General features: G+C 37.7%; 1 protein-coding gene across 2 annotated transcripts; it reads right to left on the bottom strand.

Annotated features, from left to right (window-relative positions):
• Positions 1 to 13,143: 13,143 nt before the first annotated feature.
• Positions 13,144 to 22,047, bottom strand: vip (vasoactive intestinal peptide). 2 transcript variants are annotated; one of them, XM_028799145.2, is made up of 7 exons: positions 21,849 to 22,047; positions 21,305 to 21,421; positions 20,226 to 20,348; positions 19,775 to 19,879; positions 17,592 to 17,723; positions 16,931 to 17,042; positions 13,144 to 14,059 (listed from the first exon to the last, which is right to left on the bottom strand). In XM_028799145.2, the coding sequence occupies exons 2-7, from the start codon at positions 21,409 to 21,411 to the stop codon at positions 14,051 to 14,053; spliced, it is 588 nt and encodes a 195-aa protein (XP_028654978.1). In that variant the 5' UTR covers positions 21,412 to 21,421; positions 21,849 to 22,047; the 3' UTR covers positions 13,144 to 14,050. The 2 variants fall into 2 exon arrangements, with proteins under 2 accessions (XP_028654978.1, XP_028654980.1); XM_028799147.2 differs by lacking the exon at positions 20,226 to 20,348.
• Between the last annotated feature and the right edge of the window lie 50,042 nt (positions 22,048 to 72,089).

Raw genomic sequence — 72,089 nt, 5'->3', positions numbered from 1 at the left:
ATCAGGATTGTTAAAGTTGAGAGTGTTCGAGTGGTATTTGGGGCAGTAATCCAAATGTTTTTTCACCATTCGCCACAAACACAACATATAGAAAACTAAAGCTTCCAAATTGTTGACACAAGATTTTAGTTCTATTGCAGTAAAGGGAGAAGAAAAAGAGGTCATGGGGCCATGATACTGGATTCAATTGCAAATCAGGAAGGTCCAATAGTACAACTCAAAATCTGGTAAAGAGACCCACCTTCTGATTTTCATGAATTAGGGAAAAATACTGACATGATTTTATATCAAGGTAAAACCTATATTTTATATAATGAAAATGTATAAACTTCTTGACTAGTGTTAAACCAGCCCTAACCTTAACCACATTAGAAAAAGCTACAGACCTACCAAACCTTACAGAAAGTTGTGGGATGTATTATTCTGATTTTTTTGTGACTACATTTTAATACAAAATAAGGATCGATACAAATGAATATTCAGTAATAAAGCTGTCAAAATACCAATATGAACAAGACCACCACACACACTGTTTATCTGATATTTTAATTATTTATAGAGGCTGAAGCATTTTCCAGGTGGCATTCTGATAGGTTCCTGCTCTTTTTGAAGGGGCTTGATTGGTTTCTATCATTTTAGTTTCCAAGCATTGTCTCATCTTTTTTATTTTCTAAAGTCTTACAGCACCTATTGAAAAGTCAAATCCTGCTAGAAGGACAAGAGGAGAACCGGGTATTTTAGTTTCTGTCTCAGCACAGAGCCCATTTTAAATGGATATCGCTAAACATACAGTATGAGCTGAGCACTGAGTTTGCCAAATTTTTGTATTTTGAGCTACTCTGAGTCACCCTAATTAGAATACTACATGGCAGATGTCACGTCAGTATAAAGAAACAGATTTTTTTATTGACAACTAACATCACAGGAGAGACTTTGGTTTAGAGGCTGCACCACAAAATGTCTCATGCACTACATTCCCACCACATCTAATGTAATTTACGGCAAAGACAGTGGAAGATCATTTACTTGAAACTTTTTGCCCACGGCAAGAATGTAAATGTTTACTGACACATGGGGATTTTTCTTTCACATTATAAGCTCATAACAACCAACAATGGTATAACACTCAATAAAAAAAAACATACTACATACAATGTAATGAATGGATGCAATCAGAATGCTACCATAGACACATACCTAGTAAGAAATAAAACATTTGTCTTTTAAACAGAAACTCTGGAAGGTTAAAACCCTCTGGCAGAAATTTATGAGCCCATGTTTATCTGATCTGTGTAAACTGCAGATACTGTATATCACAAAAAAATGTGATGGGCATATTTACCAATATTTATTTATATATATATATATATATATATATATATATATATATATATATATATATATATATATATATATATATATATATATAAATTGTCCTGCGGTGGGTTGGCACCCTGCCCGGGATTTGTTCCTGCCTTGTGCCCTGTGTTGGCTGGGATTGGCTCCAGCAGACCCCTGTGACCCTGTGTTCGGATTCAGCGGGTTGGAAAATGGATCTATGGATGGATATATATAAATTCATCCATCTATTTCTTTCAATACAGTAACCAGCCTAGAATGAAACACACTTTCTAAGTTGGTGATGCACACTCAGACTTAGCTAATTCAGAGTGATCGATCACCTCAAGATGGAGCTATGACAGCTAAACTGAGTTTCCAGTGAAAATCAGAGAGAAAATGCAAACTCTACAGCAACACTGACTTAGTCAATATCATAGTCCAGTCTAGTCTCCTAGAGCTGTGTGGTGTCAGTGCCAAATACTGTCCAATTAATTGTTCCCTCTTCAATGAAACATGAGCTACTGCCATAGCTGAAAAAGAGGAAGGGATGAAATAATGTAGGAGTTAGTAAAATATAAATATAATGCCACACAATACAGTTCAAGAGTTCAGACAGCCATTTAATTAATTAAACACAGAAATGAGTGTGAATGGAATGTTTGAATTTTTAATTTGGTGGAAATTTTATTGTTGGAGGATAATAGCCTGGATTAAGGCCAGATCACCTCTTATGACTAAGGGCTACAGCAGAGTAGGTAAAGGAGAGTACTGGATAGGGAGACCAGGTGCAAAGAAATGGATTAAGCTTACGTAGATGAATCCTAATTGGATGATGGTGGTCTTTTCAGTCTATGTTACACATAATCTGTTATAGTACATTCTCATTAATGGGATAGTATCAGTAAAAAAATAAACAATAAACGCAAAAAAATTAGAAGGAAATAAAAAAATGAATGAACCAAAAGGTGATAGTGGATGAAAAATGTTGTAGACAGTAAAAGAAAGGATGGCTTAAACTTGGTGGTTATGATCTAGTAAAAGGAAAACACACATTAAACAAGTATTGTGGCATAACATTCAGGTGCATTTTAGTTGACTGATTTGAAAGTTGCAGCATTTTTAATTTTTTTAGCTACTTCATCAGATAGTCATCATATTTGTATTTATAAAATATTTTTGTAACAATGAGTCTTATTAAAAAAAATAACAGTGATAATAGTATGTAATTACTTGTGTTAGAAAACTACATTAAATACAGTACATGTTTTTAACAGCACTTTACAACATAATGTTGTTAAAAATGTAGTCTAAATAGGCTTGTGGTGGCTCAATATCTTTCATAGACAGCACATTATATAGATAGACAGACAAATAGATAGGACTTTATTTGTCCACAGGGAGAAATTTGGCACTGTATGGAAGATCTTTAAATAAATAAGTAGATATACTCACCGACCATGGTCTGAACACACACCAGAATGACTAAAAAGTAAGAAAAGTAAAAAGAAAGAAAACGTCTGACTTGGGTGCCCCAGTCACAGTGAGGCATTATGCAGACATGTTGCTATTGGTATCTATTGTTCTAATTCAAGTGAAGTAAAAGTGTCATTGACTCATGTCCTTTTGTCAGTTGTGGAGGGTGTGTGACCAATTTTATCTCAGGTTTTTAAAACATAACAGTCTTAAAAGAAGTATAAGGCAGACATAGAATCAGAAGAAAGCAGTGCATGCAGATGTAAATATATGTCAGTCTTTTCCTTATGTTAATCTGAAACATGGGAACATATACTGATTCCCCTGCATGACCAGTCACTGGATCTTTTGACTTATCTGTAAAAATTTGTAAAAATCCAAAATACTGCCTTTGTATATACTGACTTACAACTTGCACAACTAATGTACAGTGCATCCAGAAAGTATACACAGTGCATCACTTTTTCCACCTTTTGTTATGTTACAGCCTTATTCCAAAATGGATTAAATTCATTTTTTTCCTCAGAATTCTGCACACAACACCCCATAATGACAACGTGAAAAAAGTTTACTTGAGGTTTTTGCAAATTTATTAAAAATAAAAAAACTGAGAAATCACATGTACATAAGTATTCACAGCCTTTGCTGAATACTTTGTCGATGCACCTTTGGCAGCAATTACAGCCTCAAGTCTTGTTGAATATGATGCCATAAGCTTGGCACACCTATCCTTGGCCAGTTTTGCCCATTTCTCTTTGCAGCACCTCTCAGGCTCCATCAGGTTGGATGGGAAGGCGTCGGTGCACAGCCATTTTAAGATCTCTCCAGAGATGTTCAATCAGATTCAAGTCTGGGCTCTGGCTGGGCCACTCAAGGACATTCACAGAGTTGTCCTGAAGCCACTCCTTTGATATCTTGGCTGTGTGCTTAGGGTCATTGTCCTGCTGAAAGATGAACCGTCGCCCCAGTCTGAGGTCAAGAGTGCTCTGGAGCAGGTTTTCATCCAGGATGTCTCTGTACATTGCTGCAGTCATCTTTCCCTTTATCCTGACTAGTCTCCTAGTTCCTGCCGCTGAAAAACATCCCCACAGCATGATGCTGCCACCACCATGCTTCACTGTAGGGATGGTGCCAGGTTTCCTCCAAACATGACGCCTGGCATTCACACCAAAGAGTTCAATCTTTGTCTCATCAGACCAGATAATTTTCTTTCTCATGGTATGAGAGTCCTTCAGGTGCCTTTTGGCAAACTCCAGGCAGGCTGCCATGTGCCTTTTACTAAGGAGTGGCTTCTGTCTGGCCACTTTACCATACAGGCCTGATTGGTGGATTGCTGCAGAGATGGTTGTCCTTCTGGAAGGTTCTCCTCTCTCCACAGAGGACCTTTGGAGCTCTGACAGAGTGACCATCGGGTTCATGGTCACCTCCCTGACTAAGGCCCTTCTCCCCTGATCGCTCAGTTTAGATGGCCGGCCAGCTCTAGGAAGAGTCCTGGTGGTTTCGAACTTCTTCCACTTACGCATGATGGAGGCCACTGTGCTCATTGAGACCGTCAAAGCAGCAGAAAGTTTTCTGTAACCTTCCCCAGATATGTGCCTTGAGACAATCCTGTCTCGGAGGTCTACAGACAATTCCTTTGACTTCATGCTTGGTTTGTGCTCTGACATGAACTGTCAACTGTGGGACCTTATATAGACAGATGTGTGACTTTCCAAATCTTGTCCAGTCAACTGAATTTACCACAAGGTGAACTCCAATTAAGCTGCAGAAACATCTCAAGGATGATCAGGGGAAACAGGATGCACCTGAGCTCAATTTCGAGCTTCATGGCAAAGGCTGTGAATACTTATGTACATGTGCTTTCTCAATTTTTGTATTTTTAATAAATTTGCAAAAACCTCAAGTAAACTTTTTTCACATTGTCATTATGGGGTGTTGTGTGCAGAATTCTGAGGAAAAAAATGAATTTAATCCATTTTGGAATAAGGCTGTAACATAACAAAATGTGGAAAAAGTGATGTGCTGTGAATGCTTTCCAGATGCACTGTACATTCTATTTTTCTTTTCATTTTGTCATGGGTACTCATATTCACCCTTGGCAATGGGAAAAACCACGGTGAAACCACCGATAAAGGTACACTGGGACTAAGCTCATTTTTACATATCCCAAGATTTTTTGTTCATTCATTTCCCAACCATCCAAAGCTAAATACAGTATCTTATTACTATTGTTTTCCCAACAGTCCTCAAGTGTTGCTGTTACTGGATGTCTGTCTTTGTGCCCACTCACATTAGTCCAGCAGACCACTGCAAGTTGTGTTCTACATAAATACAACTGTATCTCTGCCATTTCTACTAAAATTGCCGTTACTGGAGAGGATTTCACAACACCACTACATATTCTCAGAGCATGTGCTTGTATTTTATCTAGGGGTTTTAATACTGCCCGTGATGCTGACCCATATGCAATCCATCCATAATCAATGAATGACCTAATAGTTTCAGTAAAAAACTGTTTAAGGGACAGATTATTTGCACCCTAATCACACCCAAGACACCATCTTCCTGGCACTGCCCACTTTTATGGCATATGAATGAAAGTAGTGGAGCCTGCTCTGGGTGCTGCAGAGGGGCTAAGCTTCCGTGGGCATTTTCCTGAACTGTGGGCAAAAAGACAAGATACAGCTACTGACAGGACCTCCTTTCAACATGAAGTGGTATCACTTACCTCAGAAGAGGCAGAAGATGGATCCCCAGGAAGGAAGTGAGGAAGTGGATAACCTCCCAGCAGTAAATGGGACTACTTAGGCAGTTCTGAGTGATTTAGAATTTGTAGAGGGAGAAGTACTGTTCAGATTAAACAGGTTGAAATCAAATAATCACCAGGACCAGATAATATTTAAACTCGATTTCTTAAGGTAGCTAGAAAGTACATGTATAAACCCTTGACACATATTTTTAGGAAGTCACTGTGCACTGAAAATGGCAAATATTATCCTACTAGCAAAATACCCGCGCTTCACAGCGGAGAAGTAGTGTGTTAAAGAGGTTATGAAAAAAAAAGGAAACATTTTAAAAATAACGTAACATGATTGTCAATGTAATTGTGTTGTCATTGTTATGAGTGTTGCTGTGTTTTATATATATAAAATACACACACACACACATATAAACATATATATACATATACATATACACATATATATACATATCTACATATATATATATATATATATATATATATATATATATATATACATATACACATCCACATATCAACATATATATATACACATATATACACACACACACGCTTTATGGGTGATGATTGTTTTACTCTTTTTATCTTTATTTTATTTTATTGTAGAATCAACTCCTATCTGCGCACAGCAGGGCAGCCGTGGGCGGATGCGTATGGTTTATTCACTCCATGTTATCGTGAATTGCGCTGTCAGTGGTATTTTGATAAAAGAATTTGAACAACATATAAGAAGCGTATAAATTATTAAACAGTAAAACATTAACATTTAAGAAGTAAAGTTACATTAAGTACTACTGCAGTGCCTTCGGGTATACCTCATTTTTTGTTTGCCCATTACATGCTTAAATGTATACATTTTTTGGTGCACCTACCGGAGAACACGCGACATATAACCGAGCGTGGGAGAAGCATGGATTTTAAACACGCGTTGAGTTCATCTGCTGGTCTCCCTCGTGGAATAACTGGTAATGTTTGACTAAAGCGAGTAAAACGACATTACCTCCTATTTTTTTTTTTACGATCTCTGAGATGTTGCTTTTTTCGGTTCAAGGCTTCATAAGCTCTTTTATGTTGTATGGTGTACTTATCCCAAACCATCATCTTTGAATGTTGCAAGACTTTCGCCTTGTATGTAGATCGGGGTAATTACATTCATTGCATTCCTAGTCTGAATCACAATCTGATTGTATGGGTGGTTACCTGGCACTGTAGGGTTGCCACCCGTCCTTTAAAATACGGAATAGTGCCGCGTTTGAGAATGAAATTGCGCGTCCCGTTTTGAATCAATACTGGACGGGATTTATCCCGTATTTTTTTTATCATTTTTTTTTTAAAGCAGCGTCTCATGCAAATCATCCCACACGCATTTTATGAAGATGCCTCCTTTCCTACTTTTGATTGGGTAATACTTGATGTCATCGTTAGTTTGATTGGTGTTTTTAACTGTCCAGTGAGGAGGGTGTGTCTTTTAAGTACAGTCTGCAAAGTGTTGGCACTGAGATGTGGCGTCAGCGCCATAGTTGAAGCCCCTAACGTTGCGGTCAGCAAGTCGGCTAACATCCGCCATGTGCCGTCTTTCAGTTGCGAGAAGCAGATCATAGAATGGTTGAAACTGTTGCCCCTAACGTTGCGCCACGGCGTGTGGTTCGTTTATACCTCGTGTCTTCTCATTAAACTTTTATCTCGCGAATATGTTATTGCAATCCGCAGCGGGAGCGTTTCTATAAACTTAATTTAAACTTATGTTTTACACCGTGCTTTGTTTCCCTTATGAACATGCTTGTATGCTTAACTCGGTCAGTTCTCAATTGTTTAATTAATTTTTTGCTCTTCGCTGTTTGCGGCTGTTCCTCCATTTCCCCCTACTTCGTTCTTTTATCTCGCGAATATGTTATTGCAATCCTTAACGGGAGCGTTTCAATAAACTGATTGAAAATAGTTTTGCATTTACCTTTTTAGTAAAAGGCGAGCTTTTAAGCCTGAGAAATCACCCCGTAAATGCACACGTTTAATTGGACATGTGTTAATATGTATGGTTACACAGTATTAAAAGACAGTGAACAACGTCAGTTACCTTTGTTCCCGCGTTTGATAAAAGGTGAGCTTTTAAGCCTGACAAATCACCCCGTAAATGCACACGTTTAATTGCACATGTGTTAATATGTATGCTTACACAGTATTAAAAGACAGTCAAAAATTAACGTCATTTACCTTCGTTCCCACGTGCGACTCGTGCTGTAAATCTCTTCCTTGTTTTTAGTTCACGTGATTACGTAGGAGGCGTGATGACGCGATACGTGACTCCGCCTCCTCCATTACAGTGTATGGACAAAAAATATGTTCCAGTTATGACCATTACGCTTTGAATTTCGAAATGAAACCTGCCTAACTTTTGTAAGTAAGCTGTAAGGAATGAGCCTGCCAAATTTCAGCCTTCCACCTACACGGGAAGTTGGAGAATTAGTGATGAGTGAGTCAGTCAGTCAGTGAGTGAGTGAGTGAGTGAGTGAGTGAGTGAGTGAGTGAGTGAGTGAGTGAGTCAGTGAGGGCTTTGCCTTTTATTAGTATAGATTATATAAAAAGGGTGACTGAGCAGATCCTAGCAACTGTAGGCCAGTGAGTTTAACTTGTATTACAGGAAAATTAATGGAAGAAATCATTAAGGATAAGATTGAGCTGCTCAAGGCAAGTAGAAGACTTTTTCTGAACAGTCAGCATGGGTTCAGAGGAGGGAGGTCTTGTTTTACCAACATGCTGGAATTCTATGAGGAAGCAACAAAAGGATATCTTCAAAGTGGAGCATATGATATTATTTATCTTGACTTTCAGAAAGCGTTTGATAAGGTGCCATTTGAGAGCTTGGGCATCAAACTAAAAGAAGTGAGAGTTCAGGGTGATATTTATAGATGTGTGCAGAATTGGCTCAGACTCAGGAAGCAGAGGGTGATGGTGCAAGGAACCTCATCAGAATTGGCTGATGTTAAGAGTGGTGTTCCACTGGGGTCAGTGCTAGGGCCGCTGCTATTTTGAATATATTGTCATACATGTGCATTTTGGAGGCAGCTTGAGGGTCTAACTAAGATTAAATCACCAGGACAGGGGCTAAATGAGTGGACTACCACTTCTTCTCCCACCCAACCCCACCCTTTTTCAGATCCTCCGAAGAGAATAGCCAGACCTAATCTTCCTCTTCTGGTTCCTCACCACGCCCATGTTGACCTCATTTCCTGCAACTACCTCATTATCCTGCCTCTTCCTTTTTTTGGGGGCTATTTAACCGCCTGCACAACCTTTGTTTTCAGTCTTTCTTTTGTTGGAGACTCGGTCTATAATGATTACTCTGCAGAATTGCCATTAAAGTGTTGTTGTTTTCTGTACAATATATGGGGTGGATCCCCACAAAACCTTTTGTGCCTTTGGCCCTCTTTTACAATATATAAATGGTTTAGATAGAAATATAAGTAAAAATCTGGTTAATTTTGCAGATGATACCAAAATAGGTGGATTAGCAGATAATTTGGAATCTGCTAAATCATTACAGAAGGACTTAGATAGCATACAGGCTTGGGTAGATTTATGACAGTTGAAGTTTAATGTCAGTAAATGTCTAGTATTACACATAGGAAGTAAAAATATTAGGTTTGAATTCACAGTGGGAGGTCTGAAAGTCAAGAGTACACCTTATGAGAAGCATTTAGGAGTTATTGTGGACTCTATGCTATCAACCTCCAGACAGTGTTCAGAAGCCATTAAGAAGGCTAACAGAATGTTAGGTTATATGGTATAGCACGATGTGTGGAGTACAAGTCTAAGGAGTTTATGCACTGGTGCAGCCTCATCTGGAGTACTATGTGCAGTTTTGGTCTCCAGGCTACAAAAAGGACATAGCAGTGCTAGAAAATGTCCAGAGAAGACAGATTAAAAGAAGATTAAGAGCTGATATGAATGAAGTGTTTACAGTTATGAAGGTAATCAGTACAGTGGATCGAGACTGTTATTTTAAAATTAGTTCATCAAGAACAAGAAGACACAGCTGGAAACTTGTTAAGAGTAAATTTCGCACAAACATTAGGAAGTTTTTCTTTACACAGAGAACCATAGACACTTTCAAAACTAGACTTGATGTTTTTTTAGAATAGTTAAGTGGATAGGACTGGGAAGCTTTGCTGGGCTGAATGGCCTGTTCTCGTCTAGATTGTTCTAATGTTCTAATGCGAGACAATATTGAGGACATATTTGTTCACTGTATGCTTACTGAGTGATGCTTACATTAATTTCTAGATACATTTGTTTTTTAGCTTTACGAATAATTATATATCTCGAACAGCTGGAGAAGAGAGCTGGTGCACTAGCACCTTGTGTGTGTTTGTACTTCTCCTGACATTGAACTAACTTGTACTGAGGATCTCTTTTGTTGTTCAGAGTGGCTGTTGGATGAGTAAAAGTAGAACATATACTCTCTCAAGGTAATTTTGAAACAGTAACCTAATCTGTAATTGACATTTCACAGTTTTTCTGTTTTAAAATAAGCAAGTTTGCAAATTACCAATGTTTTTAATAGATGGTGTGAATTTTGTGTTCAGTGTACTCTATTAAACATATGTTAATGGAAACTGAACTTTCCTGACAAATTTCTTTGAAGAATAATTATACCAAATTTCAACAAAATTTGTCTACTGTGAGCCAAGTGGTTTTATCCAGATAGACAGACAGACATAGAAACCGCAGTAGGTGCATTTTACATTATAAGTGAACACACTTAAAAATCAGATAACAGCATAATCACAGGTTTTAAATAAGGGAAAAATATAAACTCAATTTGCATTTGGTTTAAGACACACAGTTTAATTATCACTGACCTTTTATTGTGTTAATGTTTGTAGATCATATCATAACTGAAAAAGCAAAAAGTCAGGAATAAAAATTTGAAGAGAAGAGGAAATTTAAAGTGCTGGAAAAGAAGAGCTGCAAAGATGAATCAGAGGGAGGAAGCAGACAGGGTATGTAGAAAAACAGGCATGTAATCCTAGAAAGCTTGGTCTAGTGACAAGGATAGTGGAAAAGAACTGTAAATCTGAAAAATCTGTATAATGGGAGAAGGGAAGAAGAGAAGTGAAACTTGAATGAAGACACAAAGTAGTACTGTTCACTGAATAACATGTTGAAAAAATAACAGGAAAGCCATCAATTATAGGTATGGGAAAATAGATGTTAAACATTTCACGGCTTGATCCTAGGATGTTTCTGTATAGAATCAGCAATATGGACAAGAAACTAATTACTGTACATTTTTATGTGACCTTTTACCTAGTCATTATTGTAATGAGCCCCTTCCTCATGGTAATGGGAGAAATGCCTGAATCTCTTCTTGTCATGGGTCATTGCAGCCTGGGGCTAATTATCAGCCACACCGGGCAAATAGTCTCACCGGTCTACCTAAACAATTGACTGTAGTCTGTGAGAACAAGTTCAGCCGCTCTCCATGAACACTAACAGAACAAGAGAACTCCATATAGAAGGCACCCTTCAGGGGATAAAGCTATGTTTCAGGTAGTTCAGGTACCACTCTGCCACAGTTCATGGGTAATGGTGGTAGGGAAGGAAGCAACAAGTACTGTATTTGAAATGTGGATGTTTCTGCGAGGGCACTCCTACAATTTGGATGTCAGTGCCCCCCTTCACTGCCTATTGGGGTTCTATAAAAACCCTCAGTGCCCCTACCAGCACTTGTGGTTCATCTGTTCTTCTGCTGGGTTGTCCAGTTTATGATTTAGTAATAGAAATTCCCCATCATCAGGACATGACAGTTTAAACAAATCTTCTTGATATTTTTCAAACATTGCACATTTTCACACTTAGATTCCTTCACCATGGCTTATTTCTTTTGTCTTTATCTTGGGCACTTTCTTTTCAACTCCGGTATCCTCACCAACATGGAGTTCATTCTGTTTCTGAAGAAAATTTGCACTAAATTTCTCTCTTTCTTGTATTTTTAATCAGGCCTTTCAGTTTCAAAGCAGTTAACACGTTACAACAGAAGCTTTAATGGCTTGTTATAGTTAATTTATTAGTAATTTATTGCTATGTAATCTAAACAAAGCCTTTAGTGACATTTTTGATTGTATGTGTTTTTGAAAGTGTTGTCACTGGTACTTTATAAGACTTATTAGCTCCAAACAAAGTCTAGGGTATGGTTGAAAATCATCCATCCCTCCATCCATTATCCATGCAGGTTAGGTGCATTGATGATCCTAAATTGTCCCTAGTGTGTGTTTGGTGTGTATGTGCATGCCCTGCGGTGGGCTGGCGCCCTGCCCGGGGTTTGTTTCCTGCCTTGCGCCCTGTGTTGGCTGGGATTGGTTGTAAATCATGCAATTGATTAATAAATTCACCTAAGTAGACTCTAATTTAAACTGTTATTAGAATATACCCATCCATTTGAACCTGCTTAATCCAGTTTACAACATGTGGGATACAGCCAGCCATCTTAGCAGCACTGGGTATGATGCTACAATCAGACCTGAAGGGGGCATCCATCACAGTGCATACACAGACTCACTACTAAATTTACTCATACCAGTCAAATTTGTAGTCAATAATCAACCTAACCTGCATGTCTTTGGGATGTTGGGACTAACAACCAGATAACCTGTGGGGAAAATGCATGAAGAGAACATACAAAATCCATGGAGAAAACGACAGGACTGGGATTCACTCCTGCATGGGCTGTAAGACATTAGAGTTAGCCACTCTAGCAGCCTCAAGGCTAAATAAATGTACTTTATCTACTGTAAACCCAACTTCTGAAACCTCTAAGCCCATAATTCACATGTCTCTCACAGTGAAAAGGCAACACTTTACTCTGTACTCAAATGTGGCACTTGGTGTCACGGCCCACCTGCCAAGTTGTTTTGCCTGCCTAAGATAAAGTCATCCCTGATGGAGGATCACAGGAATCATGGGATAGAAGGGTCCTTTCATCGGATTGGCTGGCTCAGCACTGACTCAGCTGTGGAATGGCCAAATGGGGAAGCCAGCTAGATAGCCGAGGTCTCCAAGACTCTAAACAAATCTAAATCATATTATGGAATATCATCTACTGTTACATTCTGCTCCGTACTTGTAAAATTTTTATTTTTATACTGTATTGAGGATTACTTGTGTTCTGTGTATTGTATTGTATTGACCCCCTTCTTTTTGACACCCACTGCACGCCCAACCTACCCGGAAAGGGGTCTCTCTTTGAACTGCCTTTCCTAAGGTTTCTTCCATTTTTTCCCTACAAGGGTTTTTTTTGGGAGTTTTTCTTTGTCTTCTTAGAGAGTCAAGGCTGGGGGGCTGTCAAGGGGCAGGGCCTGTTAAAGCCCATTGAGGCACGTCTTGTGTGATTTTGGGCTATACAAAAAATAAATTGTATTGTATTGTATTGTATTGTATTGTATTGTATTGTATTGTAATGTGAGCAATGCACACTCACTGGCTAAGTGTGTAAACATTATTGTTTAAGGGGAGAAATCTATGTTTTCAAACCAATACAACCAATATGAATAAAGGGAACATTTTTGCATCAATAAAACTTTCTTTTTTATTATTTGTAACATATTTCAGAAGTTACATTCATCTTGAAAAAAATACATAAAGAGGGAAATCAAAGGTGTTTCAAGTGTACTGGAATACAGAGTGATATTTTCCAAAAGTAAACATTATACTCTTTTTTTTGTTAGTTGACCATGTCTAATAAAATATATATTATTTTTGTAAATACCTAGCAACTTCACAGATTAATTGTGTTACAAATCTGTATTTTGTTCAATTAGTGTTTTGGTTTAAAACTGGTAACTCCCACACTCAACATTCTTAGCAATCTGCTGTAGAAAATAACGCTCACATCCTATCATGAAGTCATTTGTGCTGCTGTAACGAGTGATCAGATTATCATTGCCCAGCGTATTAAATACTCACTATAGAATTATATTATTAGAAGCACTGCTCTTCACATCTCCATAGTGAACAACCTGTGTGTGTCAGCGTTGCACAAAATGACTTTGTAGAGCTTGTTCTTTATTTTTTTAACCCTTAAATTAGTAAATACCATCATGTTCTATACTTAGCTAACAAAATAACATCTCCACAACACTGAGCACAATCTACAGACCCGAGCTTTCTGAGAATGTTTACTTCAGCAGTTCAGAATTAAGCAGCTTTACAATTCTTATATCAATGCCTTTATTCAATTAAGGATTTACATCAGTTTAGTTCATCCTGTAGTTGAGAACTAAAGAATAGCATACATATTTACAGCCTGAGGCATAGCTCTTGAAATAAATTATAATATTTACATGTATCTTTATATATAAGAAACAAAATATATCATAATTTCAAATTTGGTTTTAGTACCGAAGTTCTCTCCTTTGTAAAAGTTTGAAACGGATAAGAATGTAACTGCATCATGTGATTCCTTCCAGAGGGTCCAGTTCAGAGGGTCTGAAAAAAACAAAGACCACTGCTTAATAACATAATGTTCAAATAAGAAATAACTAATTTTCAAGATATTGTACCCATTAAACATTTAGGTTTCCATGTTTTTAGTTATCTTGCTCTGATCTAATACCGTACACTCTTAAAGATAATAGGTCTTTAATGGCACTTTGTGGCTGTTCACTGGGTTGTGTGGTTCTTTGTAGGACTGCTGCTTGACAAGGTACGATTTCATTCTGGGATGGGTTCCTAGCATATGAAGTTGGTTCTTTATGCTTTGAAAAACTTCCTAATATGTAGAAAAAAAAGACTGAAATCTTTAATGTGTAGTAGAGTACCTAGCAGGACACTAACAGTTAAGAAAACCTGGGCTTAGACTGTGTTATTGTATACAGCAAGAGTCTTTTTAAAATTAGGACCCACTGGTATATCACAGACATGTTACCATCTATTTATGGTTATCTATTGTGTGGAGCCTGCTATGGAGCTAAATAAATAAAAGTTTATTTCTGGAACCTTGATATGGGTAGGTTTTTTGGAAACCAAAAATCATTCCCCTGTGGCTTCACTCTGAACAACCACTAAGGCACCTTTATTTTCAAGAGTGTATGTGTAACTCTTCTAATGTGGCTAACAGTACAAAAGTCATAAATGTTTAAAAATGGCACCATACTTTTGGAATACTGTTGCCCAGTAGTTTACATTCCTGTTCAGAGTGGCTCCTGCTTTCATTCAATGAATGCCTCAGTTAGTGTTCTTGTTTTACTTTAAACCATTTGTGTGGTGAGCTGGTTTCTTCCTATTTTCAGTTAGTCAGGAATACACTGCGTTGTGTGTGTGTGTATGTTTTTATAAAGGCACGTGTTTTGTAGAAATAAAGACTGTGAACTTCCTAGAGATTCTTCTATCTTGTGTCTGTCAAAATACTTTGTTAAGTAGTAGTAGTAGTAGACATATTGTCATGTGCACAGCGTACAGTGAAATTCTAACCATCATGCAAGACAGTCCCACTCTCCGGCTCCAAGATGAACAAGAATATATTACAATGCAGAACTTCTTTTCATATATAAGAAAACAAAACCCTTGCCATGGATGCAGTAGTAGACACATTATGATGAGTACACAATGTATAATAAATAAGCTCTTTTTCTACTGGATGAATTATTATTTGTTTCATACCCATGCCTACTAAAAACTAGAATGAGATGTGCAACACAAAAGCGAACCTTTAGTGAGGAGAGTGAGTGCAGAATAATAATTCTTATGATTATAATATTGAATCTGTTTTGTTTTCGTTTTGAAAAGTAAATTGCCACAACTCATCTCCTCACCTAAAACTGCTTCTCCTGGTGAGGGTCGTAGCAAAGTCAATTGTAACTTAGATAAAGAAATAAACAGAACGACTGGCAGCCATGGGTATTTCCAAAGTACTGCTTTGCAAAGTAGCTGCTTTACTCAAATATCAAACAGGCCCTTGCAGCAATGTGAATTGCAAAGTCATCATTCAAAACATATAACATAGTTACTGTGCTGTTAAGATAGTGTAATAGTATTTTAAATATAAAATGAGAAAGTGGATTATAATGTTAATATTGTGATGGTTCGTCTTAAATAAAGCATTTATGTACATGTGCCTACATTATATTCTGTGTATTCATACATCCATACATCTATTTTAAGAAGCTCTGTTTCTGTTACGGTATCACAAAGAGCCTTGGTTGTCTTTGCCTAATGTCTAATATTTTAGAATTGGAAAAAGAGGATTCATTAGATAGATAGATAGATAGATAGATAGATAGATAGATAGATAGATAGATAGATAGATAGATAGATAGATAGATAGATAGATAGATAGATAGATAGATAGATAGATAGATAGATAGATAGATAGCCTTATTGATGAGTCTCAGAGCACCTCACAATCTTTATTTCCTACTTCCCGGAGTGCTGAAGTACTCACAACATTACTGTGTGCCTGAGATAATAAAAGTTAGAGAAACCCACCAAGTGCTGTATAAACATATAAACATCCCCTATGTGTTTTCTTACTGCATCTGCAAATGGGCCTGTCTGAAAAACTAAACAAAAGCTAAGTGTATTACACATTTTTTTTTAAGTTTGCTCAACATCAGAAGTCACAAAGGTGTTTTGAAACACACTGTAATGATCGAACACATTATAATGTTAACATTGCCACTCTTCGAAATGAACAGAGTAGTGTCCTTGGTGTCATTAGCCATTGCAGGGTGTGAGCATCCCAGTAACATTTCTCCTCTGTCTAATAAACATGGGCCCACACCAGTGACTAATAAGAGAAAAGCTTGTTTTTTTTTTCCAAATAATGGCCAATTCTTTCACGAGCCAGTATTCAGTGTCTTCTGATGAAAGGACCTTGCAAGGATCAGCTAATATTGCATTGTGACACCAATTAAGCATTTTGAACAATTTCTTAAAGAATATCAAAGTTGAGTCCGATAATAGCACAGTAATTCAGTGTTGACCGAAGTAGCACTTCATTAATACAGTTCATGATGATTTCACTTCTGATTAAATCATTACTTAATGAGATTACTTATTTAAGCATAACATAAAGATATCTGTTTTTCTTTAAAGAGTCTACAGCAGATGTTATTTCATTATTGCTTAAATCAAATCAGCTATAATTATAATTACTGCCATATATTTATTTAGGCAGCATTAAAACACAGAAAATGTTAAATAGTTGCAAATATATTCTATAATTATCTTTTTCCTATTCTACCTTGACCAATACGTTAGGCTGTTTTCCCAACCGAATTTTGTGTATTGGAACACTGCGTCTTAACACCAGAATCACAGAACGACACATCAGTGCTTAGTTAAATTGTCTCTTCTTACCAGGGGGATGTGATTCAGCAGATCATCAACTGTAACGTCGTCTAAGTTTTCCGAGAAGTTTTCATTGATGCTCGCATCCTCCGGAAGGCCTGCTGGATTCATGTCTTCCTGGCTGTTTGAAGAGAATAAATGACCGTGATTCAGTACAAGTGTTGTGAACATGTTAATAGGAAACTGTTCTAAAGAAGAAGACTCTGCTCATATCTCCCACCACTAAATGATCCAATATGAAAACATACATGGAGTTCAAGAGAAGATAAAGAGTCAGCGTTCATCAGTGAGGCCTCCTTCCATCTCACAAAACAAATTCTGTCTCAATGAGTTATTAATCATTAATCTATGTACAATATCTAAAGTTCTGAGACAAAATAGTTTTCTTCATGTTAAAACTGATTATGCTCCTTTTAGCCTTTTATTTTTAATCACTGTGCCATTTTATGTAAACTGCCTATAAGGTTTATTGTGCAATGTTGCCCCTGAAGAGCTTTTTATATGATCTCATTATCTCGTTCTCTATGAAAGGTTCTCCATAGCAAAGTGAGAAACTCATAGAAAGGACAAATACCAAAAATATACAAATACACAAAACTTTCCTTTTAATATAAAGGCACTCAAACTTTTCTCATAGATTCAGCCATCAATATAAAACAATGTGCCTTACCTCCTCTTCCCAGCCAAAACAGAATTTAGGTACTTCTTTACAGCCATTTGTTTTCGAAAGCGACTGTAGTTGTCTGTGAATATGGCATCAGAATGGCGCTTAACAGGCATCTGTTCATCTAAAAGGTCATTGCTAAGAAGGAAAGAGAAACAAAGACAAAAGTCATTAAAGAAAATGAAACACATATTAACATGTCAGAATGTCATCAGTGACAGAATGCACATTACCATTCAAAAAGAGTGCACATTAATTCAATTTTAAATTAAGAAATAATAATCGTGCCTGTTTTAAAACATGCACTTTTCACAAAGTCTAATCTTAGCAACACATACCATTATTATACAGTAATTGAAATTTTAAAATTTACTTGAGTTTTGATTAAACAGCATTTAGTCTGACTTTATATGCTGACTTATATGGTGTTTTAGCATTATCATTATTATTAAATTGATTTTCTTGCTTTTATGTACCTGAAAAATATTGATTATTTTTCTTGAAGAAAAGCTTTGTGACTGTTGATCCTGACAGACACTATAGTCTATAAATTTTGAATTTTAAACGTTATTTTAATAAAGACGAAGTTAAATACAAGGATATTTGCTCCACATGATAGTTAAAAATATTGTATTGAATGAGTGAGTGCTTTGCAAAACTAAGCCCTAAAATATATTCTGAATATTAGGACTCTGGAAATTTGACATTTCAATAAATATTCTTGTTGTAAAGCCAGGAATAATTAATGGACATTGAAAACGATCATGTCTGAATTATTATAATGGGAGTTATAGAAGAAAATCATCTAACTTATGCCTGAAATGACCAATATACTCTATATAATTACCTATTTTAACCAATTCGTTACAATTAATTAATTAAAACCAAGGAGATCATTGTCGACTTCAGGAGGCACAGCAGCATATTTACTTTTCTATCAGTTTCATTAATCCACTTCAGTGTCGTGGGGAACTGAAGCTCTTAGTGATCGGCAAGATCATCGACGGCACTCGTGTCCTTTGCAGGTCCAACTAACTTACACTTCAGAAAGGAAAACCGGAGTCGTCGTAGAAAAACCCACAAGAACAACGCGAAACGCTCAAAATACAGTCAGCCAGGGCCGTGCGACAGCAGGACAAATCATAGCTTCTTCTTCTTATTGCCCGGCAGACTGCGATTCCAACTGTTCGTATAGTTTGGTCACTCATAATGCACATGGAAATTCACACCTGAGTAACCTCACACTAAAAGATGCCGGGTCTACGTGTGCGCATGAGGCATTGTGAGAAAAAGACTTGGCAGGTCTTCAAAATAACGGTTCTTTAATGGCACTTTTGTTTACCGGGTTGTGCGGTTACTCTTGGGGTTATTGCTTGACAAAGCACCGTTTCAATCTGGGAAGGGTTCTTTGCATATTAAGTTGGTTCTTTGTGCTGTGAAACACGTCTTCACATGTACAAAATAATCGTTAATATATGTTAGGCAACCTAGCAGAACACTAACAGATAAAGAAAACCTGGACACAGACAGAGCTCTTTTAAAAACATTTACTGAATGTAGCCTGTAACAGATCTACATTAAAAAATATATTTTTTTTTTCTGGAACCTCTTGTGGATGGGAACCAAAAATGATACCCCAGTGGCATCACTCTGATAAACCACTCAGGCACCTTTATTTTAAAAGGTAGATGGCAAGATCTTCCCTTACAGAACCCCAAAAAGAAAAGTCGTCATTGTTAATCTCTCTCATTTTCTTGTTTTGTAGTATAACACAAATTTATATATATATATATATATATATATATATATATATATATATATATATATATATATATATATATATATATATATATTTACTATGGACTTGAAAATGCAGCCATAAAATGATTTCCTCGAAAGAAAACAAAAGTTTTTAACCACTAGCCACTACCGGAGGAAAATGAGCATCCGTTACCCATGTGATTTACCACAAAAATAAAGAACAATTTTCACTGATAAACAGATAAAGGTATGCAATTAATAAAAGACGTTTTTAAAACTATATTCATTAGTTCATATATGAAGTAGATAGATAGATAGATAGATAGATAGATAGATAGATAGATAGATAGATAGATAGATAGATAGATAGATAGATAGATAGATAGATAGATAGATAGATAGATAAAAAATGTCAACCATGCATTTACCTTACTCTTTTCCCAATAAGTGATTCCAGATATCGTCTCGCAGAAAGCTGACCTAATAGTTTGCTATATCCACTTGTGAAAAGGCCGTCTGCGTGTCTTGTAGCTCTAAGGAGATAACAACGCAGTAATGAATTAGTTTATTAGATGGTCGAAGTCAGTCTTTTCATTTATTTATTTTTATTGATCAAGAATACAGACATTTCACTAATACATTCATTTCGTTATAACTAATGGCCTTAAGCCTTATTAACTTGTATGTTACACATAGACGTATATATATATCATATACAACCATCTATCTATCTATCTATCTATCTATCTATCTATCTATCTATCTATCTATCTATCTATCTATCTATCTATCTATCTATCTATCTATATTAGTAATTCTGCTTCTTGCTTTTCAGATTATTTTATTTATTTTTTAAGAAAAAAGGCAGATTAATCATACCTATCCGCTGCATTAGATAAATCATAGTAAAGTTTATAGCTTTCGGGAACAGAATCTTGTTTTGATGTGCTCTTTGTCCAATCGTTATCGCTATCACCATCCAGACCCATTGTACTTCCCAACCTGCAGGATCAGCGATACAGAAACAACCGCAGGTTTAGTTGTCACGTTTCACAACAATGTTTTCCTGGTATTATTATTATTATCCATTCACCCATTTACATAGTCCATTAGGAGGTTCAGGGCTGCTGGGGTACAGAGCCTATCTCTGTACCATCGACTGAAGGTCAACAACCTTCCCTGAACAGGACGCCAGCCTACTGCAATGGACACACACATTCACAATTATTAATTATGTGGCAGTTTAAAGTAGCGAATAAATTTAACATGCACATCTTTCGGGTGTTAGACGAAAACCTCAAACATGGACAGAACGTGCAAAGTCCACACAGCCAGTAGCCAGGGCAGCATTTCTAATTCAGCCATTAGCTGTGAAGCATTTCTAATTCAGCCATTAGCTGTGAAGCAGCCGAACTACTGACTGCGCCAGCCTGCCTCTCTGCCATTATGACTATGCTGCTACTGCCACTTCTGCAATCAGCTTGATTTTGAGGAGGGATTTAAAATCATAAACCTGCAGATTCAGATCTCTTATTCCAGTTCTTAAATTTCAAGTGCCTTATAAAGTGCAGGTAAATTGCATGGGTAATATTAACAATATAAAAAGCTGTACTGAGTCAAATTTGATGTGCTATTTCAGTCTGACGAGAAAAGCGTTCATAAACCATTTTCAGGACTGTCACACGGTATATTAATGCATTATTAATGATTATCTTTCGCTTTATTTTTGAGTAGTAGTTGCCTTTTGATTCAGGTAAAGCCTTATTTTATTGTAGCTCTTATGTTGGTGACAAGCTGCCACTCAACAGAGAGAAAAAACAGCAGCTGGCGCGCTTCAACTAACACAAATGCTTTTAATTGCGTCTCCGCTCTTTTTTAATTTTTTTTTTTTTGTACTACGCTAACTTTATTCTCATTACATTAAACACATGAGTGTTATTATGTAAGGTCAAATTTACCTCATAGATGAGTATGTTCCCAGTGCAGGTAAGCCCATTGCCTTGGAATATAACACACTACACAGGGCTAATAAGAGCAGAATTTGAGAGTTTTTCCTTTGTAACATGTCTCTCAATCTGTAAGAAAGGACGAGTAAATCATTAAACGTACTAGTACTTAACATCAAGAGCAATCAGTTGCTTTGTGAAATTAGTTTTGTTGTTTCTCAATAATAAATAATATCACGCTTAGTTCACTTCTGCAAGTAGCCGCTGCGTAGTAAAGCTGCGATCCATGTCCATTATTTACAATATAAATTACTGTCAGAACTGACCAGGACTCAGAAAACAATACACTTCAAAGTTTAAAATATATTTTGTTAATTAATTTTACGTCATGAAAATGTCAGCATGGGCAAAAGTAGAAAAAAAATTAAAAATGGTTACGTCTAAAAATAAAGCAAAGGTTTGCAGCCCCATACAAACAGGTCTTCTAGGTCCTCTAGATTCTAGGTTATCAGATAAAAGATCCCCATGAGCCACAAAAGAGAAGCGATTGACTTACATTGACAGCCGCTATTTAAAGAGAGCAGGCTATAGAAGGATATCAGGATCTGTCCGTGGTGCTAAAAGCGTCTCTCAGCGTTCTTTGCGCTTCCAAGCTCCGTGTGCACTGCGCGCTCTCGATACTCCGCTGCAACTGAGCGCCACGCAAGGCTCTTCGAAACTCCTCAGTTCGTCGAAGCTTGTGCAGCAGCCTCCCTGGTTTTATACACAATTGATCTCTTCCATGAGAACGTTGAATCCACTCGGATACGTCATCCCCTGTCCCAGCGGAATGGGAGGTTCGTCATTAATTTGTCGGGCATCTGGAAAGGTGCCTGTTTTGGAATTCACTAATCTAGTTATAGACTGTGTGTCATTTTTATTCAATTTGTGAAACTGATCTTTTTGCTAGCATTTCAAGAGATAAGTTAACCCGACTGTGGTGATCGGTTAAACCCGCTTTACACAACAGGGTGAACCTACAGGAAAGTGAAACAATCACGTAAATGATTGGATACTTAATATGGACTTTATCTTGTTTATTATATAATGGTGAAAGCAATAGATAGGAGGCAGCAGTTTCCCTCATAAGGCAGAAAAAGTAGATGCTCCTTATTTTAGGTTTCAGGTAGATGTTTGAATGCTTTCACACACCCACTGTTAACTGCGTATTTAATCCGTATTGCATTCATTTTATTATAATATAAAATAATATAACTGCTGAACTTTATAATACATCTTACTTAACTGTAAACTTACAATCTATAATAGACAAATTGATAATTATATTATTTTTTATTTAGCTGTTGGCAGGTGTTCTGTGAAAAAGCATGAAAGCTGTAGAAGACAAAGTAAAGCTATATGCGTCGGTGAAAAAGATGTGCAAATCCACGTCACGAAGACATTACTCCAGCTCAGTGACGTTACTGGAGTTTTCCATTTCTGATCAAGACATGTCATATCTAGATGATTTGCGCTTTAATGAGAGCCATTTTTTCTATTCAGTTTTAGTATCTACTAGCACTATAGCTGTTCTGGCTTTGAGTGTGTGTAATCTCTCTTGACAATGGAATACCTAGAGAGTATGTTCAAATAAATTTAATCTGTTTAAAGATTACTACTATGGACACACTATTTAATGTACATATAAATTGTTATACATTGTTATACATTGTGTTATTATTATTTTGTTAATTTAATTTTAAGAAACAACACCCTAAAATTTACAAATGAATGTGATAGAATTATAGCTTATTTTTTCCAAATTTATTTTGAACTGCATTAACATTTTATATCATTACCAATACTAAGAGATTTAATGCACTGAACAACTGCAGGAGCATAAAAGCTTTTATCTCATGGACACAAATACAAATAATACCTATATATACTACAAATATATACATACTGTACATACCCCTTTGAAGTGTTCGGCTTTTATTATAATGCAACATTTACAGTTCAATCACAGTTGGCTTTTGTGGCCATTGATCAGAAGAAAAAGATGTTTTAATGCCACAGTAAAAACAACAACTGTTTATTTCTTGTACAGCACAAAATCACACAAGAAATGTGTCAGTGGGCTTTAACAGGTCCTGTTCTTTGACAGCCCTGCCTGCCTTGGCTCTCTAAGAAGAAAAGAAAAAAACTCCCAAAGAAACTTGAAAAAAAGGAAGAATTCTTGGGAAGGGCAATTCAGAAAGAGATTCCCTTCAGGTAGGTTGGACATGACATGGGTATCAATAAATGGGGTAAATACAACACACGAAACAGAATACAAGTAATCCTCTTCACAGAGCTAGATGGCCAATCTATCACTGCCACCTCAGAAATACAATACAATAGTACAAACTACTTTATTCTTGCACAGCAGTCTTCACTAAGTGCAGGCGAAGAGCACTGCTAAACTCTCATGGTAAAATGCAAAAATCAATTATACCACTCACTAAATACAGAACTATCACATATGAGGGTACAGCTTTGTTAAAATACATCAGAAACAAAGTAGAACCTAATTAACATAAATGAAAAACAACGATATCTGTCCATCAGTGAATTGTAGAACGACGACAGGATTATAGAAAAGCCTCGGCAAACAAGCCGCTTCCCGTCTACTGGCCAGTCAGTGTTGGGCTGGCAAACAGGTTGGTACAAAGTAGTCTGAATTAATTACAAATACAAAACACAGAATAACTGATGGCATAAGTATTCACCCTCTTCAAGTCAGTATTTAGTAGACACAGCTTTGGCAGCCATTCCAGCTTTGAGCCTGAGTGAGCAGGTCTCTCTAACAGATTAACACATCTGGATAATGCAATTTTTTTCCCCGTTTTCCTTTGCAAAATTGATCAGGCTTCATCTGATTGCATGGGGATTGTGAGTGAACAGCCTTTTTCAAGACCACCCGCAAATTCTCATTTGGATTGTCTTCTGGATTCTGGCTCAGCCACTCTTGGACATTAACATTGTTATGTTTAAGCTATTCCTAGATAGCCTTTGTTTTATTCTTGGAGTTGTTATCTTGCTGGAATACAAAACTTTTTCCAAGGCACAGTTGTTTTTTTTAACTTTGATTGAATATATTTAAAGTATGTAACATTCCATACAATCAAGTTAAACTTAACAAAACTAAATTTGACTCAACACCCACCCATGAGAAAGAGAGTAAAACTTTGAGAGTAGTAAAGAGAGAAAGAGGTCTTTCTCCCCAATATAAGTGCTTATTCTAAAATATTTTTGATTAGATCCTATTGGGTTTTAAAAAAAAATTTAACAGATCCTCTAAGAGAGATTTTGATTTTTTCCATTTTCAAATAGTACATAACATCAGTTACCCGCTGACTTAAAAAAGTTTGGCTAGGATTTTTCCAGTTGAGCACAGGATTTTGCTGTATTTTGCTGCATTCATTTCACCCTCTTCCATCACAGACCTTCCAGGGCCTCCTGCAGAGAATCTTCCTGATAGCTTAATTATGCTACCACCATGCTTAACGGTGAGGTTGCCATATTTTGATAATATGCAGTATTTGGCAATTGGCATAGAGCAAGCATGGTGTTTACTCTGAGAGCTAAGAAGTTTGGTCTCATCAGACCTTCAAACCTTCTTCCAGCTGATTTCAGATTCTCCAGTGTGCCTTCTGGCAAACTCTAGTCACGATGACATGACATTTTCTTTTAGCAGTAACTTTTTTGTTGCCACACTCATATAAAGCTACAGCTGGAGAGACAGTTGTTGTCTGCACATGTTCTCCAATCTTAGCCACTGAAGCTTGTAACTCCTTTAGAATTATTAGAGGTCTCTTGGTTGCCTTCTTCACTAATCTTTTTGCGTAATCACTGAGTTTTTGTGGCCAGCTTGCCATACTCTCCAATTTCTTAATGATTAATTTAACAGGACTACAAGGGATATTCAGTGACTTGAATATTTCCTTGTATCCATCCACTGACTTGCATTTTTCAATCACCTTTTTATGGAGTTCCTTGGAATATTTTTTTATCTTCATTGTGTAGGTTAGACCATGATACTGACTTGCCACAAACTGGACCATCCAGATAAGGTGCATTTACACTACAATCAAATGGACGGTCTAGACTACAGACTGGTGATCTCCATTTAATGAATTAATAGTGAAATATGTGGACCTTTGGTTCTCATAAAAGGGGATGGAAAATGTAGGCAGAAGTGGCATAATGTGGAAGTCCAAAATTGAGAAATGTTTTATTGGAAAAAAGAAAAGAGTATGCAAAACACAAACCCTCCTTCAGCTTTTGATTTTGGAGTCAAGAACATGCTGCAGGAAAGTCTTACCAGAACAATGAATAAGCCTGACATTTGGTGTGATGGCCAAATGATACAAATCAAACTGAAGAATTGTTAAGGTTTTCCTGTCTATTCTTTTAAGAAGAAGACTCCAGCTACTGTATTTTCACTGTGTAGAAACAATGAAGGAAACACCACATGATTGAAAGGAGAACTTACAATGGATAGGCAGCTGGGTCTGTCTTCTTTGGAATAAATGACTAAATCTCTTTGTGATGGTGGTGGTTGCCGTTGTTTGTAGTGTAGTAGCATTTGATGTTAGACCATTATAATGTCATTGGTTTTGTATATAATTTATCAGGATGTACATTTTTATTTATTGAACCTGTGTGCTTTGTGAATGTCTTTATTTTCAGGCCTTGAAAGTGTTTGTCTAAGTGCGTCATCAGGATGTATAATTTAAGGATTGGCATGGGCTTGAAGTTGGCCTTTGAAGGAGTTTAGTCCACCAATATAATAATAAACCCGGTTTTGAATTGTGAATATGTAGGCACCATGGCTTGGCAGAATATCAATAGAGGCTCCCATGGATGTAAAAAATAAGGAGGTGTGGATACTGCATACGTTATAAATAGTTGGGTCTTGTACTTGCTGTGGAAGTTATGTTTTTTAGTAGTTGAGCAGCGCTCCTCAAATGTACAAAGTATTGTCTGTTACAATTAAATTAGTCTTGCGTAAAAAAGCAGTGAAGAAATGGTTTCTTAACATATGAACCTGTCTGCCATCTGTCTGTTCTTGTAGTTCAACTTGCCTTCTATTTCTAAAGGCGTAATGGCTGTTTGTTTCAATTAAATCCTGTAGTATTTTTTAGCAATTGAGGAAGGATATCTGCATTTTCAGGTATTAGTTAATCACTTTATCAGGTACAGTATGTACATGATAACTCATTGGTCCTCTTTGGCACATGTCTATGGCTTTTAGGTTTCTTTTTACTCAACGCATTTGAACACATATGCACTGTGTCCTGGGGGATTATCAATAGAGGCTCTCATGGATACAAAAGATAAGGAACTGTTGATAGCGTGTGTGCTCTAAATTATTTATTTCTGCACTTCCTATGGAAGTTTTGGCTGATTTCTCACTTTGGTATGTGCGGCATTGTCTCATTGTTTGATGTTGAAACAGGTACTGCTTTTGACCTGACACTGAGCTGAGGTCATGGATCCTGTTGTTTTTCAAGGTCAAATGGTGTATATGACCATGTTTTGTGTTTTTGGAATGTAAAATTGCACAGAAGTTGACAGTGCATTCTGTGTCCCATGGTTGAAATGCGTGTCAGTTACATGTGTAGTTTGTCTCACTGTCAGCAATGATTGCCACTGTTGTTCCTCTTCTTGGGAAGATGATGTGTATCACTTTGCTTTGCAATGAACTTCACAACTTGTACTTGATCCTTAGCAGATGAAGCTTCAAAGTGGCCTGTGCAATGTGCCTCATGGAAACTGAGTGTGGCCATATGGCTGTGCTTTTCCTCTCCATCATGATGCTTGCCATGAGAAGGACCTGAAGCGGCCTGTGCAATGCACTTCACTGAATTATTTGTAGCCGCATCACAGTTCTTGGCGGCACGGTGGCGCAGTGGGTAGCGCTGCTGCCTCGCAGTTGGGAGATCTGGGAACCTGGGTTTGCTTCCCGGGTCCTCCCTGCGTGGAGTTTGCATGTTCTCCCCGTGTCTGCGTGGGTTTCCTCCGGGCGCTCCGGTTTCCTCCCACAGTCCAAAGATATGCAGGTTAGGTGGATTGGCGATTCTAAATTGGCCCTAGTGTGTGGGTGTGTTTGTGTGTGTCCTGTGGTGGGTTGGCACCCTGCCTGGGATTGGTTCCTGCCCTGTGTTGGCTAGGATTGTCTCCAGCAGACCCCCGTGACCCTGTGTTCGGATTCAGCGGGTTGGAAAATGGATGGATGGATGGATCACAGTTCTTTTCCTGTACATCATGTCACTTGCAGCAATAAGTACCCAAAGCGACCCGTGCAATGTGTTTCATTGTGTTATTTGTGGATGTCATGCTGTGCCTTAATTGTTGTTGCCACTGCAGTTCTTTTCCTGTCAGCAATACCATGCACACGCTGCATGCCCCTGCCTTCATTCTGTTTATCTGCCAGATATGAAGTGTGATCAGTCAGCTGTCTTCACGTCAGCTATGTCGCATAGTATGAACCACTCTGGTTTTTCCGTCAACAGCGTTCGCCAACCATGCATTTCTTGTCAGGCAAGATGTGTGGCTGCATGTCCACTTGCCATGAGAAGGAATCACAGGCCAAATTCGGGGCCACCATGGCAGGAACCTCCAGTTCATTGGTCATTTTGCACATGTCACAGCCTAAACTGTCAATTGAGACACAACTCAATGGTTAGGAGTGCATGAGTTTTTGTGTGTCAGGCTGTCAAGCATATTAAGGGGTGAATACAATTATTTTATGTTTTATATTCATAATTAATTGAAATCACTTAGTAGAGATCTGTTTTCACTTTGACATTTTCATCCATCCATCCATCCATTGTCCAACCCGCTGAATCCGAACACAGGGTCACAGGGGTCTGCTGGAGCCAATCCCAGCCAACACAGGGCACAAGGCAGGAGCCAATCCCGGGCAGGGTGCCAACCCACCGCAGGACACACACAAACACACCAAGCACACACTAGGGCCAATTTAGAATCGCCAGTCCACCTAACCTGCATGTCTTTGGACTGTGGGAGGAAACCGGAGCACCCGGAGGAAACCCACGCAGACACGGGGAGAACATGCAAACTCCACGCAGGGAGGACCCGGGAAGCGAACCCAGGTCCCCAGGTCTCCCAACTGCGAGGCAGCAGCGCTACCCACTGCGCCACCGTGCCGCCCTTGACATTTTCAACAATGTCAAAAAATCCAAAATGAATCCAGCGTGATTCAACATTCTATAACAATAAAATATGAAAACATCCAAGGAGTGAGTACTTTTTATAGACACTGACAGGTTCAATAACTTTATATATGTAGGAAATTGTTCTCTGTCCCAGTCAGCATGTCATTTCCTTCATCCAGGCATTTGCAATATATACACATATATACTATACATGGCTTTATTTGGCAGTGTCATACTTAAACATGTGGACGGTGCTCTGAGCTAGTCTAGGAGGATGTGTACCATACATATGCAAAAATGAAATGAACTGAAATATTTATTTTTTGGCACAGTGGTTAGCAGTCTGAAGTCCTTACTCAAGTCTTGGCCTCAGCAGTGTTTGCATATAATTTTCATCCTTTGTACATTATCTCCATGTTCTTCTCCTGCAGTTACTCCAGGTTGTTCTCCTTGTTCAATATGAATGATTGTACATGTATGAGAGTTTTCCCCATCCAGGACTATTTCCTGTCTTGCTGCCACTACTACGAGAAGCCCGATTTGGATAAATGAGTACAAAACATTAATAGACATCTGCCATTACCTATTGATCAAATGTTCTGTTTTCTGTTCTGTGTTCCTTTGTAACTCTAAATAATAGTGTTATTTTAATGAGGTTGTTATTTTCTTCTGTATTCTGTGCATTTGTGGACAATATACACAACACATAATCGCCCATTTTGTGTTTTATCAGTATTGAAGCTATATGTACTACTACTACAACTACTACTACTACTACTAATAATAATAATAATGATCAGTTTTACTGCCTTTATTTTGTATTGTATAACAACAAGCAAAATCTACCTTTATAATACCTACATCTGTACCAATTATAGTAGTGTAAGTTCACTACATTTTTAAAATGTATTTATATTTCTTTGAAATCCTTAAATGTTTTATAATTTACTGTCAGCTACAGCGTTTCTGTGATTTTATACTGAAATGTGACAAACATTTAAAGCTGCTTGTAACTATGAATTAAATGGTCTTCTCTTAGATCACCTGTCAGAAGAACAGAAAATCTTAGAATTTACAAATGATTTGTTCTTTCTCACAGATTTTGCTTTCCATACTGTATATATTTTGTTTATTTTCCGCAATGCATATTTGGTGTATCTAAATCACTGCACATAAGCCTTCAGTAAGCAACTGCTGACTGCACCATGCTAAATGCTACTTCATAACTCAATCAGTGAAAGAATTAAATAAAATTACTAGCAACCTGCTAGGAAGCATGCACATTAATTGACAGTGATGATTTGAAACAGAGTCTTTTCAATGACTTTAGTTCAGGAAATCTTTCTTTCTCACAGAAGATGGGGATGTATTCTTTTCCCTCCTGAGGGTAATATTGGGTCATTGCCTCTTTAAGTATTAAAAGGATCTAGGCGTATGCCTCAAATACGTTATTGTGTGTTCTGCTTCTGATATCATCAAGAGACTAATTTACTTGGGTCAATGTGAAAAAATAATTTATGATTTTACTCCTTAGGAAAAATGTATCCTTTGAAATTCTGTAATTGAGGATATGACTTAATGCCAGAAAACAATGACAGACAATTCCAAATAATTGTTAAACATGTTACATGGTTTTTGACGCTTGCACTTGGGTTTGTAAAGAAACTACGCAATAGCTCATTTTGTTTTCAGAGATTAGATGACGCTTATTGAGACAGTGTGAGACTTCAGCTCAGCACAGCTGTTACACGTCATCTTAATGGGAAGAAAGAAAAAGAAATCCAAAAGGCTTTCATTCGTAATTATTGCCCTCCTTTTCATGATATAAACATGTTTCAAAGTAATCTAGCATTTGGGACATTAAATCCACCCATCTAATCAAAGAGGGTACAAATTATTTACATTTTGTGTAAAAGCAGATGTTTAATGTACTCAAAAATATCAAAATAGCCCTGCCATGTATAAATAGTTTAGTGTTTCTTATTATTTTCAACTTTGTTGTGGTGTTAGTGGCACTACTTAAAGTAATATTGAATCCTCCCAAAGCTCCTATCTCTTTTAGAGAATTAATGTACCTAGACAACAAATCCTTTTTTAAGAAGGTAGTCTCAATTGCATCTTTATTTATCTGGAACTCAAAATAGCTCTGTATTACAAAGACAACTCTACAGCATTCTAAAGCAGGAGGTGGCATGGCACTACCCAACTTTCAGTTCTATTACTGGGTTTGTGAAATAAATAATTTGGACATGGAAATTGGTCCTATGTCTACTTACTCAGCAATGGTAAAGGAAAGACCTATTCCAGTCTTCTCTAACCTATGTTGCATTTAATATGGAAAATGCTAGGAATTATAATATTTACAGATTTTCCGTATGTGAATGAAGATTCAGACAGCATCTCCAGAAAGTATAAAAAGATTTTAAGAATTTTACCCCATAATTATCTTGTAGAACGTTGGTCAAAGAATCCCTCAATTCAAATTTCAATAAAGGAAAAAAAAAATAAAAGATAAATATTTTCCTTAATCCAAATGGTGTGAGGACTCATAGTCCTGTACGGTTTGTCAAAATGGAAAAGAGGGAAAAGTCACTGGGCATGAGGATATTGGTTATATTGCTTATAATGTTAAATTATTTTATCTGTAGTTTTGTAGTTTTTCCTATGGATAAGATGCTCATAATGGTCACATTGCAGCAGTAATATACAAAACTTCCTTGAAAAACATTTCTTAGAGCACAATCCAGGCATCAATTTAACGTAAATTGTATAATAATAGATAGATAGATAGATAGATAGATAGATAGATAGATAGATAGATAGATAGATAGATAGATAGATAGATAGATAGATAGATACTTTATTAATCCCAAGGGGAAATTCACATAATGGCTCACATGGATCGATATTGTTGGCATAAAATACCTGCATGTACACCTGCTGTGTGCATATGGGGTAAGCTGAACGTTAATGGGTTTATTTTGTTATATGTTGATATCTGCTTTGCTCATGGTTTGGTGATTATTGCTGTATTGTGTGCCCTTCTGAGATTTTTTGAAAACGGCTCTGTGATTCAATAACAAATCCTATCAGATTTATACAGATTTATTGTTACCTTTTTGGTGTACAACTAGAGTTTAAATGTCTCTTTCACTTGTTGGGCATTTTGAGACATTTGCAATATTCTGAATTTTAAATGCAAGCTCGCCATTGTTAGCCTGTGGAGGAAATGGCTGGCTTGGATAAGTTTCTTCTGGGCTGATAACTGAAGGTCATAGCGTGATTTTGTGAATTATTTTGGAGGCTGCATACCCCTTTTAGATATGTCCCTCTTTTAATTTCACAATAGGGTCCAGCTTATGCACCTTAAACATATGAACCTTAAATAAAGGCCAGGTTGTGACTTAGTAAAGAGGCAACCAGCACCCTCCATGCTCTATCTATTTTTGAAAAGCTTTCAAAAAGATCAGAATATCACTCACATAGCCTATAAGATACATTGTAATCTTTACATTACTATGTTTTGTGGTCATAACAAGTACTTATAAACACTTTGAAATCATGTTTTTTTTAATTTTTTGTCCGGCACCTCCTGACTCACCGGAACAAGAAAGCTCCCATGTATTATATACCCTTCTACTCAAGTTTTTTGCCTCCCCCCTTATTCTTGGCCCTCTAGGCCTGAAAACCCTTCACTTTAGGTTATTTTTGAAACATATTTTGTACAGGGAATTTACATCCTTATGATAAAGAAGTAAACCAATAGGTGTCTTCACTGGAAATGATGAGAATGACTTGAAGTTTTGCGTGCGTCACATCAACCGACCCCATTGGTTCATCACCTAATGAGATACGAAGGGTCAAAGTTCATTCTTTTCACAAAACTTCAAAAAATGGGGAAGTTTGAGGTTGCTGATCATAAATATGATATTTTTGATATCATATTCTTTACCAGTGGTCCTAACCCTCTAAGAGCCACTCCTAAGAATGATACATTTCAAAGATAAGCATGTGGGGTATCGTTTTAGACTATTTCTAGGTCAGTGATTGTGAATATAATGTTATTTTTGATTTCAGATCTCTATCAGAGGGTGAAAAGTGGCAAATTTCTATTACAATCAAGAATATTTCATCTTTAAATATTTAAACTGAAGCATGCATTTTATTATTTCATATATTCTTGTTTATTATGTACTTCTTTCTCATGAAGTAAATCTTTACATTTCTTATGAACACCCCAGATTAAGATGGCTGATTCAGACTTTTCGTGATGTGATTAGGGTGATGTCTCACTAAAAAAATAATAAGCAGGCTTGATTGATGATCGTGCACTTTAAAGTTGAATTTGAACTTTATTTATTGCCAGGCAACACATTTCCTAGGACTTTCTCTTGATGTTACAGCCATAGACATAAAAAGATATAGAAAATTAATAAACTCAATGTATAATACATGACAACATCACAAAATTAGATACAGTAGTAGTGAAAAATATATTGCACGAAACACAGATATATAAAACAATATAGTAATACAGAATTACACTCCCGCCCAGTTATAAACAACTGAAGTTTATAAACTAAATACAAAAAATAAATGCAAAATAGGGGAGTTTAGAAATCAGGAAAAGACAGAGATGAATCAGACATTGCTTTTAATCAGAGGGACTGCAGTAGGAAATTAACTGTTTATATGTCTAGCATTTTATGCCTTTAGTGACCGGTAAAGTGTCCTTGATGATAATAACTCAAAGAGATGGTTGCTTAGGTGAGTGTAGTCTTTGATTATGTTTCTGCCATTTTTCCTGATCCATAGTGGACAAAGGGACTCAGTAGAATCCAGTTTCATACCTACAATCTTTTCTGCACTTTGAATAACACACTTCATTTTTTGTTTCAAGTGACCAGATGCATTGCCATATCAGACTTTTATGGAGAAAGCTGATAGTATGACAGCTCTATGAAATAAAAAAGCACTTATTAGAACAGGTTAAACTGTTTACATTGACAGAAAAAAACATCTGCTGCTGAAGCTTTCTGATAGGTGCAGTTATGTGTTCATCCCAGTTCAGACTGTGAGTGATAATTGAACCAAGATATTTAAATGATTCCACCAAGTTCACAGTGATACCATTTATAATTAAGGGTGCAGAAGGTGAGGAATGTCTCCTAAAATCTACAATTTACAATCTGTGTTCAAGGATTTCGAAGTAGATGAGGTGTCTAAATGTTGCAAGGTGTTCGGAAGAGCCATGTTTTTCGCATCCTCAACCGATGTGTTGACAGAAAACTGAAGTAGATCAAGGAGAGAATCTGTGGCAATTTTGAGATGCTGAAGAATTTAGATGTTTAAAGCACTTCATTATTTCAGACGTCAGCACCAGTGGCCAGTAATCATTTAGACTTTTGTTTAGTAGACTAGATGACATGAACATCTAGAAGACTAGATTTAGCATTTTGTTTGTTAGGCACAAGGATGATTGTTTTGCATTGAGCCAAAGACTGGGTGAAATTTTCTGTAAATAAATAAATAGCAAATCAATAATATATATATATATATATTGTAAGAAAAGAGCTATATTGCACCTGACCCGACACAGATTGGACACGGGAGGCACGTGTAAAAACAATCATTTATTTTTCTTCAGCTGGAGGGCACATCTTCCCCGTAATCCTTCCAGCCACAACACAGTCCCAAGCACAAATAAACACACAAGCACCATCCTCTATCTCTTCCTCCACCACTCCTCCTCAGCATGCTTCGTCCTCCTCCTCCTCCCGGCTCTAGCTGCTGAGTGGTGGTTGCTGGCTCCCTTTTATCAGGCACCACGAAGGGCTCCAGGCAGTTGATTGCCGTCATCCGGCTGTACTTCCGGGTAAGACGAAACCAGTGCCCAAAAGGGGCCAGCTGCTTCTGTTGTAGCACCCCCTGGCTGTGTCTGCAGAACCCCACAGAGCTGCACAGAACTCCAACCCCCATGAAGCCCTGGGGGAGTCTGAGGCACCGCTGCAACCCAGGGATGCTGCCATCTAGCACCCAGGGGGAGATACTGGGCTTCCCACCCCTGTCCCCCTGGCAGATGTGGTGAGAGGGGGCGTCCCGGTCAGGCATGGGTCCTGGCCATCTATCACAATATAAATATATATATATACATATATATATCTATACTAATTAATAAAAGGCAAAGCCCTCACTGACTCACTGACTGACTGACTGACTGACTGACTCATCACTAATTCTGCAACTTCCCGTGTAGGTGGAAGGCTGAAATTTGGCAGGCTGATTCCTTACAGCTTACTTACAAAAGTTAGGCAGGTTTCATTTCGAAATTCAACGCGTAATGGTCATAACTGGAACCTCTTTTTTCACAATATACTGTAATGGACGGCAGCTCGATGGCCGTGGGAGGAGGAGTTGAGTGTCACGTCATCACGCCTCCCACGTAATCACGTGAAAAGACTGTGAGCGCAGTAGGGAGAAATGAAGGAGGAGCCGCAAACAGCGAAGAACAAAAAATTCATTAAACAATTGAGAAGGGAGCGAAACAATAAGAAGCGAGCAAGTAAAGCATACAAGCATCTTCATAAGGGAAACAAAGCACGGTGTAAAATGTAAGTTTAAATTAAGTTTATAGAAACGCTCCCGCTGCGGATTGCAATAACATATTCGCGAGATAAAAGAACGCAGTAGGGAGAAATGAAGGATGAGCCGCAAACAGCGAAGAACAAAAAATTCATTAAACAATTGAGAAGGGAGCGAAACAATAAGAAGCAAGCGAGTGAAGCATACAAGCATCTTCATAAGGGAAAAAAGCACGGTGTAAAACGTAAGTTTAAATTAAGTTTATAGAAACGCTCCCGCTGCGGATTGCAATAACATATTCGCGAGATAAAAGTTTAATGAGAAGACACGAGGTATAAACGAACCACACGCCGTAGCGCAACGTTAGGGGCTTCACCTCTGGCGCTGACGTTCGAGATTTGATTCCCGAGAGCGGATGCAGTGAGTGTGTACGCTTGATGAGTCCAGAATTAGGGAGAAACACGTGTCGCATACTCTTTGCATTATTTGAAAGTAAACTATTAAAACCATTCTATGATCTGCTTCTCGCAACTGAAAGACGGCACATGGCGGATGTTAGCTGACTTGCTGACCACAACGTTAGGGGTTTCTACTCTGGCGCCGCAAACAGCGAAGAACAAAAAATTCATTAAACAATTGAGAAGGGAGCGAAACAATAAGAAGCGAGCGAGTGAACCATACAAGCATCTTCATAAGGGAAACAAAGCACGGTGTAAAACGTAAGTTTAAATTAAGTTTATAGAAACGCTCCCGCTGCGGATTGCAATAACATATTCGCGAGATAAAAGAACGCAGTAGGGAGAAATGAAGGAAGAGCCGCAAACCGCGAAGAACAAAAAATTCATTAAACAATTGAGAAGGGAGCGAAACAATAAGAAGCGAGCGAGTGAAGCATACAAGCATCTTCATAAGGGAAAAAAGCACGGTGTAAAACGTAAGTTTAAATTAAGTTTATAGAAACGCTCCCACTGCGGATTGCAATAACATATTCGCGAGATAAAAGTTTAATGAGAAGACACGAGGTATAAACGAACCACACGCCGTAGCGCAACGTTAGGGGCTTCACCTCTGGCGCTGACGATAGAGATTCGATTCCCGAGAGGGGATGCAATGAGTGTGTACGCCTGATGAGCCCAGAATTAGGGAGAAACACATGTCGCATACTCTTTGCATTATTTGAAAGTAAACTATTAAAACCATTCTATGATCTGCTTCTGGGAACAGAAAGAGGGCACGTAGCGGACGTAAGGCGACTTGCTGACAAACCACAAGCGTGAAATGGCAGGTAACCACCCATACAATCAGATTGTGATTCAGAAAACGAATGCCATGAATGTAATTACCACGATCTACATACTGTCAAATAAACGAAACACACGCTGTAGCGCGACAGCTGTGAAAAGGGAGCTTCACAAAAAAACAGATCCTTAACAAATTGTTATTGGTATATTTTCGATCCATTTAAAAAGGTTTTCTTTTCTTCTTAATAAAAAATTAAAAGCAGTACTTCGCCGCAACGAAGCGCGACAGTTTGGCTATATATATCTGCTTCTCGCAATTAAAAGAGGGCACGTAGCGGATGTTAGACGACTTGATGACCAAGCATAACCGTTACCTGCCAGTAACCACCCATACAATCAGATTGTGATTCAGACTAGGAATGCAATGAATGTAATTACCCCGATCTACATACAAGGCGAAAGTCTTGCAACATTCAAAGATGATGGTTTGGGATAAGTACACCATGGAACATAAAAGAGCTTATGAAGCCTTGAACCGAAAAAAGCAAGATCTCAGAGATCGTAAAAAAAAAAAAAGGAGGTAATGTTGTTTTACTCGCTGTAGATTTTAGTCAAACATTACCAGTTATTTCACGAGGGAGACCAGCAGATGAACTCAACGCGTGTTTAAAATCCATGCTTCTCCCACGCTCGGTTATATGTCGCGTGTTCTCGGGTAGGTACACCAAAAAATGTATACATTTAAGCATGTAATGAGCAAACAAAAAATGAGGTATACCCGAAGGCACTGCAGTAGTACTTAATGTAACTTTACTTCTTAAATGTTAATGTTTTACTGTTTAATAATTTATACGCTTCTTATATGTTGTTCAAATTCTTTTATCAAAATACCAGTGACAACGCAATGCACGATAACATGGAGTGAATACACCATACGCATCTGCCCACGGCCGCCCTGGTGTGCGCAGATAGGAGTTGATTCTACAATAAAATAAAATAAACATAAAAAGAGTAATACAATCATCACCCATAAAGCGGATAGCAGAAGTGACGTACTATATGTGTACCAGATTTCAAGTCAATAGGTGAAACGGTTTGCGAACTACAGGTGATTTAAAATCCTGGACAGACAAACGAATAGCCACGGTAGCAAATTATAGAAGAAGATTTTACTGTTTAATAATTTATATTTATATGAAATGTGCTTCTTATATATTACTTCATATTCTCATATGATAATGATGTTAATGTTGTTTATATTGATTTCTATGTTATTGTAAGTGCATGTATGTGTGTATATGCATGTATGTATGTATGTATATATATATATATATATATAAAATATATGTGTATATGTATATATAATATATGTATATATATATGATATATCTGTATATGTGTATATATATATATATATATATATAATATATGTGTATATGTGTGTATGTATATATATATATATATATATATATATATAATATGTGTGTATGTATATATATATATATATATAAAATATGTGTGTATGTATATATATATATATATATATATATATATAATATATGTGTATATGTATATGTATATATATATGACAGCAACACTCATAACAATCACAACACAATTACATTGACAATCATGTTACGTTATTTTTAAAATGTTTCCTTTACTTTTTCATAACCTCTTTAACACACTACTTCTCCGCTGCGAAGCGTGGGTATTTTGCTAGTATATATATATATTGTCACACATTTGAGATTAGGAGGAAGCTGAGTGGACCAGGGGGTGGCAGGGTGCACTAATCCTACTTTTGTTATCTCTGCAAGCAAGATACAGGAAAACCTACTCAATGTACCATGAACAATGTCACTTCCGGTTCTGGTGTCACAAACAACGTCACTTCCGTTTTCCAGTGTCACGAACAATGTCACTTCTGGTTCCGGTGCCATGAAGGACATCATTTCTGGTTCCGATGCCACAAACAACATCACTTCCAGTTCCGGCCACAGATGAAGTCACTTCCGGTTTTGGCCTTTAAAGCCGCCATCATCTCACTATTCAGTCAGTTCAATCTGGGATCTCAACAAAGCAACATTACTTACTTTAAAATACCCAATTGCAGCCAGGGACAATATACAGGTGGTTGCCTCAAATCTTTTTTTGTGTGTTGAGACTGTGTATATATATATATAATATATATTGTCACACACATGTACTTAGGAGGTAGTCAACAAGGCCTAAGGTGAGTGAAACATCGTGAGGTGAAGGGTTGATTTATGGTACTAACGCCTCTCTCTCTCTTTTTCATCAGACCAAAATATGAAAGAGAATCCAATATACTCACCACACAAACTTCTGGATTCCCAAGACGGCGGTCCAATGTCACTTCCACACTCAACTCCAGAGGAAAATGTCACTTCCATTTGTCCGCTGATGACATCACTTTCATCACACCAATAATAACATCACTTCCAGTCTCCCGATGATGACGTCACTTCCATCCACCCATTACAACGTCATCTCCTGCCATATCATTTCTGCCAGCCATCTTTTTTGTATTTAAAAATGCCATTTCCCTGTTTCAATTGGTCAATTGCTTTTTTGAGTCTTTTGATTGTTTTCAAGTATTTTCTTTGCTTTGTCCATTGGACAATATACAAGGTCATTCCCCAACTCTTTGTTTGTGGTGGAAATTCTCTTTAGTTCATGACAATATATAAAAGTGCAAAAATTTTCAAAATGATGGAACAACTAAAATGTTTTAAGTTATTTTTTATCATACAAAAGTCACTTTATTTTTAAAAACTGTTGCTTTCTAATTTTGCCAAATTAACTAACCCTAACCCTTTACTCCCATAGATTTTAAAGTAATAATTAAGTTTCTGAAGGCATCTGAGGAGAATCTGCATTAAGGTTTCTGTCTAAAATTCATCAATCCATTGTTAAACTGGTTTAAACCAGTTCAGAGCCTCAAGCGTGAGATTCTGTCTTGGCAGGTTTGGGCACAAAACAGAAGATATGACCAGTCCATCTTTGGGCACACATGTGCAGACATGGCACGTTAGAGCCTTCATTTAACCTGACATTGTAAAATTGGAGATGTGGGAGGAAAACTGGAGTAATTAAGATGAAAATCCCCACTGACACAGGTAGAATGTGCAAACTTCATACAGACAGTGCCTAGGGTGGGATTATCTGCAGTTCTGGAGTACATCATTTTTAAAAGAAAATAAAAACTTAGAAATGTCAGCTTATTCAGAGATGCAAAATGCACAGTTGTTATGAGAATGATTAGAAAAAAGTTGACAAGGAATATAAAATAAATTTAGTGAGGACACACTATCATTATATGTTTTATAACAAAAGGTTTTAGTAGGTTCATTGCCCGTCTGGCAAAACTATAACTTTGTTTTTAGTTATTTACTTTTAAAAATACTACATGTGATTAACTCAGGAGGCATTTTTAGTAATTCAGGACAGAAGTATATTGATCTTCAACATTTGTTAGAAAAATAGCTCCATATGCACAAAGCATTCAGTCATTCAATTTAAAATCTTTTACTGAGCAAATGGATCTTGTTTGTAGTCCAAAATGTTTCCTGGGCAAGATTCAACCTGTGAACACTGCAATCTGGCTCCAGCCTTACTGGGCCACATGTTTTGGTGTGCACCAAATTAATCTTTGAATGCCAATCAGACAGCCTTGGTGCCGCAGTCACTTCTATCCCATTAATAGCTGGTGTACTCCCAGTTGGGCTTAAAGTGAATTTAGACAAACAAACCGCACTACTAGCAAGTAGACTTATCTTACTCAACTGGAAGAATCCCAACCCACCTCTTTTAAGTTAATGGGCAACTGATGTTCTACACTATTAGAAACTGGAAAAAAATTCAAATCCTCACTTAGAGGATCTGTTTGAAAGTTTTTTTTAAAATATGGCAGGATCTAATCAATAACATTATAGAATAATCTTCTATATCAGGGAAAAAGATACTCTTCCTTCGTTGCTGCTTTTGCTTTGGTTGTTTCTCTTGGGTGGGGGTTAAATTTTGGTTTGATAAGTTTGACTTGATTGTAATGAACGGTATTTGCCTTATATAAAATCAATAAAAATATCAAAAAATAAAAATAAAAAGTATTATCCTAGCTATTGTATTGTATTTGCATTATTTTCATACATTACACTGTTTCACGTTTTGCCCTTGCAGGCCCATTATATATTTTTATTGTTTTAATTTTTCTTCTATGTATATAGTGCAAAAATATCCATCCATGTTTTGCTACATAACTTGGTATGGATGCTCAGACATTACTTTTCACTGCTACATCCTCCAAGTTGTCTGGGGGATTACCCAGACATTCCCAGGGTCTCCACCTGGATGGACATGCCCAAAATATCCCCCAGAGAGATGTCCAAGAGGCATCCTAATCAGATACCCAAATTACCTCAACTGGCTCCTTTTCGCTAATTTCACCTATTTGTTTCTTAATTTACTTTTCCATTGCAGGCAACTGTTCGGAGTAGAATGAAACATACAAGAGGAACCAAACTTGTACATCCCTACATCCACCTGTATCTGACTAATTAATTTCAAGACATCAGATGACTTTAATATGCAGAAATAGTAATACACAAAAAGCTGGGTAGCCTGGGAGAGAGGGTGCAAGTTTGAAACAGCTAGTAGTTGTACAAGAAATTGAACCTGGAGCTGGGAAACAACAGTACTAACCACTGCTGACTACACTCTTACATTGGACATTCAAATACATGAACGTGTCAGGAGATATTAAATGTACTGTGATGGATGGCCGGCAGCTCAACCCAACCAGGACACCCCTGGTATAGAAGGATGGGAGAAGGCAGCTACTTGCCAACACTGCTTCCCCCAAGACGCTAGATGGCAGCTTCCCCAGAGTGCAGTAGTACCCCGGATTCCCGCAGGGCCCAATGGGACATGGAGTTCGGACACACAGCCCTGCTGGGTGCCTTGGGTGCCACCAGGAGGAGCTGTCAAAGGACCGGGGGACATATTCTTTCAGTATAGCCCGTACTTCCGGGCTGAAGAAAATCCCTGTTCTGTATTAGACCCGGAAGTGGCAGCCAGTCACGTGGTCGGAAGTACAGAGGCACTTCCGGGACAAGTACTATATAAAGGACTTGTGGAGACCCAGCAGGAGAGCCGGAATTGGGAGGGAGTGTGACAGAGCTGCTGGGAGGTGAGGAGGAGAATTATTGTGTTGTTATTATTGTCTTTGTATGGTGGCAGAGGTGCTTCAAGGCACCACTTTTAGAAAACAATGAATAAAAGATCCTTTTGGTGCTTTTACCTGGTGTCTTGGGCGTTTGTCTATCTGGTTTGAGGAGAGACAGCACCCTCTAGTGCCACAGTACAAATTTTAATTAAAAAAAATGTTTTAACTAATGAAATGATAGTTGTGCACAATGTGAACATGTGCACAATGCTCTTAAGAGCCTTGAAATGGCACATTGTCAAGAGGCATCTTCTAAAATTCGTACTGACTGATGGAAAGAGAACCATTACTTATCTCTCTATATATAAAAGGAAATCCTGGAATGGAAAGCAAATGCAAGGCTACGATACGTGATAATCTCGAAAGACATTTAAAAGACCCGCGAGACCAAGGAGACTTGCCATGGTGCGTCTCACAGGGACCGTAGACATGAGACTTGGTGCCAAGAGATGTGTCCCAGGGCCGCAGCAAAAAGGACAGCAGCTGTACAGGCTTTAAAGAGATCGAAGGGCAGCGCGAGAATAGCTATAAACCACCACCCTAAAATACCCCCCCCCCCCCGACCGATTCGAACATGAGCAGCGTTATACATCCTGCAAGAAAGAATTCAAACACGCCCGGGGCCAGTAATAAAAGACAGGTATTGCTTTAACAACGTCACGCGAGACCAGGCAGTGAGCCATCATTTAAAACAAGTCAACAAACCACTAAGCTAGCAGTTGTTGGATTGCTTTTGGCAGGCAAGCATCATGTGTTCCCAGCTCTTAAAACAACGACATGCGACAGGCAGAAGAGGCAGGTAGCAAGCAGCAAAAAGACAGCAAATGATCCAAAGGCATATCCTTAGCATTCGTTCAGCCGCAACACCCTTCACAACACGAGCAGTATTATACGTCTGGGAAGAAAGAGATGTAACCACGCACGTGGCCGAAAATAAAGGACAAATATTGTTTTTACAAAAGTTTTTAAAGTAAAAGTGAAAATAATGCATATGTAACAATTCACAAGAAAATAACAACCTCTTTAAATTGTAGATTGCCTGCCTAAGGTAAAGTCATCCCTGATGAATGGGGACATGGGAATGAGGGGTCCTTTCATCGGATTAGCGCTATTTCAGATATGGAATGGCAAAATGGGGGAGGCAGCTTGATGAATGAGGTCTCCAGGACTTAAAACAAATCCAAATCATATTATGTGATATCATCTAATGTGAAATTCTACTCCGTACTTCTAGAATTTTTATTTTTATATTGTATTGAGGATTTATACTATTCTATATATTGTACTGTACGGCTCAGAATTAAAAGACAATGAGTAAAATGACAAAGTTGAACTTCATAAAGACGTTTACAAATGTTGATGCTAAACACATGCAGAGCAGGTTGGAGACATGAAACCAGTGAAATTAGAAAGGCTAAAAAAAAAAAAAAACGGCACTATACACATGTGGAGAAAGTTAAAGGATATGAAAGTAGGAAAATTAGAAAATATAAAAAAAGAACGTAAAGATTGCAGTACCGCAAACAAACAAACTGCCTCATTTAACTATGCACCAGTCTAACTTTGGTTTTGCACAATAATTACTACACTATTGCACCTTAACACTTAATTCTACTTTATTCACATAATTTTACTTATTTATTATGTTCTACTATACTGCTATCTTTCAATCTATGACTTTTTATTAATCTAACTGATATTCTTCTAACTTTGCACAGTTGTTGATAAGCGGATCAGGATGCATTTCACTGCGTGTTGTCCTGTATAACTATGCATGTGACAAATAAAGAATCTTGAGAATTTCAAAAACGGAGTTTACCGCACATGCATTTATTGGTTACTTTGTTAGTGTATATATATTTATCTGTCTGCTTATTTAAAAAGCTACACTTACCCCAGGAGTCAAAAACGTTCTGTCTAGCCCTTGTACAAAAACCTAGACAAAAGCTGGGGTATTGTACTGGTTTCTTATAAATGGGCAGAAAAGTGAATATAACACTGAAATAGCTAATCCCCTTTACCATTCATTGGTGTGAGCGTTTCAAATTTAAGCTCAAGTTCTCACATGTATAGTACATAGAATTATATTGAACTTACTAGCATATGGCAGGCTTAATTAACATTTATAGATATCTCCAAATGCATTTTAAGATAACTGGAAACGCATTTAAGATATCTTAAAAGGAATTACAGATATCTGAAAATACATCTGGTTCGCTTCCCAGGTCCTCCCTGCATGGAGTTTGCATGTTCTCCCCATGTCTGCGTGGGTTTCCTCCGGGCGCTCCAGTTTCCTCCCACAGTCCAAAGGTGGATTGGCAATTCTAAATTGGCCCTAGTATGTGCTTGGTGTGTGGGTGTGTTTGTGTGTGTACTGTGGTGGGTTGGCACCCTGCCCAGGATTGATTCCTGCCTTGTGCTCTGTGTTGGCTGGGATTGGCTCCAGCAGACCCCCGTGACCCTGTGTTCGGATTCAGTGGGTTGGAACATAGATGGATGGATGGATGAAAATACATCTATTTCAAGATATGTTAAATACATTGAGATATCTTAAAGTATGTGGGCATTTTGAGGTACAGTATGTGACATGCAATGCAAGATATTTCAAAATGACTTCTTGTAAAAATTGCGGATGCTTCGACTGGGATTTTCTGTCTATTTTAAGATATCTTGAAATGAATTTGAGATCTCAAAATCAACAAACAATTTGTCAGATATCTTAAAAAGCATTTCAGATATCTCAAAATGTTCTAGATGTTATTGTAAGATATCTGGAAATGTATTCAACATATTTTAAAATGTATTTCAGATATCCTCATGTTGACTCATTTTTCAAATATCTGAAATATATTTTTAGATTTCTCAAATTAATTTCATGATATCTTAAAGTGTCTCTGGTCCTTTTCAGATATCTAAAATGAATTTTATCTTGCAAATGTATTTATAAATAAAGATAATCTGAATGTTATTTCAAGATGTGTCTAATACATTTCAAGATACCTTTAAAAAGGCATTACATTATTTCAAGATATTTGAAAATCATTTTTAGATAACTGTAATATAATTTAAGATCTCAAACATATCTCCAGCTGCCTCAAAATAGCCTCCTGTTCAATTTCAAATATACAAAATGCATTTCAAGATATCTTATAAACAGACTGGAAGTCGCATTGAAAGAATAGGAAAATTTTACAGGAAGAGATTACGATTTCAAAATACATTGCAGATATGTTAAATTGTAAAGCGCTATATAAATGCAAAGAATTATTATTATTAGAGTATGGTGCCATAAAGGAGCATCTTTTGAGATATATGGAATTGAGTTTCATATACAGTATCGTAAAAATTAAACTGATTTATAAGATATCTGAAACTAGCTGAAATACCTGGCGTTGTCCAGGAGGAAGATAAAGTTTTGTTTTTTTAAATTGTTTGAGAAAAATATAATTAAAAAAAACACAATTTTAAAAATAAAAATAAATGAACAAAAAATAAAGACTCACTAATGTGTTTGTCTTGCAGTCTTGTATGTATGTTATTATCTAGTTGACGCTCTGAACCAGCCAACTAATTTCAAAAGAGACAGGGGAGCGGTGGTGCTCAAACATAAAGAATGCTGGCAGTCACCTCCAGTTCGCCCTCTGGTGGTCGTTTTGAGTGTCAACTGGATGATAACATGCATACAAGACTGAAAGATCACCAATGCCCTACCCAGAAGGGGTTGGGTTACGGCTGATTTCACCCTACAGTATTTTTAGTCGACCAATGAGGAACATGTGTACCAAGTTTCATGAAAATTGCTCCAGTCGTTCGGAAGTGATGCGGGAACATACAGTGGTGTGAAAAACTATTTGCCCCCTTCCTGATTTCTTATTCTTTTGCATGTTTGTCACACAAAATGTTTCTGATCATCAAACACATTTAACCATTAGTCAAATATAACACAAGTAAACACAAAATGCAGTTTGTAAATGGTGGTTTTTATTATTTAGGGAGAAAAAAAAATCCAAACCTACATGGCCCTGTGTGAAAAAGTAATTGCCCCCTGAACCTAATAACTGGTTGGGCCACCCTTAGCAGCAATAACTGCAATCAAGCATTTGCGATAACTTGCAATGAGTCTTTCACAGCGCTCTGGAGGAATTTTGGCCCACTCATCTTTGCAAAATTGTTGTAATTCAGCTTTATTTGAGGGTTTTCTAGCATGAACAGCCTTTTTAAGGTCATGCCATAGCATCTCAATTGGATTCAGGTCAGGACTTTGACTAGGCCACTCCAAAGTCTTCATTTTGTTTTTCTTCAGCCATTCAGAGGTGGATTTGCTGGTGTGTTTTGGGTCATTGTCCTGTTGCAGCACCCAAGATCGCTTCAGCTTGCGTTGACGAACAGATGGCCGGACATTCTCCTTCAGGATTTTTTGGTAGACAGTAGAATTCATGGTTCCATCTATCACAGCAAGCCTTCCAGGTCCTGAAGCAGCAAAACAACCCCAGACCATCACACTACCACCACCATATTTTACTGTTGGTATGATGTTCTTTTTCTGAAATGCTGTGTTCCTTTTACGCCAGATGTAACGGGACATTTGCCTTCCAAAATGTTCAACTTTTGTCTCATCAGTCCACAAGGTTTTTTCCCAAAAGTCTTGGCAATCATTGAGATGTTTCTTAGCAAAATTGAGACGAGCCCTAATGTTCTTTTTGCTTAACAGTGGTTTGCGTCTTGGAAATCTGCCATGCAGGCCGTTTTTGCCCAGTCTCTTTCTTATGGTGGAGTCGTGAACACTGACCTTAATTGAGGCAAGTGAGGCCTGCAGTTCTTTAGACGTTGTCCTGGGGTCTTTTGTGACCTCTCGGATGAGTCGTCTCTGCGCTCTTGGGGTAATTTTGGTCGGCCGGCCACTCCTGGGAAGGTTCACCACTGTTCCATGTTTTTGCCATTTGTGGATAATGGCTCTCACTGTGGTTCGCTGGAGTCCCAAAGCTTTAGAAATGGCTTTATAACCTTTACCAGACTGATAGATCTCAATTACTTCTGTTCTCATTTGTTCCTGAATTTCTTTGGATCTTGGCATGATGTCTAGCTTTTGAGGTGCTTTTGGTCTACTTCTCTGTGTCAGGCAGCTCCTATTTAAGTGATTTCTTGATTGAAACAGGTGTGGCAGTAATCAGGCCTGGGGGTGGCTACGGAAATTGAACTCAGGTGTGATACACCACAGTTAGGTTATTTTTTAACAAGGGGCAATTACTTTTTCACACAGGGCCATGTAGGTTTGGATTTTTTTTCTCCCTAAATAATAAAAACCATCATTTAAAAACTGCATTTTGTGTTTACTTGTGTTATATTTGACTAATGGTTAAATGTGTTTGATGATCAGAAACATTTTCTGTGACAAACATGCAAAAGAATAAGAAATCAGGAAGGGGGCAAATAGTTTTTCACACCACTGTACAGTTCATACATACATACATTGACTTTTATATATATAGATTTCCAGATATCTCTAAACATTAATTTGGCTTGTATGTCTCCTCAGAACAGTTTAAAAAGAGCAAATTATATAGCAAAAGGAGAAATGAAAATGAACAATGAAGCTACAATTTTAAGTTTGGCAAAAATACAAGTATTTAGGAATCTCTTCCTAAAGAAAAGAAAAGACAAACAGCTCACTAAACAATGAGGTCAGAATTGATTGTGAAATTCATTGGCATAAAAACCTGCAGTCACAGGAACCATTGGACCAGTGCCTGCTCATCACTGGGTTCAAAATTTTAAAGATATTTATTTGAACACACTATACACAAACCGTCAATGATTATACAAATTGAATCTGTCTAGGTATTTGATAAACTATCATAATTACCCACCCTAATGCAGTGGCACACAAGCCTTAAACAGTCAGTCTAAAGCAGCCTCATGAACATTAGAAGGGATTTTAACACAAGTAAACAACACTAGTAATGAGCACTCATTTGTGTGCCAGACAAAAAGTATACATATGAATGACCCTAAAATGGACACTCTTCAAATTACAAAATATATGCTTGCAATGTAATCATTCAGAATAGACCTACCTTAGTGGAACTTTTTCTGCAATATTTTTCAGTGACGATGGTACCTTCAACAGACAAACTGAATAAGTGATAAATGCTGCATTTTGACTAATGCCGAGTGCCCGAGCAAAGCTGATGACCTGGCTACAGTTTTTTTCTTCCTATAACAATTAATAAATAAAAAAATCAGTACAATTACTTTGATTTTATCAAACGTAAGTAACATGCATTTATGTAACAACCCACACTGATGTTCTTTTTACTGCTGTTTAATTCTTTTGTTCTACACACAGTTTTATGGTGAGAACCATAAAATATAATTTTTTTTCAACTATGTGCAGCATTTTAGTACAAAAAAGTTGCCAAGTTTCATTGAACAACCAAGAATTGATTTCTTGTAGTTTGCACAAAATAAAAATAAATCTATATGACTAAAGCAAGTGTTTAAAAATGATTTAGAGAACACACTTGTTATCCAAACGACAATACAGGCTGGAACCAATCAATGACAGTGACAGCACCATTGCATTATGGAGGCTTTCCTAGGAATGCAAAAATTCCACACATAGCATAGGGGACCAATCAAATGTGATGGTCCCAGTTAGCTCCATGCTCCGTGGTGCTTCCAGGAGCCTCTTCAACCCATAACCATTGACAGTCATGAACTGTGATGAGCCAGGTAAATGAGGACATGCACATTTAGGAAGGGGTGCTGCAATAGTGTCAAGTGCTTTTATTAAATCGAAACAGAGTCCAAACAGTGCAGTGCAAAAATTTTTTTCAATGAATAATCCATTAAAATCAGGTGAAGGTTAAAATCTAATAAATATATCCATAAGCACAAGGTTTAAACATACGACAGGAAACAATTCTAAAACTTTGAATCCCAGGTGCTTCCTTCTCCAATCTTGACATCTCCTCTGCTTACCTCAATTGGGAACCTGCAGCTATTGAAGATGTCCTTCCAACAAGCACAGCCAACCTTATAACTGGCTCGGGCCCCTGCTGCCATCAGGGTGACACGCCAAGCCTCACCTCTTCGACTCCTGCTGCCATTCTTCAGCCTTAAACGAGAGTCCTCCTGAACAACAGATCACTCCAGCTCCCTTAAATTGCTCAGCCAAAATTACTCTCTTCAGCCTCCTTGAGCGTCAGCCACACGCTCCTCCTCAGGGCTCCTACATGGCTGCCTGCATCCTCTCTAGCATATGTTGGCATCCCCCAATACTGCCACTCCTGTCTTTTTTCCTGTAACCTCTGTCTGCCCCCCTTTATATTGGCTGTTTGGGTGTAGGTGTGGTACTCTGCTTACTCCAAGGTGTGAATGAGACACCTGACTGATCTGCTGACATTTGCACACGAATATGCAATCAGCCAAGCATCCTAATCAACTCCGGAGTTGTATGTGCTTGCACACATCTGCACCCGTTTGGAGCCTGTACACTGTGGGATTTGATTACTTATTTAAAAAATTGTGCTTCGGCATGGACCTTGTTTCACATCAAACAGTTCAATTTGATGGTTGGTTTTAGGAATGTTTCAAAATAACATGTGAACCAAAGAGGAAATCAGAGTTAGCAGAGCTACTAGTGTAAGTGTAAAAGTGCCATATATCATGTCTTTTCTTGTCTGATAACTAAGTGTAGCTGGTTCAGAAGGATTGCTTGCTAGTAAAGAAAGTAACAATGAAACACTGTGACACCACTTGGAAACACCAGTCATGAGTGTGCTCCATGAAAATCATGGGCAAGTTTGGAAACCAGAATCACCCCTGTTAAAATCCAACTCCAATGGTAAACAGGGTCAAAACTACTCTCTGATTGTGATCTGGCGTGAATCCGTGCTATCTGCTCTCACTAACTGCAGGATGGCATATATAATACTTTGCTTTCAATGCTCCTTGTCACAGACATGTTTAACCAGAACTGACTCCTTTTATTGTGTGCCATTGGGGGTCAAGAGTTCTTCTGACCTCCTACAGATGTTCATGCCATCCTTCTTGATGAGGCACATTCTGTTGAATAGGGCTGGTTAATTCATGATGGTTTGTGCAGGGCAGCATGATGTTGGTTTAGACTGATGTTGATAGATGGTTCAAATGAACAAAGGTCACTATACTGTTGGTTAGAAACAGAAACCAGAAAACAAAGGAGTACAGTAAGTAAAAGAATTAACAAAAACACAGGCCTTACTTATTTCAGGTTGGACATTTGCACACAGACCCAAGGGTATAGTGAAAACTGCAAGGTCCATTGCCCATCAGACCTGCACAATTTCATACTGTATACTACATAAAGCAAAATTTTTCTAGATAAGTAATTAGATTGAGCAAATGATACAACACTGGACAAATGCTTATGAAGCGGAGGGTTGCTTTAAGATTACAAAAATAAGTTAAATGCACTGTTAGTGCATTTTTTCTTTTATTCAAAATCATCCGGACTAGGTTGTTAGGAGATGCATCTGTGATCTCTACCAGCTCCTACTGAGCTCTGAGGTAGTTTATGCCACTGAATATCCATTCCATCTATTGCCTCAATCCACTTAATCTCTTCCTAGGGTTGTGGGGAAACTTTCCTGGAAACCTAGGGTGCAAAGTAGTAACCAGTGCTGGATGGGATACCAGTTTATCATAGGGGATCATTAAGGAAAGAGAAAACACACAACCCAATAAAACAGCACTAAATAAATAAATAAATAAATAGCTTTTATTTTTATGACACCTAGAGCATTACTAAAAATAGACTACACATGTTTTGACAATCTGACGCTACTGTGCTCGCTGATTAATGATTTTACAGTAAGAAGCCAGGTGATCTTCCCCATGCACTTACATAATGTAAGCATTTTCTTGTTTGTTTTTTTGGTTTTTCCTTTTAGCTCCTGGGGTGTTAAAGCAAAAGTAATGACCTGCTGCTGAGAAAGCATATGTACATTAAAAGTGGTCAGATGGGTGCCCTTCTGGGTAAAGTAATAAGCAGAAAAGCAGCTTAAATGTGGTCAGTGCAAAGGTAGTTTCCTTACATTAGGCTGAATGACTTTCACTGCTTATTGAGGTACATACTGGGAATAATATTGTACTTGAGGACTTCAATGTCCATCCTGGATTGTCACATTATGCTCAGATTTTTTATTGCCATGTCAGTGCTGATCTCAATTTGATTATTGTTTAATGTTGGACGGTTTGTATTTCTTATTAAAAGGATTTTCAATACATTTGGTGATATTGATTCTAATCCAGTAGGCTGATGAAATAATAATAATATAATAGCACCAAATAAAATATTTGAAGCACATAAGAAGTATGACAATCAAAAAGAGATTAGTCACTATATCAAGCTTTTTTGATAGTAGGTTCGGCTGTTTGTTTGCTTTTTTTTAACCCAAAGAAGAGTATTATTAGTGTTTGTACTTACAACCCCTAGTTTGCAGGCAATCCTCTCTAAATGTCTTCTAGAGCTGAAACAAAAAACATTTGATGTGCTCCTAAATTGACCTGAAACTGACCTTAAACAGTGGCGCTTAAACGAAAATTGGAACAACTCTACAAGGAAGAAACTAACATACTATCTTTGGCCAATTCCTGACATACCTTTCTTGAAACCGTCAGTCAAGGATGCAAATTATCAGTAGTCAAGAGAGTCTGATTCCACCTTAGAAGGGTAAGATGATGCACAATAGACCACCCCTTCTGGTTATGGACTGTAAACGATATCACAAGGAGAATGAGGGCAGTTTCTTAAAAAAAATGAAAAGACAGGAACTCTGGTCAAGATATTAATCCAGATATTCAAAGATGAGAGCAAAGATGATAGCAGAAGGTTTCAATTTTAACTCTTTCAAGGCTGGCCTCAACAAAAGTCAACACAAAGTGTAAAAAATATGTTTTATGTGTGGCTCTGTACAAACAGGGTTGCATTTTTTGCAAAAAACCTTAAATGACATGGGTGTAAAAATGTATCATTCTAAATAAAACAGGCCCCAGAGAAGATATTGTCATTTTTTTCTGAAACACCAAAATAATGACTCAGCTTGTTACACCTTCCTCCTTTCTTTCTAAGACAGTGTGGATTTAGAGGATGATAAATATAATAATGTTTTTGATTCATTACATTTTAGGTAAGCAAATATACTGTAGAACATCTTGTAAATCAGCATGAGCCATCAGCAAAAGAACCAAAAGGACCAGAAACTAAAGTCTCTTGCTGTGGAACCCAAGTCTCCTGTCTTCGCCACCACCTCAACCCAGTCATCTTTTCTAGAGTTTGCTGATGTTTTATCGCCATCCTTCACATCAATGTATGCTGAAATTTCCATTGAACCTCATGGTCTTATTTGTGCCACAGTTATAATGGATCCACCTACTCCTACGTCTATTGACATTTCTTGGGCACTCTCATCACCTATACGTACTTTATTGCTTGCCTAATTCAGGCACCATCTCCCATATCTGCCACTGTATTTTTTACTCCACCAACCATTATCTTGCTTGCAGTTTCCATGGAACCTGGACCTTTATTTTTGCCTCTGATGCTCGATATGGACCTTCTGTTCCTGCTTTGTTTACTCTGCCTGAGTTTATTGCATCCCCTGGAAGGGGTGCTTCTGAGTTGATGCTTGTGTTTCCAGGAGGGGTTGCAATGACTTTTTCACCAGGGTGCTGCCAAGAGGTTCTCACTGCTGCCCCACTGTTGCCAGAGTGCTGCCAGGAGGTCACCATCACCCCGCTTGCCAAAGGGGCCCAACAGTACAAGAGGTGAATATGAACCTAAAACACTCACCTCTGCGCCTTAAACATAAGAGATCTCTACACATATAGGACAATTCACTAGAATTTTCTTGTCTGAAACACCATTGATTTCAAGTCATTTTGTCCAAGGAGTGCTTTGAACTGATGAGTGTGGAGACAAATGGATAGGCAGAACATTTTTTTAATTTTTCCTGTTAGTTAACACATTTTCCACACCCCCATGAGAGCAAGAAGCGTAAGTGTGTGCACTGTACAGCAATAGGCACAAGAAACAGTGTCAGCATGCAACACGTAATGCAAACAGTGTGAATTATCAGGGCACTTAATTGTACAGAGTTCATACATTTAGTAGTTGCGTGTTTTGCATAATCTGATTAATAGAAATAATTTTGACTCTAAAGATTTAAAGTGTAAACAATTGTTAGGCCTCAGACCTTGACATTTCATAGCCAGAGCAAAGAAAAGGCAAAAATACATGTTGTCCTGGTGGCTGGATTTAAATCATCACCATAGTGTCTTGTTTCCTGGTATATTGATCAGTGTGCTTTCTTTCTGTTTTATTTATTGAATATTATTTGCCTCTCCTTCCCACCCTCTTGATTGGTGATCGTTAAGGTTTTATATTTGTGGGTCTGCCCATGGCATGTTCTTGTTATATATTTGCCACTAAGCAAAGCTGAAGGGAGAAGGGAAAGCACCAATATTTGTGTTCTAATGACCAAACAATAAATTAATTACTAACCTATTTGGCATTACATCCAAGAATCTCTCAGGCTATGATTTCTATGTAAACACAGTGTGAAAGAAGCCTGAATCACAGGCAGACACTACAACTTTGCCACACAACACACCTTTTATTTGCAATTGGGGAGTGTTTCACCCTGCACCCCACAGCACAGTACATTAGCATCAGCAGCCCTGCACAGGAGGGCTCAGCCGTTCTCCACACGCCCTCTGGTGGTGGCCATGGGCCGCAGCAGGGTTGAGTATCCCTGCTCTGAGGTACTGTAGCAAGCCAGTGGAGCTGCCCTCTGTCGACCCGGGAGAAGTATTACCCCGTGCAAACTCCTTACCCCGGTCCTTCCCTTACGGAGGTGTTCCGGCCGGGTAAGCATTCTGGCTGCCCATTACAACAGTTAACCCTGAATGTCTCTTGGGAAATAGTTCTTTTAATCTAATGTACAGCGTTAGCCCAAATAATGCTCAGAACAGTATTCTGCCACCAACTAGTGCATAAAATAACATCATGCTGCAAAAAAATCATGATTATTTCTATGTGTTTTGCCACTCTATGGTACTCATCAACAGCCTTCAACCAAAACATAATGGCATGTAAACAAGAAGCTGTAAAGCCAGTTTTAAAACAAACTGAAACTGACTCAAGTGATAGTGATGACAATGTGAATTGTTCATCAGATGTTGATACGGATAGTGAACTGAAGCATATGGCACTGTATGACCAAATTACAGTGATATGCCTGGTGAATTCAGCTGCCTGAAGGCTCACCATGGTGAAAGTAGGTGTGTGGCAAAAACGTAAAATGATCGTAACTAAGTAGATGGACAAGAAAGACATTATGACCCTAAGAACTGTTCACAATACAGAAACTGTCAATGTTTGTTTCAAGGAAAATGTAGAAGCCACTAAGCCTTGTGCTGTGGTTGTGAGGATCATTTACTGACATCCTACCTTCTCATGCGGAAACAACAGAAAAAATATTCAAAAAGTGTGCAAAAAATACAACATCTGGCTTATGAGTTGGTGACTGTTTTGAAACATATCACAAGAAGGAAGTGTACTGAATCTGCATCAGTACAGAAGTGGACACTATGGAGACCTTTTCTACTGTACTTATGTTGACATTTTAGTATTTATAAGATTCTTTTTTTCTTTTTGAAAAAAAATAAATGTTTTTGGCTCATAAACATAACACTAAGGTGGCTACAATTTCAGATAAAGATTCAAAAACAGCCAAAAAAAAAAAAAATCCAGAAGAAAACCAACATCAAAACAACTTCAAATAACAATGCCAGATCCAAACATCAAACTTACAGCCCAGAAAAAGGCCATAAGGTCAAAAAAGAGAAAAACAAAATGAAAAGAGGGTATGTAGTTTAATTAAGGTCCTCACCCACCACCATCAAAATACAATTGAACATTTAATTAAATTGTTAAGAAAAGCAAGAGCAAAAAATGATTAACATTAGGGATAAAACCATGACAAAGCATCTGTAAAATTTACACAAAGGCTATAAAAGGAAGGTAAATTAACTGAAAAAAGAACATGAGGTGAAAAGAAATACAACATACAAGTACAAAACAAATCCAGACCTATACAAGGCCTTAACAGTCCCCTGATCAAAATGCTATCTTTTTGGTCTTTGTGGTCTCCCTTTTATTATACTTCCCCTTGTGTTTTAAAAGCATTTGTAGCTTTTGATATATTTGGAGTTGGGGTATTACTTAAGTTTTCTTTCTTTTTAGTCATTCTGGTATATGTTCAGGCCATAGTGGGGGTGTATATATTTATTTATTTTTCTCTCTATTTATGTGTTTATTTATTTAAAGATCTTCTGTACGGGACAAATAAAGTTCTATCTAGGTTCTATCTACTTTCCTGTATAATATAACAAAGTGTTCAACACAGCTCAGGTTAACAGCTACATAGCAGATATTTGTACAAAAATAATATCTATTTTCATATAATAAAGTAAAGATGGGGATGAATTCTCAAAATAAAAAAAATAAAAAAACATACAAAGCCATGGGTGGAACTGCCTTTAATTTAAATGGTGGCCTCCAGCTCAGCACACATTTGATAGTTTTTAGTCTTAAGAATTGTCCTGAACCTTCCATACATACAAACACATCATCTGTCAACTTTAAGGTTGCTTTTAATTAAACATTAGATAAATCAATAAAAACAAGCAAGTTATTTCACGGGGGTTAGGATATGGCGGGTTGGATAATGGATGGATGGAAGTTATTTCACAGCTACTAGGTGTAAACAGTTATTTTCTTTATTAATTACTGCATTGTTGCCAAGATTTTCACATAAAGCATCCTCTTGAGCATTATATGTAAGGAAATGGAAAGATGGGTACAAAAAAGGGAAAGCAAGTTAATTTGAAATTGATGAGCTTAAATAAAACCCATGCAAAGATAACATTTACAGTGTATTTACATATTTATAATATGTACACATGTTATGTTTTGTTTCTTATTCCTGGATATGTTTAACTGAGTTGACAAGAGGAAGAGTCAATGAGGTGTGAATTATTATATGATATGAGTATGTTTTTTTCATAAATGGAAAGTACAAATTGCTAGGGTGAATTTTTCATGTTACTCATTACATTGCTTTGTTAAAAATGAGACGTCTTCATTGAGCTCTGAAAGGCACGTGCCACACAGCAATATCAAAAAGCAAATTACTTTAATGGTGACAAAGCTTTAAAGTTTTAATATGTAATTTGAACATTCCATTGCATAAATAGGAGTTATTTATAGAAGTAAGAACATGAAAAAGCTGCTCTTTTGTGTGGCATATAGTAAACTGGCAAAGGACTCAAGGTCTTTTTATCTTCTTTAAAAACTACTGCTATAGGAAACACAAAGTCTTCGCTATTGAAAGGCAAAGGGAAAAAAGGAAGACTGGAGCAATTAATTGTGTATCTTTTGTATAAAAATCTTCTAGAACTAATAATTTGTGAAATGTGTGGGTTATGATAAGGGTGAAAGAGCATGCGCATGAATTGAAGCATAACCATTGATTATGAGGACAAGGCAGCCCACCCGCCTTGGACAATTTGTTTAATGTTAACCACCTGACATTACATGTATAGCAACCCTGATGCACTCAGAACATCTAATAATCCAAGTACACTCTTAAAAATATGGGATCTTTAATGGCCCTTTAAAGACTTATTGGACTGTGTGGTCCTTCATAGAACTGTTGTTAGACAAAGCACCACTTCATTGTGGGAAGAGTTCTTTGCATATGAATTCTTTCTGCTTTGAAAAACATCTTAATATATAAAAAAAGAACTGTAGCAGCTTTAGTGGTAGGATACCTAGTAGGACACTAACAGATTAGGAAAACTTGGACTTTATTGTTATTGTACGTATTGTACATATACAGAAAGAGTTCTTTTAAAATCAGGGACCCATTGGTGTCTCACAAACCTGTTACAGTCTATGCCTGACTATTTACTATATGGAGCCTGTTATGAGTCTAAATAATTAAATGTTCTTTCTGAAACTTTCATGTGGATACATCTTTTGGGAACCAAAAATGGCTCCACTGTGGTATCTCTGTATAAAACCACCTTCATTTTTAAGTGTATAGCAAATTTTGTTTGATGGATTCTTCTCTATTAACATTAAAGTTCCACCTCTATATTAAATAAGATGTATGTTATATTTTGCAGGGGATACATACTCAGCCAAAAAAAACTAGCTATTTTCATCTTGAGTCTAATGCTAGCCCTAAAACATCCTAGCCACTTGAACCTTAAAACAGACAACAGTGAACACTGGAAAATGAAACACTTCCATTTCTCTGTATATTGAGCCTAAAGCAGGCATGTCGAACTCCGGTCCTGGTGGGACGCAGTGACTGCCGGTTTTCCTTCTAACCCTTTTCCTAATCAGTGACCAGTTTTTACTACTAATTAACTCTTTTTCCCTTCATTTTAATAGCCCTGTTTTTAAGGATTCAGTCCTCTGAATTAATTTCTCTCTTCATTAAATGACAGCCAAACAGAAACAAGATGTGAAATGAGCCAATAGGTGACCTGCTTAACTGGGATTTCAAACTCCAACCAATTTTACTCCAACCAATCTCTTATTCTTGCTGTTAATTAAACCCGTTATTTAATTCTATGGCTTGTTGCTGCTCTCATTCTGCCACAGCAAACATTTCCAAAAATGTTGATTTTTCTGTTTTTTTTAAATGTTTTAGTGACCTGAGAGGTCAACCTTACTGAGACCTTCACCTTTCTTTATTTTCAGATATTGTGTGATGGGCACAGTTGAGCTGGTCATGTGGCAGCTCGTTTTGTGTCTCATTATTGTTTGGCTGCTAATTAAGGAAAAACAAACAACTAAGGGGTCAGAGTCAAGTTAATTAAAACTAAGGCAAAATAAGTTAATTAGCAACAAAAACTGGTCACTAATGAAGAAGATGGTTAGAATGAAAACCTGCAGCCACTTCAGCCCTCCAGGACCAGAGTTTGACACCCATGGCCTAAGGGGACAGGGCCACCTGAGCCCAGAAGACTAAGAGACGGCTCCTGTGGCACTGACATCTGCTCATCAGCACTCTTTTAAATTTTGGTTTCTGGAATTTTCAGTTATTATTGTGTTTCCTTCTTTGGTTTTCTGTTTTGTGGATTTTGGCTTAGTTGTAAAATAAGATTTTTGAGATAGGGGTTTTGTTGATCTGATGTTTTCCTTTAGGCAGAGACCTTGTAAAATGGCTGTTATAGTCATTGCTGAGGGCTATTAGCCTCCCGAAGCTAGGACACTTCTCATGGTTACCAAACATAGCCTGCCTATTAATGATCTTTAGGTTTAACAAAATTTTAACATTGCTATTATGTCTTGGAGGAAAGTTTTGCAGAGTGTAATAAGTCAAAATGATATAACTGTGAAATTAGGCTATGGTGTTATGATCCCTCCCAAACTACCACAGAAACATTTACACTATATATTCCGTCATGTTATGTAGCTTCTTCCAATGCGGTAATATTCATTCAGCAATTCCACACAACATAACATTTACATGGGTGGCATGGTGGCGCAGTGGGTAGCGCTACTGACGTGGAGTAAGGAGACCTGGGTTCGCTTCCCGGGTCCTCCCTGCGTGGAGTTTGCATGTTCTCCCCGTGTCTGCGTGGGCACCTTCCGGGTGCTCCGGTTTCCTCCCACACTCCAAAGACATGCAGGTTAGGTGGATTGGTGATTATAAATTGGCCCTAGTGTGTGCTTGGAGTGTGGGTGTGTATGTGTCCTGCGGTGGGTTGGCGCCCTGCCCAGGATTGGTTCCTGTGTTGGCTGGGATTGGCTCCAGTAGACCCCCATGACCCTGTGTTCGGATTCAGCAGGTTGGAAAATGGATGGATAACATTTACATTTTTTACTGCCTATTAAGAATTGGTAAACTTAAGACATCACACTTAATTTTTTTTGTCTTATATTCATTTTTTCTGTTGATATTTTGTAAGTGTTCTTAAAGCTTTCTTTCAAGGAAAATGACCTTAAGTGTTTTTTAGATTAATTCTTAATATTTTTGCTATTTAATATGATGTGTGGTACACAATATCCTTTTGGATTTTGTAGTTAAAAACTATAATGTTATTCTTGACAGCTGTTTGTGTTCCATTTTCTCAAAAACATACACATCTTGCAGTCTGTTTTCAACAACATCTTTGAGGTTGCCCACAATCCACTGTGCCAGCAATACAAGGGTCCACCTGAAATTTAAAAAGATGGCGACGCGAATCTGTGCTGCAGTCCAGCCAAGCTGCTTAAAGCACTCATGACTAGCATAACACCTTCAACAGGTGATTATACTTTAGAAACAATGAGAATTTACTCATTCTCCTGAACTTTATGGTAAAAGATAAGCATGTTGAAAGATGTTTTAATAAGTAGTGCTGTTGTGCATCAATAATCTTTCTTTATTTAATATTTGTCATCTTGTCCTGGGAGAGTGCAGTTACTTAGAAAATGTTTTCTTTGACAAAGTTACAGCCACAAATTTTCTTCAATTTAAGTAACATACTAGGAATGTGAAAAATCAATCATGTAAATACCAGATGGATCACCTTTTTCTGTTTCTGTCAAATGAGAGCTCTACTAAGCTTTTCAGATTTCATGTGCTTTGCATAGGGAAAAGTGTTCTTAACATAGTATCCATATTCTTAGGAGTGTTCTTATTCATAGTATAACATATTCTTAAACGCCTATCTACAAGTATTTAATTTTATTGCTGCCAGTCTCCTGACACAAGCATTTCCTTAATCAGGCAAAGATACTGTATGTATGGATATGAGCAACTTTCCTAAATGGTTCTCTGATTTCACATAGCACTTTAGGAGCGTGGCAGGCTACAGCTGTTGTGTGCAGGTAGATGAGCCTCCTAGTGTCAGAAGAAGATGCTTGCAGAAGGCAGGGTGTGACTGACAGACGATTAACATTTCTTATTGTAAGGCTATATGAAAGCTTGAAGTATTCCTCTTAACACAGCACATCCTACTGTTTTGAAAAACATTGTTAGTAAGGTCACAACAAAGCTGCAGAACATAAGTAAGCTATAATGTGTCTCTTTGACCATTGTCACACACGTGCAAGTAGGAGTCAACTAAAAGACCTGAATAATGGCAATTCCACGTCCAACAAGGACAGCAGGGTGCACTAACTGTCTTTCTCGATCCCTTGTGGACCATTCTTGGGAAATCCTGTAGGGTTCCTGGCGCGTTCAATGATGGTATTTCCGGTTCTGGCGCATCCGCTTGCGGCCCTGATTATGTCACTTTCTACACTGGCCTTTAAAGAGGTCATCTTGATTCAATACTGGCAGTTCTGTTTTGGACTCAGTCTTGTGAACAGCTCATAATCTTTAACTACCTTTTTGCAGCCAAGACACATTATACAGGTGGCTGCCCCAAACCTTTATGATGTCTGTTTGTCATTCTTGTGACACTATACCATTTGTCTCATGTATTGTCTGGTGATGTTGTTTAGTCTCAATTGAGCATTTTACTTAAACAGACTCCCAACATCTATTTATTACTCCACTTCTAAGTCAACCATTTGCTCTAGTTTATAGTTATCTAGGTATCCTCATCCACATGTCTCAGTTTTTCTATTAACTTATTTTCATTTTTGCCATTTAATTTTTAATTTAACCTGATCTTCATTTTGACCTTTCTTTTTTGTAGTTAATTATATATATCTCAGTATGGTATGGTATATGTAGAAGACAGGTAATAGAATAATTAAAAAATATTTGGTATCTCTTGTTCAACGTATGGGCGGCACTGTGGCGCAGTGGGTAGCGCTGCTGCCTCGCAGTTGGGAGACCTGGGGACCTGGGTTCGCTTCCCGGGTCCTCCCTGCGTGGAGTTTGCATGTTCTCCCCGTGTCCTGTGGGCGCTCCGGTTTCCTCCCACAGTCCAAAGACATACAGGTTAGGTGGATTGGCGATTCTAAATTGGCCCTAGTGGGTGTGCTTGTGTGTGTCCTGTGGTGGGTTGGCACCCTGTCCGGAATTGGTTCCTGCCTTGTGCCCTGTGTTGGCTGGGATTGGCTCCAGCAGACCCCCGTGACCCTGTGTTCGGATTCAGCGGGTTGGAAAATGGATGGATGGATGGATGTTCGACGTATACCTTTCCTCTGTATTCTCTTGTGTATGTGTGTCTCTTCAATGGTTCTCCTTCTCTAAATCGTGTTCCCATTAAGCCTACTTCTAGGACTCTCATTATTTTCAAGACACCTTTCTCACCTCCTATCTGGTTTTATACTTTCAGTCTTTGAAGACAACTCTGTCAGTGTGTGTCTTACACCTTTACTAACATGTTTTCAGTGGCGCTACCTACCTCAAGTGTGTCACCAAAGCCAAACTGACCAATCAGATTGTTCAGAGGGACTGGACACACAAACCATAGTGTTTTATTATCTAGTAGATTAGCTATGTATCTTTTTGTCTTTAAGAAATACTACTTTGAAACAATAGCATTAGATGTCCATCACTCTTGATGCTTGCACAGGCCAAATGTCTGCAAATGGCTGACTGTCCAACCTTTGGCAAATACTCCCATTTACAAGGTAGGATGAAGACAGGAGAAGTGGGGTATCTGAGTTTATTAGTTGAAGATTTCAGTTATGGCTTGTCAGTTAAGTTCTTTAGTTATCCACCTCTTACAATTACCTTTATCTATTATACTATAACTTTTATTCCATTTTGTTTTCTTTCATAATGTTTATATGTGGTTCTTAAAATATTCTACAGATTCTGATACACAGTGCTTTCTTCATTAAACAGAATTTGCTCCTTAATATACCTCCTACCAAGACAGATTCTGAAATCCTTTATTTTTAACAATTTTAGTAATTTTATGCAACATCAGGCCACCATTATTTTCCGGTACAATAAGGCAGAAAATTACTACTTTTCCTGTCTATTTTCCTAGAACGTTTAGACAACCAAGCACCACCTGTATTCAGCACTTACTGCATATGTTGATTTATTTATTTTCAGGTTGTCATTGAGCTTTTGAAATATGACTTGGTTGTGGACCAGCTTCTACTGTTTTGTGAAATTCAAGGTAACAGCTCACATAATTTGACACATACACTGCATGAAATGCATTTTTTGAAAGTATTAAAACAAAAGATTATTTATCTAAACCACTTCTTTGAAAATTGGTTACAAAATGAATCTTGTGATTCTGACTAACATTTTCACAATGAAATGTATCAAAAGGGATGTTTTATTGTGTAAGGTCCTGTGGTGACCCTATTTTCCCATTTGATACTCCTTACTGTGTAGACCTTAATAAAATGTCTAAAATCTCACACACATGCCACTCTGTGATCAGGTACTTTAGCACTTCCTGCCCCCTTCCCTTCTAAATCTGTAATCTCAGATAATTAGACAGAGTTAGAAAACTGTCAGAAGGTAAGTTACACATTTAAGTATGTATTATTGATAAAATGCCCAAAAATATTAAAGAAGCAGAATACAGCATGAATATTGGCGAACCATACAGCCTAAGTAGCAATACATTTTACATCCACGGGTGGCTCTGTGCTTATCTTCAGTCTAGCATGCTTTGCTACCACACGAACTTTAATATAGCTGCTGAGATAGAGTTTCTTTATCATGGTCTTCTCTTCATGATCAGATGGTGAGAGAGAGAAGTAAAGACAAGGTGGCCAACTTTATACCATTCTAAAAGAGACATTGTAGGAATCAGATTCAAAACCAATCATAAACAGCTACATCTTAGACCAATAGAATTAATTTTCCAATCCCTTCCTGACCAGTTACCAATGAAAGCATTCAGGTACGACTCATTCAGAAGTTGTTTTATTTAGTCAGTTCATGGTATTCCTGCAGTGGATGGATTACAGGCTCTAAGTCCAAACATAGTCACCCTTGCCAAGCCGATCTGATGCTCCATCTCTACTAAAAACAATTCTTTTATGTGTGATATTCATATAATTTAGGTTATTTTTGAGGCATGTTGGAAAACAATAATGCTACCATCATACATTTCGATTTAACACATATGTTTGGTACTGTGAAGAAAGTTATTGTCTCTACTAACAGAGGATTCTGAGCCAATTTGACAAACATGGATTATAAAGTATAGAATAGCATGTGGATTAGTATTACGTTGCAAAACTATGAAACTCAGGGCCAGATTTTGTTTTGTAGGGTTTAACAGAAAACAAATATGTGGTCTACATTTTTGGGAAGAGATATAAAAAGCCAAAAAGCCTTGTTGGTGGTAGTAGCTTTTTAAATCAAATATACTACATTAATAGTATTTTTAATCTGTGTAGAAAAAACTTAATGTGTAAATGAATATGAAAAAAAGCTTGATTACTTTTGTCAATTTTATATACAACAACACAAATTACTTTTCAAAAAGTGGACTTTACTTCAATACTATGCTTCAATTATCCGTAATGAATCACATAACAATGCTGTTATATTCTATTCCATGTAAATTGTATATAAAGTTTTGGTAAAACATAAGAACATGAGAGAATCTAATAGAATTTGGCACATTTGCCTTGAGTAAAATCTCTAAGACATGTTTCCTTTGAGACTTTGCTTTTAAAAAAGTCCACTGAATGTTTTAAGACCAATTTAAAAAAAATTGAGTCACCCATTTGAGTGTCCCATCCCTGTAATTTGAAACTGCAATAGTCAATTAAAGGTCACATCATTTTCTAACCCGCTTATTCAAGACCAGTGTCGCAGGTTGGAGTCTATCCCAACTAGCATAGGGTGCAAATCAGGAACAAACCCTGGACAGGGTGCCAGTCCATCATAGGGCAAACACACACACACACACACACACACACACACGCACACACACACACACACACACGAAACCACAGACACACGCTAGAGCCAATTTAGCATTGCCAAATCACGTAACATGCATGTCCACACTGGCAGGACCCACAACTGTTCAATCATGCCGTCCCATTAAAATGTTCATTATTTAATTTATTTATTTCCTGAAACCATCAAACTCAACACAAAGTTATTTTAGTGCATTTTTAAAGTGTTTTTATTTTTTTGTTGTTTTATTTTTGTTGAACTTTTGTCCATTTCTTATTTAGTTTAGCTTAGTTTTTTACTCTTGGTGACTTTTTGTACCTCAGTTGTTTTTTATTTTACACAACTACTTCTATTTAGTTTTGATTTTTGCTCAAAAAGTGCAATTTTATGAAGATTAAAAAATGCATATTATACTTACAATACATACATGCATAAGGATTGCTAGAGCCAGTAAAGCTCTTGTAGCTGCAGCCATCTATTCCAAAAGTTATCTTCTGAACATCAGCTAAAAAGTGTGTGTGTAGTAGTGCTCACCTGTTCAAGGAGCGGGCTGTTTACCATGGCAGCACAAGCAATTTCAGTGTATCCTGTAAGCAGGTAATCCTTACAACTTGCTAGATAGTCCAGATTTAATAAATAGCTGCACTAGTGCAGTTTGTCTGTTTTTTGTTTGATCAATTGAGATGACCAGAACATCTTTCTGCAGAGGCAGTTCACATTTGTTGGAACAACACAACCTCTCATTTTACCTTTATTGGTAGGATGGGGTGTTATTTTTTAGCATGTCATGGTTCATAAACACATTTAGAGAAGGGACAAAGAACTGAGTTGGTGTAAGCAAACATTTTCAGTTATATTAACTTCTAAGTACTACTTACTATTATGCAATATAATTATCAGTTCATGTTTAATAATCTGAAATTTTTATGCATAACAGCACACACTTGAAAGTGTATTTAATACAGTGGCATGTTTATTTAAACTATTTAGGAACATACAATGTATTCATTCAAAACTGAACAGACGTACTGAATTTTGTTCATCATTCTAAATTAAAGAAAATCTCACAGGCAGGTTAACCACATATTTTTTAAGAGCATATTACTTATAACTAAATTATTGTTGTATTTGCATTAGACTCTGAAATTTGCATTCTGGACTTATAAAAATGACTCCTAGCCAGATATTTATTTAAGGTTTTAACAAAAAATGATTTTTCACCCATTCATTCTTTTATGAACAAATCCACCGAATCCATCAGAGCAGGAATCAAAACCAGACACAAAAAGTTACCTTTCTTTATGACATAAGTAGATTGAACAGAAGGATCTTTAACTGTTTGTATTTTCTTTAGAAGCCCATCAATTAAAAGATACTGGAGGCTGGCATATAAAAGAAATACTTTTGGGGAAAATCATCAAAAATATAATATTATGTGAAGGTAAGAACCTTGTACCAGCACACACACATGAGGAACAGTAATATCTTGTTAGGGAGATCATAAGCCAAGAGGGCAAGAGAGCAAGTGTCACAGTGAAGGGCCCACAGCAGGTGAAGTATGAAAATGTCACAGTGTTATTGCACAGTTATATCATGTGTCTCTTGTCTTGTTTTGTCTTTATGTTATTGTGTTGAAATTGTACATTCTTATCATGGTTTTAGTTAAAATTATTGCCACTTTTAGGAATTATTCTCAGAAATAGTCATCAAAGATGCTCAGGACAGCCAACATTCTGCACATTTTTGAGGGGACCTTTAAATAACTATTCTTTATCATCTGTAGATGGAAATATTTTATTATAAAAATTGTCCTTAGAGCTAGATGTGTTTACAATGGTACTATGTCAGTGCCAGCATCATTCTCCTTGTTTGATGGCCGTCACCTTTTTCATCGTCCACGATCATGGCGATCATCACGATCCAGGGGTGAGTCCCTAGAAGTCACTCCGGTGATGTCAGCAACACGACCGATGCACACGATTTCTGAGTTTGTGGATATTCAAAAAGATTCTTGAACTCTTCTTTATTGTGCTTTTTTAGCATGTTGATCCTGGCCTCTGCGGTGGGTTGGCACCCTGCCCGGGATTGGTTCCCTGCCTTGTGCCCTGTGTTGGCTGGGATTGGCTCCAGCAGACCCCCGTGACCCTGTGTTTGGATTCAGCGGGTTGGATAATGGATGGATGGATGATCCTGGCCTTCCCTTTGACTTTGATTATTGCATTCCCTAATAACTATTTGTATCAATAGTCATGCTTTCCTGGCTCTGACCTTTATTGCGGACTGTAAAAATGTATGTTGTCTACACCACTTTGAAGTGGAGCCCGAACAAAAAAACTAGCCAGGAGCAAGATGATCCATCTTATCCTAAATCAAATCTGACATTCCCTCACCTTAAAATCTAGAGGGCAGAGAAATCATACAATTTAATATGGAGTAATCACTGAAAGACATTGAGGTGTAGTAAAGGTTAGCAGAGGTGAGTTAATTAAGGATAACATTAAGAATTCTTCTAAATGTTATAGACAGTTCCTCATAAAGGGAATTTGATTTTTTCTAATTTTATGTTAAACAGGATATCTTTTCTCATTGGTTTATGGTCGGTCAATTTATTTTCATATACAGTACATTGTTTCTTGGCCATGAGCACAAGGCAGCAGCCAGCCAGTCCATCACATTAACCATTCAACAAAAATGCAAACATTATTTTTATGGTTTCCATTTCCCCTGGATGTGTGCTTACTGTCGTTAGGTTTATCAGTAATGTTATTTTGACAAGTATAAATCTAATGTTCTATTAATTACATTCTGTAACACAATGCCGACCTGAAGCTAAACATATGCAGTTGTTCAGGGCAAAAGTCAAATTTTTATTTTGCTTCAAAAGTGGATACACTGCTTCAGATTTTTCTTGAAAAGTGGATCAGTGTGTTGAAATAAAATAGAGGAGCCACATCTTTTAGGAGTGCGAGTGAAATTAGAAGAGGTGGCATTGTGAAAGGAACAGTTGTTTTACTTATCTCAGGATGCTTGGCCATGGCTATATTTAAACTTAAGTAAGACTCACACTTTAAATTAACATGAAACTGAAAGAAATATGCACTATATATATATAACAATTTCGACAGAAAACTATGGCATAAATCTTATTAACTAGTACTTTCAGGGCATCATTATACTCAGGACTGATTCGAAGAAATAGCAGAAGGACATGAATTATAATTAGAAAAATGGTATAATTTACAAGTCCCTCAAGAGTACAAGTCATAAGAGTCAATTAAATAATTAAATTTTTCTATAATAGCACTCGGATCCTAATAAAATTGTATTTTCCATTTCCTTCAATGGTAACAAGGTAAATAGTACATTCAAGATGCATTATTTAATCCCTAAAGGGTTTATGGCTTCTCCAAAGCCTGTTAACATCTTTTACATATCTATTTGAATGTACTGATTAGTGCTTTATTTTTTGGCAGGGAAACAATAATTTGTCTTCCACAAATATTTCCTTAGATGCATGTAGTGTTCTGCCATGTTCCCAAAAGCTTGTGTTATTTTCCAGAGCTATGCTTACAGTATATTAGTAATCAAGCCAACTTATTAATTACCAGTGTAACAGTAAGTGCTGCTGCCTGATGGATCCAGTGAAATGGGTTTGAATCCCACACATGGTTGTTGTAGTTAGTGCATTGGTTAGCCAGATACAGTTTGCACATTCTTCTTATGTCTGCATAATTTTTCTCAGGGTTTTCCAGTTCTTCAGACACATCTTCAAAGAAGTGTGTATTAGGTGACTTCGAATTGGCCCATGTGGTGTGTGTGTGTTTGACTGCCAAGATTTCCCTCATAAGCAAACTTTATTGTCATCTCAACCATATACAAGTATACAGATTGCGAAGCTCAGGGTACACAGTGTAACAACATGAAGTGCAAATAAAAAATTCAAATTAAATTAAAAATAGAATTAAAATTTAAATTTAAAATGTAAATTTAAATTTAAAATTAAAACACAAACAAGACAAGACAATGTGAAAAGACAAGATTGATGCAATGTATGGTATTATGCAATCTAGATACATAAATATAGTCAATAAATATGTAATATAATAAATAAATAATAGATAAAGATAATACAGAAATTATCAGTGTATGATAATAGTTGTTTAAGACGTGTAAACAATGACAGGTCAGAATGTTACACAGCAGAAGGATGACAAGAGTGTCAAAATCCTTAAAGGTCAGCTTGAGTATGTTTGGGTAAATCCCACAGAACACTGCTGCCATTTGGTATTGTACCTTTTTGTCACACTTTGCCTTACTGGCTTGTGAGCCCACATTGTAGCACCACGTGTCTAGAACTGAGCACATTCTGGTTAAATGACTTAAGACATCATTAGGCTTACACCAGCAGAACTGGCTTTAGGAGTATGCACAGGTTTCCACAGTCTGGGCAAGATTGTTTTTGTTTCTGTTAGAACCATCATGGATTCTAACCATCTGTTTCAGGAACCCTTTCATTTCATTGCAAAGTTTGTGGTGTATTTATAATTTAATGTTGTACAAAACATAATCTCATCTTCAAAAAAACAAGTATCAAGTATAACAATGTGTTCCAAAAACAATCCAAGAGACAAAACACTCAAACTTCACCCAAATCTGAGAACTATACAACAAGCGAGACCAATCAAATACAATGAAAATATTTAACATGGGCCCAGAATGCTTACTTTACAGTTACATGAATGAATGAATTCTTCCCAAATTTTGATATTTTTCTAAAGGATTCCTTGTCAAGAGATTTAGATTTTTTTCTGTTAGATAAAATTGAACATTACTTTCCCATTGAGTTATGAACATTGAATGGAATTCTTTCAGTTGGGCAGTATCAGTCTCTGTGCAGTATTTTATTAATTAACCTAATTAACACAGTATTGAGATGTGGAAGGAAAACCCTTACAGACACAGATAGACCATGCAAAGTCAATGAGCTGGGAATTGAACCTGGAAATTGGAGTTGGACAATTAATATATGATATATATTTTATATATATATATATATATATATATATATATATATATATATATATATATATATATATATATATATATATATATATATACTAGCTGATTACCCAATGGCTTCACTCACTGAGTGCAAAGGAAAAAAATAAAATGTAGTATTTATAAAATGAGTTTGTTAATTGCCAATTTTATTTTTCAACAAATAAAGAGCATTTACAATAACATAGAAATCAATATAAACAACATTATTAACATCTTTATCATATGAGAATATGAAGTAATATATAAGAAGCACATTGCAGATAAATAAAAATTATTAAACAGTAAAATCTTCTTCTATAATACGCTACCATGGCTGTTCGTTTGTCTGTCCAGGATTTTAAATCACCTGTAGCTCGCAAACCGTTTCACCTATGGACTTGAAATTTGGTACACATATACTACGTGACGTCTACTATCCGCTTTCGGGGTGATGATTTTATCACTTGTGGCACTCAGCCGGGACGCCCAGGAACACCGGAAGAGGGCTCACGCCTCCTCCAGACCACGAGGGGTGACCACCCTGGTTCTTTTGGGGGCCATGGGTACACAACTGGGAAGCTCAACCCTGTAGGGGCCCGTGGTTACTGCCAGGGGGTGCCCCCATGCCTGGAGAACCCTGGACCCCAGCACTTCCGCCACACCAGGAAGTGCTGGGGGGAAGACGAGTGGGGACACCCGGAGTGCTTCTGGGTATGCAGCCACACTGGGGCGTGTTGGTGGGAGATTGCTGGAACAAATCTGGAGCACATCCAGGTGCTCATAAAAGGGGCCGCCTCCCTTCACATGGAGGCTGGAGTCAGGTGGAAGAGGACGAGGTCTTGAATGGTTTAGCCTGGACTTTGGGGAGTCTGTGGGTTGTGTGGCACTATAGCTTGTAAATAGACTTGTAAATAAACGTGTGTTGGGTGACAAAATGATGTCTGCCTGTTTGTGTCCGGGCTGTTCCCCACACACTCTTTTTATTTTTATTTTATTTTATTGTAGAATCAACTCTCGGTAGCGTGCAGCAGGGCGGCCGTGCGCACATGCGTATGGGCGCCGTTCTCATTCCCTACCACCTTCGCTAATCATTCTTGAGGCAGATTGAAGACTTAAGTGCCAGATTAAGTGAAATGTTAAAGAAAACGTACTAAGTAATTGCAACACAAAAACTAATTTAATCAGTTTTAACGCGAAAAGATGCAGACGAAAGAGAAGCAGCGGGCCGCTAGGGTGGAGTAAAGAAGAGCTGCTCAGGAAGCAGCAAGCACATCAACCTCTGAGCAAACGAATGCTAAACGTACAGAGAAAGACGAGGAATACTATGAATGCTCAAGTCAAGTGTATTCACTGCACGTTACCGTGCAGTGCGCCGTTACTGGTATTTTGATAAAAGAATTTGAACAACATATAAGAAGCGCATAAATTATTAAACAGTAAAACATTAACATTTAAGAAGTAAAGATACATTGAGTACTACTGCAGTGCTTTCGGGTATACTACATTTTTTGTTTGCCCATTACGTGCATATGTATATATGTATAAATTTTTTGGTGTACCTACCCGAGAACATGCGACATATAACTGACCGTGGGAGAAGCATGGATTTTAAACACACGTTGAGTTCATCTGCTGGTGTCCCTCATGGAATAACTGGTAATGTTTGACGAAAATCTCCTATGAGTAAAACAACAGTACCTCCCATTATTTTGGTACGATCTCTGAGATCTTGCATTGTTCGGTTCAAGGCTTCATAAGCTCTTTTATGTGCCATGGTGCACTCATCCCAAACTATTATCTTTGAATGTTGCAAGACTTTTGCCTTTCCAGAGCCCTTGCGTATGTTGCAAATTGGGTTTTCGTCATGAGTGAGGTTTAATGATAATTGCAATGCTGAATGTGCTGCACAGCCTCCATCTAATAATGTAAAAGTGATTCCCGATGATGCTACAGCCAGAGCTATGTCACCATTTGCTCTCTCGGCAAGAATCAGGTTTATTAAAAATGTTTTTCCTGTTCCTCTGTGGTCATACATAATTTCCGTTTCAAACGCAAAAAGAATTATATATATATATATATATATATATATATATGTATATATACAGTGCATCAGGAAAGTATTCGCAGCGCATCACTTTTTCCACATTTTGTTATGTTACAGCCTTATTCCAAAATGGATTAAATTCATTTTTTTCCTCAGAATTCTACACACAACACCCCATAATGAAAATGTGAAAAAAGTTTACTTGAGGTTTTTGCAAATTTATTAAAAATAAAAAAACTGAGAAATCACATGTACATAAGTATTCACAGCTTTTGCTCAATACTTTGTTGATGCACCTTTGGCAGCAATTACAGCCTCAAGTCTTTTTGAATATGATGCCACATGCTTGGCACACCTATCCTTGGCCAGTTTTGCCCATTCCTCTTTGCAGCACCTCTCAAGCTCCATCAGGTTGGATGGGAAGCGTCGGTGCACAGCCATTTTAAGATCTCTCCAGAGATGTTCAATCAGATTCAAGTCTGGGCTCTGGCTGAGCCACTCAAGGACATTCACAGAGTTGTCCTGAAGCCACTCCTTTGATATCTTGGCTGTGTGCTTAGGGTTATTGCCCTGCTGAAAGATGAACCGTCGCCCCAGTCTGAGGTCAAGAGCGCTCTGGAGCAGGTTTTCATCCAGGATGTCTCTGTACATTGCTGCAGTCATCTTTCCCTTTATCCTGACTAGTCTCCCAGTCCCTTCCGCTGAAAAACATCCCCACAGCATGATGCTGCCACCACCATGCTTTTCTGTAGGGATGGCATTGGCCTGGTGATGAGCAGTGCCTGGTTTCCTCCAAATGTGATGCCTGGCATTCACACCAAAGAGTTCAAACTTTGTCTCATCAGACCAGAGAATTTTCTTTCTCATGGTCTGAGAGTCCTTCAGGTGCCTTTTGGCAAACTCCAGGCAGGCTGCCATGTGCCTTTTACTAAGGAGTGGCTTCCATCTGGCCACTCTACCATACAGGCCTTGGTTCACCGTGCTCCAGGACCTCCAGAAGACCTTTCATATCCTGAAACGGATGTCTCCGGACCTGCAGGGCGAGGTAGTCCGGCATCGCATGGATCAACCCCTTGCAGTTAACCTGCTCGACCACCTGGTGAGCCTGGTTGATATCGGGCTGTAGCCAGCGTCCGAGTTTGCCCCAAAACTCGAACACCTGGGCTCTAGCCAGGTGGTCGGGGTCGAACTTCCACTGCCACCATTCCCTCGCCTGCTGACTGGAGGTGACACCGTAGCGGTTGTAAATTTCGGCCCTCAGGAGGTCATATTGGGCGGCTTCCTTCTCGGGGAGATCGTGATAGGCCCGCTGTGCAGGGCCCTTCAGGTAGGGTGCCAAGATGGTCGCCCACTCTGTCCACAGCCCTCTCAAAGATAGACAAATATGATTCAATATCATCTGCTTCAGAAAGAGGGACGATAGGAGGTAGAGGTGGCTGCGTGAGCTCCGGCTTTACCGCTTCTGCCGCCACCAGCCACCTCTTGGTTTCACCACCTGGTCTAGCTTGACTGCCTGGAGCTCGTTTGCCAAAGCAGTTAGGGTGGAA

This window comes from Erpetoichthys calabaricus, chromosome 3 (assembly GCF_900747795.2).
Source record: "Erpetoichthys calabaricus chromosome 3, fErpCal1.3, whole genome shotgun sequence".
Classification (NCBI taxonomy): Eukaryota; Metazoa; Chordata; class Cladistia; order Polypteriformes; family Polypteridae; genus Erpetoichthys; species Erpetoichthys calabaricus.
Note: the sequence above shows the minus strand (reverse complement) of the source record. Positions and strands in the feature narration are given on the sequence as shown.

What these genes read in the sequence shown, in the direction of transcription:
- vip (XM_028799145.2), bottom strand. Translation starts at nt 21,411, where the DNA reads ATGTTACAAAGGAAAAACTCTCAAATTCTGCTCTTATTAGCCCTGTGT. An exon ending in CTTATTGGGAAAAGAGTAAG is followed by an intron (nt 17,724 to 19,774) that starts GTAAATGCATGG and finishes TTTCCTTCTTAG; the next exon opens with CAATGACCTTTTAGATGAAC. An exon ending in GTTTTGGCTGGGAAGAGGAG is followed by an intron (nt 17,043 to 17,591) that starts GTAAGGCACATT and finishes CTCTTCAAACAG; the next exon opens with CCAGGAAGACATGAATCCAG.